This window comes from Triturus cristatus, chromosome 9 (assembly GCF_964204655.1).
Source record: "Triturus cristatus chromosome 9, aTriCri1.1, whole genome shotgun sequence".
In the NCBI taxonomy this organism is placed as follows: Eukaryota; Metazoa; Chordata; class Amphibia; order Caudata; family Salamandridae; genus Triturus; species Triturus cristatus.
The window spans coordinates 248,737,729-248,809,817 of NC_140592.1; positions in this window are offsets into that span (position 1 = coordinate 248,737,729).

A 72,089-nucleotide genomic window follows, 5' to 3' on the forward strand; every position below is an offset into this window, starting at 1 on the left:
TGGATAGATTGTCCACACCATCAAAAAAGTGAATTTAGACTGAGAACTAATAGTGAACAACCAGCCAGTTTCCAATCTACCATGGCTCATTAAGGCCATTGAGACAATTGTTGGAGACCTCCTTAATACTTTCATCTCTGACAATCATCTATTAGCCAGCTATCAATCTGATGTATACCTACCTGCAGCTCAGAAACAACATCTCTGAAGGTTCAAGAAGATGCTCATGATATGTATGACAAAGGTGATGCCTGACTAATTGTTCTTTGAGACTTCTCACCCACCTCCAATACCACTGACCATAAAAAACTTGAACATGACATGGGATTCCATGGCAAAGATGGAAACCTGGGTTACATTTTTTCTATCAAAGAGATTTTAATGGGTGAAAATTGGGAACCAATCCCACAATGCTGCATCCTGGGGCTCACTCTTTTTAATCTCTAAGTGGAGCCACTAAACCTGATCTTCCAAATTTCAAGCATTGTCCTTCACCAATATGCTGAAGACAGGCAGTTTTATCTAAAATCCTCCACATTAGCAAATGTCCATCCCTCAGAAATGGCCTATCACAACGTCAAAGTTGAATGCATCAACAATTCTGCATCTTAATCTTTATAAAACAGCATTTATCTTCCTCTCAACCTCCTCCAAAAGAGGATATGATCCCAAGCTTCTTTGATGATTGACTCGGGTAGACTTTGTACTCTCATCAAGCACAAAAACATATTGCTTGGCATCACACTCAAGTCAACTCTCAACTCTACTCCACATATCAGCAAGATGACAAAACACACATGATTCCATCTCCATATAGTAAAGAAATCATCCCCTTATCACTATTGATCTGCTAAAAATGGCTGTCTATGCACTGGTCGTTTCACGGCTTGATTGTGGCAATTGTCTTCTATCTGCCATTCTTCAATCGTTATTAGCCGCTTCTAAAGTTGTATTCCAGTTAGGTTATTAGTTCTGTGGGTACATTAATAACCTTTTCCACTATCCTCAGGAACCACGTCAGCTGCCCATTTCAGATAGAATCTATCTTGTCCAAGCTTTCCATGGTAACAGTTCACCCTACCATGTGGACTAGCCTATGATTTCCTATGGTAAAATATGTCTACAGTGTCATAATTCTTTCCTACTAGAAACACCCAGGTTTGGAACCTCAGCTGATCAAAAACAGTCTTTTTCCAGGTTGGTTCCTTAAACCTGGAATTCCCTTTCTCCAGTCCTTGAAACTTTGACACAATATACTATCGTCAATAACATCGAAAAGCCTGGCTTTTTAAATATTACTTACTATACATATTTTACAAGGAACTGATGCTTTCTCTCTCATGCTGGTCTCCAAAGTCGTTTCCATTTGTTAACTTCAATAATGTTCTCTGGGCTCCTATCTCAGTACAAGCCTGTTACTTTTAAACGTTGCATTGTAAAATGCCCTATTACCATTGATGTTAAGATTTTCTATATACATGTCCAAATGTTGAAATAAATAAATAGATTGTTGCAATCTGCAGTGTTCCACCAAACATTGTATCTGTGTCATCATCATATCTCCCTCCCCCCCATAACTAGATCTGCTAATCCAGGAATCGTTGATGCCTACTGTGATATCAATGCTGTATAAGTCCATAGCAACAATTTCTTTACCTTGATACCCTGTGCTAAGCAAAAGTGCTAGAGTGCCATGAACCGCTCACAATATAGATCTCAAGCACAGTATCCTGCTCACCACTCTTATGGCCATTGCCATACCAGCTCCCTCACGGAAGGTGCCAGCATAAGATCAGTCCGAAGGTTTAGATGTCTATATGGTGTGGTACCTGGAGGGCCTAGAGTGCTTGTTTGTGCTGCAATGAAAGAGAACTTGATTTTGACCAAAGTGAAATCACCAAAAATGATGCAATCCGGTGAAAAGCATAGTTTTTTATATACTTTTGCTCTTGAATTTTGCCTAAAAGTAGCACAAAGTAACACTTTGCATTACTTTGCATTAAAGGAACATCCCATGGGAGTTACATGGACGTTCAATGCTAACAGCCATCGTTCGCGAAACAAAATCCTAGCTACTAATATTTGTAGGAACAGCTCTGTGGCAAAAAACTGCACCAACTTGAAGCAGGAGCAAGGTAAAAGAAATGTTATTTTTTCTCTAAAAGTTTCAAATTTTGCATGTGTGACCCACTGCACCACACACCACAAAGTGGGAAAGTTTTAAAATATGTCTGAGCATAGAATTTATTCAGGAAGGGTATTACAAAATATATGCTACATATCACTAACACACTGTTAAACTCTGGTGTCAGCATGGGGCAAAGCTGACAAATGAGTGTCAGCACTTGGGAAGAAGCAGCAGTGCCATTTTGTAGCTATTGTGCTGCCTCCCTCTCTCTGTTTTATGCAAGGCAGTGTAGCAACTTTGATTGCTGCACTGCTTAAAATAATAGTAAATTTGCCATTATATCAGAAGATAACTACAGGATGGAAAAATGAAGCTGTAGAAGAAACTTGGCTGAAGGACAATGTGTTCATTCGCAATGAAAAGCGAACAGAGTTTGGGAAATCTGGTAAATGTGAAGGAATGTGAACTTATTGTTCAAGACATAGTTATATACACATCATGTGAGTGAGACAGTAGGACAGCCATGGAAACGCACACTTCAAGCTCATGGAATGCATCAACTACTTTTCTACATTCCAGTTATGCTGGATGGCTGTGAAAAGGATGGGGTTTTGAGGCTTGCACCAGCTGCAGATTGAGAGTGTATCAGACTGGACCATCTCAATGAGCATGGAAATCCAACGAACAAAAAAGGCCAACTGGGGAGACAGATGCTTCGTGATTTCCACAGCCAAACTTTGGAACACACTCCCCCTCTCCATTAAAACTGCCCCAACGCTTATTAGCTTCAGGAAGAGACTGAAAACCTGGCTTTTCCAACATTAAATCTGCCATTGCTATCGTTCTGTTTACAGAGCGCTGAGACACCCCCGGGTAGTTGTGCGCTATAAAAATTGCCAAAAACATAAACATAAACATAAACAGAAGCATTTTGGGCTATCTTGTTATGAATTTGTGGGAATATGAGGAATTTGGATAGCAGGGTCTGGTGCAGGGATTCTGCACAAGTACAGAACTATGAGCAGGAGAATGGGACCTTGGTGTATAGGGACTGAGTCTTCCTACCACCTTAGTACCCACAAACCCAGGACCGACTAGCTATAGCTATAGTGTCTCATTTGCTCTCCTACACACTCCCGGAGAAACAACTGATTAAACACCCCAGAACACAACACTCCCAGATATCTCAGGAATCATGGTATCAAAATACACCCTTTTACCCGCTCTCTTGTTCTGATTTGACAGAGACACAAAACAGTTTAAAATATTTATTTTAACTAACATGCTCTAACATGCAGTATACGTGCCACACCAAGCAGGAAAATGCACAGTACAAATATAGTCAGCATAGCAGCTAGCCCTTACATCACAAAGGGAGACATCATCATAAAAAGACAATGGAGAAAAGACTATAGTGCCTAGCCTCCCTCCCCTTGCTAAGAATACGTATTATTATATAATATAAGATCTCTGGTCTTTGTCAGCAGGCCCCATACCTTAGCCTATAGATTGTATATCCACATCATAGGTCTTCTCCCTGGAAAGGTCCCTCTCCAAATCTAACTCACCTATTTGAGTACCCTGCTAAAAAAAACAAGTACGCTGTCCAAACAACAGCTGCATCGATATGTTTTGTCTCAGGGCTAAGGTCTGGCTGGAACAAAATCACAATGGGCATTGTTGTTCGACCTTGCACATAATGCTCAGTCAAAATCCCAGAAAAATGCAGAGAGTGAACACAGCAATGCGTTCCCATGTCAAAGCAGTCATTGAAATATTGCAAAAATAAAGACGTGTAGTAATGTGCGCAAAAGCAGCAGGCAAGCTGCGAAGTGCTCATGCTAACTTGGGAAAAACGACAATATCCCTATGGGCCACGCAGCAGGTCCAAGGGCAATCAGGTAATACTAGGTACTAATTTCAACAACCGGGGTCATTCGCTTCTGCTGCCCTGGGGCTGTCATACTGCAGTCTCCCAAATTGGAAACAAAGGCCCTCATTTATGAGGTTATGCGGAAGGGCAGTGCCGCAGGCCTTCCTGCTGTGCTGCCCTATGGCAAAAGAAAAGGGCAGAATGTGCTATTGGAATGCGCCTTATCTATCAGATACGGCGCATTCCTGTCCTTTTCCTCTGTGCCGGTGCACAATGGGCTGCCGTGCACCAATGCAGGCACCTTTGCACATGGTGCAAGAGTGCCTGCAATGCGGGGATGATTCTTTTTGTGCAGGAAGGAAAATCTTCCTGTACAAAAATAATCACAAAATGCAGCACACATAGAAAAAGAAAAAACGAGGAGAAATAAAGATATTTCTTCTTTTTATGCCTCCCTGATGCCGCCACTGGGGAGGCGTACGTTTATGGCGCTTCCTCAGATTTACGATTTCTTGTAAATCTGAGGCAATGTCAAAAAGCCATGGATGTTTCTGGGAAGGTCCCGAGCAACATCCATTGCACGCCCCTTTAATGCAGAAAATTGTGTTAAAGGGAACAATATTTACTCTGCAGCATTAAGCAAAAAAAGTGGCTTAGTGCTGCCTTGTAAATATTAACAGCAGGCTCCTGCACCAAGGAACATCACAAAAAGTGACATCCTGGCAGAGCAAGGGGCCTCATAAATGAGGCCCAAGTGCCCATTTTAGCACTTGCTTTTGGAGCAGCGAGGCAGAACAGTCCGAGGCATACTCAGGGATGTCATGCAAGCCAGAGACTCGGAGCTCAGACGCAAAATAAACAGCACCTAATAACCAATAACACTTAATAAACGAATGTCCAGTTGGTGATTTTTAATTGAAAAGAAAAAACTAATTGACACACACAGAATTAAATGCTACACAAAAGATCACAAATACTTTAAGATGCCAGGTGGAAAGGTTAATATGTGTAGGATTTAAGAGGCCTTCCAGGCGCTCAATAAGGAATGATCATAAACTTCAAATAATAGCCTAATTGTCAACTAGTCCCTTCTGCCAAAGGACTTTTAAAGGTGTGTACAACAAAGCCCTATCCTCCACGACTATGTTATAATAATGGGGGGACATCCATTATAACGCATGCGTTATGTCGCATGTATTTACGTCGCAAGCGTTACAACGCAAGCGACGTCACGACACGGACCACACTACCCCGCGTACCATTACATCGCATGCGCATTTAAAACGCATACGCTTTTAAATCGTATGTGGTGTAATGGACGCGAGGCGGGCGGCACGGATGAGCACCGAGACAGAGGCGGAGGAGCACCGGGACAATGCGAGGAGAAAGAGGTAAGGGGGATTATGCTTAGAGTGTAGTGTTTAGGGTTTAGGGCAGTGTCTGGAGATTGTGCTTACAGCGCAGTGTTTAGTGTTTAGGGCAGTGTCTGGTGGTCATACAGTAGGGCAGTGTGTTAGGCGTAGTGTATTAGAGTTTAGGGCTAAGGGCTAGGATTTAGGGAAGTGTAGGCCGCTTTTTTAGGCTTTAGGGTAGCATGTGTTATGTAGGGCAGTGTGTTTAGGCGTACTGTCTTAGTTTTTAGGGCTTAGGGTTTAGGGTTTAGGGAAGTGTAGGCTACTTTTTTAGGCTTTAGGGTAGTGTGTGTTATGTAGGGCAGTGTGTTAGGCGGACTGTCTTAGGGTTTAGGGAAGTGTAGTGTACTTTTTAAGGCTTTAGGGTAGTGTGTGTTATGTAGGGGGTATTCGGGAAACAAATCGCGATTTTAAAGCATGCGGGGTGTTTGTGTGTATAAACCCTTCAATAATAATTTCCGGAATAGTAAATCATTTTAGGATGGTACCAAGATGAGCATTGTATTAACGTTCACTATTAGCTAGTATTATGCATTTTTTGTCTTGCAAAGTTTTAAAAAATTCAATTACATTTTCATGAAATTATGCTTTTGTACCAAGATGTGTTTTACCAATATTTCCATCACTTTTTTATCCGAGCGCACATGTAAAAAGTCTCATAAGATTCCAGCATAAAAATGATTTGGCCAGAAAATGTCTCTCCTGACATTTCCCGTGCAAACCAGTCAGCTGTTGGTAATTTATGCAACTGTTTTATGCAAGTTGCAAGCTCAGACAAACTAGTTTCACAAAATTCTATACTTCAAAATTGCAAGGAACCTTCATGAATTTTGCCGATATAATTGAAATTTCTCTCAGACCCATGCCATTCCTTTGGACTCTTACATACCTATAATAGTAAACAATTAAAAAACAATGAGTAATTTATTAAAAGTTCAACTTTGACCATTTACCGTGTTATTTAGTATTCACAAAAACTCAATCAATCAATGTATTCCAGGAACTCTGAACAAAAGCCTAACTCTAGAATACTTGCAGAAATTGACACATTGTCCCTAGTTCACCAACTCGTGGACACAGTAGGCATAGGGTGCCACTTTTCTCTTCACTGAGGTGGTTGTAAGGGGAAGGATCTTCACTTGACAGAGGCTCAACACATTGCTGGACACTTAGTAGTGCCTCTGCTCCTCTTGGTCCCCACCAGAATATGCAAATGAGGGCCCTAATGGACTATGGAGATGCTCCTTTAGTCTGAGGATTGCCTCTCTTATGCTTTGCTTATGCCACAGCTTGAGCTGTGCATGTTCTCTCTTTTGCATTTTTTGAATATTCAAGAGCCCATTTCATGGGGCTGAGTGCAGGGGCTCCTAGTACTTCCTGAGTCACAGCCCTTATGCCATCTTCCTGCTGGGCTGGATAGTACCTTCACTCACCGCCTGCCTGGCAAGAAAGTTGACTGTTGCAGTTCTCTTGAGCTGCATTTCCCGGCAAAGAGATGCCCTTTTCCACCTGTCCAAGCCTTTTTCATTTTGTGGGGGCAGGAGGATGACTTGTGCCTGGGAGGTTTCTGGCACAGGCCCAGAAGACTGGTGGCTCCCAGGATCACCATGGGGGTGCTCGTCAATCTCTAAGGGAGCCAGTTTAAATTTTGCACAATGGAGCCAATGATCAGGCATATACCCCAGGCAGTGTTAAGAGCCCCCCAGTGGTTTGACTTTAATTCTGCTGGGGGTTTCTTCCATGCTCTGCGTGTACCCCACCTACACGAAAGTGCCTTTCATGAGTTGCAAGTTTTTCCCCTGATAACTGCCACTTTTTTAAAGATGTTTCTAGCATTTTGCTCTTCATGGCAGGCTCCAGCCAGGAGGGGTGCTAACACAAGCCCCCCCCAGACTTTGAATGGGATATACATAGGCAGGTCTGGTGGCTCAGTTGACTAATGTGTCCACTGCAGGGTCCAGTGTTCAACCTCATGGTCACAGATCAAATCCCAGCAGGTCCACTCAGCCTTTCACCCATTTCAGGTCGAAAAAATGAGTACCATTGAGTTGGGTAACAATAAACATTAGGGGGCAGATTTACAAGAAAGTGCGGCAGCGCTTCACCGCAAGCCCTTTGACTGCACCACGTTGCGGCACTTTCAAACACAGGAATGCAACATATTTACAATAATATGTCGCATTCCTGTGCTCTCCCCTGCGCTGGCGCACAAACAGTTGCCATGTGCCGGCGCAGGCACCCTTGCTCCATGGTGCAAGGATGCCCGTGTCATGGGGAGATTGTTTTTGTGCAGGAAGGGGCACCTTCTTGCACAAAAACAATCACTGCAGGCATTTTCCTCTTTCAATGCGTGCTGTAGAATGCAGCACGCATTGAAAGAGGAAAAAACGAGGAGAATGAAACACATTTCTGCTCGTTGTGCCTCCCTATGCCACCCCTAGGGAGGCGTAGCATTCTGACGCATTTCCAGATTTACCATTCCTCGTAAATCTGGAAATGTGTCTTGTTCCATGGGTGTTGCGTGGGAACACCCAAAGCAACACCCAAGGAACACCCCTTTCACGCAAAGCGCTACATGTAAAGAGGCCATATTTACAAGGACAGGAAAAGCCACGCAGAGTGACTTTTCATGTCCTTGTAAATATGGGGCAGTGAAATGCCCTGCCAGTGCATCAGGAAAAGTGACGCACTGGTGGCGCAAGGGGCTTGTAAATCTGCTTCCTGTTATTCTGCGCCAAAATACCACCGGGTGAACGTGCGCTTTACAAATACTGTTGGTGGTATTTCTTTTTGTTTTTTGAAAAAAAAAGGACTGTGGTGATAAAGCAATTAGAATTAAAGTCTGACAAGATAAAATGTAAAAATAAAAATGGTAAACAGACAAAACGCGTAAGTGATTATTTATGCACGGTATAAAGGATAATAGGAGACATTACACATTTTGCCGCGGGTTCAGAAGAGGAAGTGGGGACTGCACGTATTTTAGTTGATCTCAAGGTAGCGGTAACTGTCGGTTGAAAGATATATTTGTACTTGAGTTGCAGAAGAACCATGAAGTTGATGGCAGAACTTGTCGCTCATACTCTGAAGTGCTAGCTCTGTCCTTAGATAATACCACTCAACATAAACAATACTCACAGAGGAAATGGTCAATAAAGCATTTTTTGACGGCAGTATTAATTAAAGCTGCAGTAAAATCAGGCTCTGTAAGCAGTGATTTCTGCTCCAACACATCCCTGCCTACCTCCATTAACCACATTTTACGATACAGATTGGTGGCCCTGATACAAGATAGTTAGGGGCAGATTTACAAGCCCCGTGCGTTGCCAGGAGCAGATTTACAAGCCCGTGCGCTGCCAGTCCCTCACTTTTTGTGACGCACTGGCAGCGTATTTCCCTGCCTCATTTTTACAAGGACAGGAAAAGCCACCCTGCGTGCCTTTTCCTGTCCTTGTAAATATAGCCCCTTTACAGGCAGCTCTTTGCGTGAAAGGGGCGTTTCATGGGCTGTGCTTTGGATGTTCCCACGAAACACCCATGGAACGAGACCCATTTCCATTTTTATGAGGAATCGTAAATCTGGAAATGTGTGTGAATGTGTGAATGTGCAACAAGGAGAAATGTATTAATTTATTCTCGTTTTTGTTTACTGCAGCACACATAGAAAGAGGAAATCACCTCTAATGATTGTTTTTGTTCAGGAAGGATTCCCTTCCTGCACATAAACAATCATCCAAACAATGCTGTTTTTCAACTTCTATGTGTGCTAATGCAGCACACATATATGTTGAAAAACGGAATTTCAGATTGTTTTTGTGCAGGAAGGGAACCCTTCCTGAACAAAAACAATCTCCCCATGATGCAGGCATCCTTGCACCATGGTGCAAGGGTGCCTGTGTTGGCGCATGGCAGCAGTTTGTGTGCCAGCGCAGGGGGAGGCACGGAGATGCGACATTTTGTTGTAAATATGTCGCATCACTGTGCTTTCCAAACTAACGCAGCACGACGCAGCAAAATTACTTGCTGCACCGTACTGCGTTAGTTTATTGTAAATCTGCCCAATAATTCTCAACGACGTTTTCCATATATGGCTGACATCTCAGTGACGTCGGGCACATAAGAATGGGACATGCCCAAGTTAAACACTGGTGGTCAGCAGGACGTTGAGCACCATGTCACTTCGTCCTCTGGGGGCCAGGGATTTTCAGACTGCTGCAAACTAGCAGTTTTGTGTCAACATTACTCTGCAAGTACATACCCATGCTCAATAAACAATGCACACGCAAGAAAAGTAGCATTAGTAATGAGAACCACATTTTCTAAATGGAGTAGCTGCAACAATATTAGCATAACATTCGAAAATGTTTTAAATAAAGATATTTAGTACAAAATAAATGTCACTGCCAGCCAAAACAATCAATCATTGAATTGTTCAACTGCGCAGAATGATTCTAACCTTCTACTGTGTGATCAGGTTATATTTATTATTTCACTACAGGAGAGCTACATATATCACTCAGTCTCTAGTTAGCTTTGTGATTTTACACACTTTGTGAATTGTTAGCAAAACAGAGACCTTTATTTTTTGCCTGTGAAAGAGCATGGAGGGAAATAGTTTCCCATAACTTAAACCGATCACATAAGGAAATGTTTATGGTTCTCTAAGTTTCATTAGTGTCTCTGAGGAATGTATGTCATGGGAAAAAGCCGGATCTTTTACATTGCGCGCTCTATTATTCAAAACTGTCATTAGAAACAAAAACATACTGCTTCAATTATGTCTCCGATAAGACCAACATTTATTTTATGTATTCCTGTATTTCATGGCATTGGAATATTGTGTTCTGAAAGTAATAGAAATGGCGTGTTCCTGAAACTAGACATTGTAGATCGCTGATTTCAAATAAAATCATTAAGGTCACAAACTAATAGTTTACAAGAAATAAACCGAAATAAAGGAAATATGATGAAGATGACTCCTAAATTGTATTTATCTATATGGCATACTACTGTTGAGTATCTTATTTTTGCAAGACACTGTTGCGTCATATGAAATATTTAGCTTTTTATCGCATTGCTCCTTGTCCCGGTTGTTTATTACATAAAATATGTTAAACGCACATCAGGGCAACCAGTACATATAGGGCGCCCAGTTCCTGTTTGCACCGCTGTGGCTATTTAATTGGATAAGTCTGGTAAATAAAGAAATAATGCGCCCTCTTCCGGTAAACGCTCTGTAACCAGCTCAGCCTGGAATTCGAGCCTGCCCTGGCAGTAGCTCATAATTTACTGGCAGACCAGCTGTTGGAAGCAGCTAGTCCACCTTTCTCTCTGCAGGCACCTCGCCTGAATTTCAAAAGGGGGAGAGATCCCCCTGCAGGCAGGTGCAGTGAATGACTGTACTCACTGCAGGTGAATGCCTGAGGTGACTTGTGGACTAGAGTGACCAGGTACTGGATTTTCCCCGGACAGTCCCGGTTTTAAAGAAGACTGTCCCTGTGTCCTGACAATATTCATAATTTTAGGAAAATGTTCCGGTTTATGGAACAAAGGTCAGGCCATTCTGTAGAGATATATGCTCCATTCACAGGCGCCTCTGAAGACCACAATGTTTTCAGAAAGTTATTTGCTTCTATCAGGCAGCACAAGAGGGGAATGACTGCCTGCTCCCAGCAAAGAGAGAGAGTGAGGAGGAGGACAGGGGGCGCTCATGGATATATAGATATATATATATATTCACTGAAAAAACCATAGGTTTCAGGGGTGTTATAGTTAGCTGGACATTTCACTCGTACAAAACCATAGAAATTCCCCTGTTATAGTTAGTTTAGCTAACTATAACTTGCGCCCCCGCAATGCACTGCTGATGATGTCACATATTACATCACTCATGACATGGTCAGTGACATCACTGATGACATCACTGATGACATCTCAAATGACATCACTGATGACATCACTGATGACATCATCCAGTGACTGTGTGTTTCTGTAAAGTTTAAATATGTTTTATATATTTATAGTGAAAGGCCTGTGGAAGAATGAGTGGGTGTACAAGTGTGTGAATGGATGATTTTCTAGGTGCGTAACTGACTCTATGAGTGAGTCATTAAATGTATCTTACTGCAGACTAGTGACTAAACTGTGTGAATGTCTGTATGTGTCTGTGTGTAGGTGTATAAGTGGCTGCATGGTTTTGTGAATACCTATATGAGTGTCTATATGGGTTATTGATTGGTTGTCTGAGTATCTGTATGGGTGCCTGAGCGTTTGTGTGGGTAGGGTGTGTGTGACTCTATGCATAGATGTGTGAGTGGGTGATTCTTTGGGTGCATGGTTTTAAGAGTGCATCTGTGATGAACTGTATGGTTGGGTGAGTGTATGTATGGGTGTGTTAGGGATTGAATGTATATCTCAGTGGTACATGTGTGACTAACTACATATGTGAAAGGCAGTATATATGTGTGTAAGAGTATATAAGTGGGTATATGTGAGAGTGTGTGATTGTGAGAGTGGCTGTATGGATGAGTGTGTGCTTCAATGATTGTATAAGAGCGTAAGAATCTGGGACTATTTTTATGAGTAAGTGAACTTGAGTGTGTTTAACTGTATAGGTGAGTAAATTGGACTGTGTTTAATTACTTGCACGACTGACTAGGTGTGTCAGTACCTCAATGGATGATTGGCGGTGTGTGAGTGTCTATATAGGTGTATAAATGCATATGATGGTCTTGTACAGAGTGACTGTAAGTATGAGTGACTGTACAGGTGAGTGAGTGGAGGTGTATGTAGGCCTAAGAGTTAATGAGTGGGTATGTAGTTATTGGTATTGGAGTATCTATGGTTTTCAAAATGGCCGTCTGAAATTTTGAGTCGGTGTATCAAAGGTTATATTAGGGTGTGAGAAGATGCACTAATTTATCACATGGATGATGTCATCAGTGATGTCATCAGTGATGTCATTTGAGATGTCATCAGTGATGTCATCAGTGATGTCACTGACCATGTCATGAGGGATGTAATATGTGACGTCATCAGCAGTGTATTGTGGGGGCACAAGTTATAGTTAGCTGAACTAACTATAACAGGGGAATTTCTATGGTTTTGTACGAGTGAAATGTCCAGCTAACTATAACACCCCTGAAACCTATGGTTTTTTCAGTGAATTTCTAAGGTTTTTTAAATGCCAATTCCTAACTGTAACGCCCCTGAAACCTTTGGTTTTTTCAGTGAATTTCAAAGGTTTTTTAAATGCCAATTCCTAACTATAACGTGCATGAAACCTATGGTTTTTTCAGTGAATTTCAAAGGTTTTTTAAATGCTAATTCCTATCTTTAACTTTTCTCTGAAGATATCATGTTTAATGATTTTGATTGGATTTCTATATTTTTCAAATTCAGTGTGTCAACTTCATTAATTTGTTTTTTTTTTAAAATACTTTTTTATCACCATTTTTTAAATTTATTTTTTGACTTAATTCTTTTAAAAATTAAAAAATATTATTTGAATTTAATGGGTTTTTCAAACATATTTTAAAATATTTTTCAAAATATTTTTTTAACTATATGTTCAAAACTTTATTTTATATATATTTTTCCATGTTTTTGAATCCGCGCACCCTATGCGCACCGCTCCCGATCCCTACGTGGTAGCATCCGCGCATGGTATGCGTCGGGTACGTGTTTAGTGCGCGATTGCAATGCGACCGGTATGTGACTCCCAGCCTATACGCGACACGTTCCATGTACGTAACGCAACATTTACGCGCTTCCGCGATGCGTCATGTGCATCTATGACGCGGTAGGTGCGCGGATCCCGCGAGATATTTAACATATAAAAAACCATATATATATACGTATTTCATGTGAATATTAATTCAAGACAAACTCTAAACTAGTGTTAAAACTAATATATCTTTACATCTAATCCTATAAAAAAAAATTTAATCAATCACGTGGATGCGCGCTGGGTGTGTGCTGCGTATGCGCAGGGTGCGCGGATCCCATGTGACCTGCAAAAAAAGAGATTTGATTGGTTCATTACACTTCCTATTCTAACTATTGAAAGACCCCACCCATTTCAATCATTTTACTTTTTTTTGCAGAAGTTGACTGTTTTGTTCCTCCTGTTGTCTTTTTTTCCTTTTGAAAAAAACAAAAAAATAACAAAATTGTTCCAAAAAGTACAAAAAAATAAAAAAACAAAAAAGAAGAAAAACAAAAATTCTTCTAAGAACTAACTTTCCTGGTTTAAAAAAAGAGCTAAATTTCTTTGTTAGTGTGTGAAAGTTTAGATGAATGTATGTGTAGTACGTAATTGACTGAATTAATGCATTAGTAGCATATGGTGAATGTATACGTGCAGAAATATGAGGAAGTGCTCCAGCATCACACAGTAACCTCTTTAGCTGCAGTGTGCTGTATTACTTCCGAAGCACAGGGATGCAACATATGTACATAAATATGTTGCAAATCTATGCTTCTGTCTGCATGGCTGCTTAAACTGCAGCCATGTGGTGACACAGGCACCCTTGCACCATAGTGCAAGGATATCTGTGTCATGTGCTGTTTGTTTTTCTACAGGAAGACACACCTTCCTGCACAAAAACAATGACAAAATGCATTTTTCTCCTTCAATGTATGCTGAGCATTTCAGCATGCATTGAAGATATAAAAATGTGGAGAAATTAAAACAATTCTCATTGTTGTGCTTTCCTACACCAATTTTAAAATGGTGCACCATTCACACACGTATCAAGATTTATGATTTCTAATAAATCTAGACATGTCTTGTTCTATGAGTAATAAGTGCAATCATGCACAACAACACTTATAGAACACCCTTTCACCGCAAAGTGGTGTTCATAATGAGGTTGTATTTACATGGAGTATAAAAAGTGCACAGAGTGCCTTTTCCTCTCTTTGTAAATATGAAAGAGTATCTTACACAATAACTATGTTACAAAAAGTGACATATTTCTGTTTTTCAAATTCCTTGCGAGGTAAGCACAGAGTTTTGTCTGCAAAGATGTTCAAAGAAGAATGATTGAAATAATTGCGGTCCTTCAATAGCTAAAATGGGAAATATTATGAACCCCTCAAATCTCTTTTTTTGCAGGTCACATGATATCTGATTATGGTCAGATTTCAAAACTACATAGGTATAAACAGAGTGTTTTTAGAAACATGTTTCAACTTTGTAGCTTCTTGCAGACCTCCTCATTCTGCATATTGAGACTTAGTTAAACTTCCCTTCACAGTAATAGGAATAAAAAATGGTACACATTTTTTTCACATTTTCATTCCAATCTAAATTCATAAAAATTGCTTATTTTAAAATTTTGAATCTGTGAAAGAAAAGGAAAAAAAATTATAACATGTAATAATAAATTTTTTACAACACAGATTAATTTCCACATAGTGTATTTTGTGTGGCTTTTTTTGTTGTTCTCAGAATATGTTAAATTTCACTAAAAATAGTGATTTCAATTGTACTCATCACTTAACAGCAGGCAAAAAAAAAACAATCTCAAAGATTGTTAAAAAAAAACCAACATGCTATTCTCAAACAAAAAAACAAGATACAAATCACAGATATATAAAATGCATACAGCTAACAAAATTTTATAGGTTTAACTTACAAAAACTGCAAATGTTGTCGCTTTAAAATATTCACCGAATCTATGGATGAATTTTTAGAGGATGCCCCACGCCCACGATGTTTTCCTTCAGTGGTGTGGAAATGTTCTAGTTTTCTTGAGGGGCAAACAAAGACCAATGCCACCTTCATCACACGCAAGATTTGCAAAAGAGTTCTGTTACGAGGGGATCCTAACAAAAAATGCGGCACAGCAAGTATGATGAAACACCTAAGGACCCTTCATCCAAACAATCTTGCACGAGAAGAGTGCAAACGGATGAGAAACACTCCTGTTCTGTATCTGTAAAAAAGAATCACAAATAACTGTATATTAATAACTTTCAAATTTATACTATTCCATTACTGTACAAACACATTTTATATAAAAACTGACTAAGAAACTATAGCCCTGAACCACAAGTGTGACGATCGTTAAAACACTACATGCATACCTCACTAAAAGACTACATGCTAACTGACTAAATGATTACAGTACTATAAGGAGATACACTGGGTGAGTGACAGGGTGTTTGCTAGAAGTGTATGAATATTAACTAGGGAATTGAAGGTGTGAAAGACAACTGTGTAGGTGATGAGAGGACTACATCAATACTGGATAGGAATTTAAAGCATTCCATGTGTTAAGGCCTGGCTCACTGCAGGAGTACTTGGGTACTGACTGATTGATTAGAGTACAGCAAGGAGAGTGCCTAGATGAATTTATAAGTGGTAGGCTTTTCGCACAGGGAATAGATTAGTACTTGGTACTGAATGGGTCACTAGAGGAGTGCAAAGGGAGTGACAGGATGTTTGCTGGATTGTATGGGTACTGACTAGGGAATTGAAAGTGTGAAAGACAAGTGTCTAGGTGGTTAGAAGACTGCATACATAGTGGATAGGGGTTTGAAGCAGTCCATGTGCTAAGGCCTGGCTCAGTGTATGAATACTTAGGCACTGACTGAATGATTAGAGTACTGCAAAGATAGTATCGTGGTGAATTTATAAGTGTTTGGGTTTTGGCACAGTGAATGGATTAGTACATGGTGCTGAATGGGTCACTAGAGGACTGCAAAGGGAGTTACAGGGTGTTTCCTGGAAGTGTATGGATACTGATAGTGAATTGAAAATATGAGAGACAAGTGTATAGTATGTGAGAAGACTGCATGTATACTGCATAGACATTTGAAGCAATCTATGTGGTAATGTATGGTTCACAACATGAGTACTTGGAAACTGACTAAATCATCAGACTACTGCTAGGTTAGTGCCTGGGTAACACTTTTAAATTTTCAGTTCTGGCACAGTGAAGAGAATAGTACATGGTACTGCACTTTAGTGTCAAACCCTGACTCATTTTATCAATGCATAAGCAAAGAATAGCTTCTAAAGCTGCTAAAACTTGACAACATGACCGATTTTAAAACAGTTATCTGTCATCAAATACACTATGTTACCAAATGCTTCTCTCACAATCCTTACCCAAATGTACACAGACTCACAGTGTGATTTTAGACAAGCAACACTATCCCTAGCAGTTTACCAAAACTCATTCACTAGTCTAGAAGAGGTAATGGTACTGCACACAATCTACATATTTCAGTACTGCACTTTAGTGTCAAAGCATGAATCATTTTATCAATGCATAAGCAAAGACTGGCTTCTAATGCTACTAAAACTTGACAACATGACAGGTTTTAAAAGAGTTATCTGCTAAAAAATAGACGATGTTACCAAATGCTTCTCTCACAGTGGTTCCCAAATACACACTAACTGACAGTGTGATTCTAGACAAGCACCACTATCCCTAGGAGTTTACCAAAACTAATTCACTACAGTGCAAGTGGTAAGGGAACTGCACACAATCTACATATTTCAGGACTGCACTTTTGTGTCAAAGTCTGACTCATTTAATCAAAGCATAAGCAAAAACTGCCTTCTAATGCTACTAAAACTTGACAACAAGACAGGTTTTAAAACAGTTATCTGTCAGCAAATACACGATATTACCACATACTTCTCTCACAGTGGTTCCCAAATGCACACAGACTCACAGTGTGATTCTAGACAAGCAACACTATCCCTAGCAGCTTAACAAAACTCATTCACTACTGTGCAAGGGGTAAAGAGACTACACACAATCTACATATTAAAGTACAGCACATTAGTGTCAAAGCATGACTTATTTTTTCAATGCATAAGCAAAGACTGGCTTCTAATGCTACTAAAACTTGACAACATGACAGGTTTTAAAACAGTTATCTGTCAGCAAATACACAATGTTACCAAATGCTTTTCTCACAGTGGTTCCCAAATGCACACATACTCACTGTGTGATTCCAGACAAACAACACTATCCCTTGCACTATACCAAAACACATTTCTTCATCTAGAAGAAGTACTACATTTTAGTATAGAAACATAACATAACTCATTTCACAAATTCATAAACAATGACTGGTTTCTAATTCTACCAAAATATAAAAACAGCACAGTTATCTGTCTGCAAACACATGAAAAACACAAATGCTTATCACAGAATGGTTTCTACATGCACACACACTGTCAATAAGATTGTAGAGAAACAAAGTACACCTTACACTTTAGCAGGAGGTATACATTAGTCTGACTAAAATCAAAATAGTCTACATACATCCCCTCACAATTAAATAACTAACCTTTCAAGTTGTTTTGTAGATTAAGAAGTATATCACTCACACGCCAGATTTTCTTTTACAGAATCTCTGCACTGTGCACCTCTCAGCAAAAGCAAAGAATGGAAAAGTTTCCCTTTCATTTTCCACACATAGACATGTAAACATCAAATCACAATCCTTCACACATAAACTCAAAAGCAAACACACATTTCTATTGGTTAAAAATTTCAACCCTTTCCAACTGAAATACATTTCAACCCTTCCCCCAATCTGCCTTCTGCCTCTTACCATAGAAACAGGTCATGAAATACTGCACTGAGCACACAGGTCACAAGTTCAGCACACAATGTTGCTAAACAAGACAGGAAGTGTGCTTGACTTTTCATCATATCAGCTTATCATATATAATGTTCCTTACAATCTGTTTTTGTTAACCAATAAGAATCATACCTTTATAAAACAGAAATATACACCCTACCTTTCAGTGTAGAAAGTAGTCATACAACCAATGATTTCTTGTCTTTTTTCAAATAAAATTTCCGTTGATCCATGCACCCAACGCGAGAGAATCCGTGCACCCAACGCGATAGGATGCGCGCACCGTGCGTGCATTTCACCATTTAAAAAAAAAAAAGGGGGCCCCAGGGGGTCCCTCTAGGACCCCCTAAGCACCTCTAGAGGGTCAGAGTATTTCCACTCTGCCCCCTTTATATGTTTTACACACTTATTCCCCTTGCTTTTTCAGCCTCGCTTCTACCGAGGCAGAAAATGGCCACCAACAGTTCCTGGTTTCGAATGTAGACAGACACTCGACAGTCAATTAGCATTCAGCGCGCGATCGGGAGGGTGCGCGCTCGGTTCGGGGAGGATGCGCACATGGTGCGGGTAGGGTCCGCCGATCCTCCCCGGCCATAGATATTTATGTACTTTTAACTCAAATTTTCTCAGGAACTACTGAACAGATTCACACCATTTATGCAAAAGGCACGAGTCTGAACTGAGGACTACCTCTTTGCCAAATTTGGTGTCATTCCGTTCAGCGGTTCGGGCTGTAGCTGCGACAACAGATCCTATGGGAAATACGCGTTTTGGGACCCCCCTTTTTTCTCGGCCCCCACTTGACGAAGCACCATGAAACTTTCAGGGTAGGAGCAGAGCGGAGCTGGCCAAAAGTTTGGAAAATTTCGCGAGGATTCGTCAACCGGTGCCAGACTTATTGGGAATAGAATGTTGCGGATTTCCTATGGAAAATAGGTCCTAACTATAACTATCTACGGTGATTCGTCAAGCGGGGGCCGAGAAAAAAGGGGGGTCCCAAAACGCATTTTCCCCATGCATTTTCCCATAGGACCTGTTGATGCAGCTACAGCCCGAACTGCAGAACGGAATTACACCAAATTTGGCAAAGAGTTAGTCCTCAGTTCAGACTCATGCCTTTTGCTTAAATGGTGTAAATCCGTTCAGTAGTCCCTGAGAAAATTAGAGTTAAAAAGATAGATATATCTAGGCGGAGCCTAACCACACGTCTCATCGTGAAATCTGATTGGCTGTCAGTACTTCATCCAAGAAGTGTTGGCAGCCATCTTGGGACCAATATACATGATAGCACCTCATTAAAAAGCATTGCAGTTAATAGAAGGTTTTAAGACTTTAGTTACATTATAAATCATTTGTTGATGGTACCATACTCATTTTAGGAATTGTGGTGTGTTCTAAGGTGATTTTACCATGTGAAAATGCCTTCTGCTGTGATATCATGAATCATGGTTGAGAGAAAACTATTTTCTCATGCGTTTCTTACAGAGGTTTGGAAGGTGATCTATAAGCTAAACTGAGAGCATATTTTCTGTAAATTCACATTATCTTTCTCAGTCATGTGAGAATGAAGTCTGACATTCTCAGTAAAACATGTACATCCAACAAGGGCAGAGACTGTCAGTTGATTCCTTTGTATTCTACTGCAGCTTCCCAGAGTGTTCTAAAGAACAACTAGAGCGCTAACAGTCCTACTTATGACAAACGTATTGCATACCTGAAGCCATCTTGATTGGAATAAAGTGGTAACTCTTAAAACATTTAATTTAAAAAGGAACAAAATGAGGGGGTTCATTTTGCCATAGACATTATGATTAGTGCTGCAGAAAGAAAAATTAGGGCACATTTTGAGTGACTTCTCAAATCCTCTTCTATTTCATTAAAACATTCTGACATGCAGACTGAAACATGCACTTTCAATACCAGCAGCAGACTTCCCTGGTGAGCAGTAGCTTTACTACAGTGATCTAATAAGCAACTAGAGTGCTAACATTCTGAATTTATGGCAAATGTGTGACACATCTGGATGCCTTCTTGATGGAATCAAAGTAAAAAACTGAAAGTATCTCCTACTGAGGAGAGTGTAGTAAATGAGGAAATTAGGACACTTCATAACAATTAAGTCTCCCAAAATGGCCACCAGAGACAAAAGAGCCAAAATGTAGCACAAATATCACCCAGATGTAGCCCACGAATAACCCAATGACAGAATGTCCCAGAGTGTTGTAACGAACAACTGGAGCGCTAACAGTCTTACTTATGACAAAAGTATGGCACACCTGAAGCCATCTTGATTGGAATAAAGTGGTAACACTTAAAACATTTAATTTACAAAGGAACAAAATGAGGGGGCTCATTTTGCCATAGAAATTATGATTAGTGCTGCAGAAAGAAAAATTAGGGCACATTTAGACTTCTCAAATCCTCTTCTATTTCATAAAGAAATTCTGACATGCAGACTGAAACATGCACTTTGAATACCAGCAGCAGACTTCCCTGGTGAGCAGTAGCTTTACTACAGTGATCTAATGAGCAACTAGAGTGCTAACATTCAGAATTTATGGCAAATGTGTGACATATCTGAATGCCTTCTTGATGGAACCAAAGTAAAAAACTGAAAGTATTTCCTACTGAGGAGACTGCAGTAAATGAGGAAATTAGGAAACTTCATAACAAATAAATATCCCAAGATGGCCACCAGAGACAAAAGAGCCCAAATGTAGCCCAAATATCACCCAGATGTAGCCCAAATATCACCCAGATGTAGCCCAAGTATAGCCCAATGACAGAATGTCCCAGAGTGTTCTAACGAACAACTGGAGCGCTAACAGTCTTACTTATGACAAAAGTATGGCACACCTGAAGCCATCTTGATTGGAATGAAGTGGTAACACTTAAAACATTTAATTTGCAAAGGAACAAAATGAGGGGGTTCATTTTGCCATAGAAATTATGATTAGTGCTGCAGAAAGAAAAATTAGGGCACATTTTGACTTCTCAAATCATCTTCTATTTCATAAAAAAATTCTGACATGCAGACTGAAACATGCACTTTGAATACCAGCAGCAGACTTCCCTGGTGAGCAGTAGCTTTACTACAGTGATATAATGAGCAACTAGAGTGCTAACAATCAGAATTTATGGCAAAATGTGTGACACATCTGAATGCCTTCTTGATGGAACCAAAGTAAAAAACTGAAAGTATTTCCTACTGAGGAGACTGCAGTAAATGAGGAAATTAGGACACTTCATAACAAATAAATCTCCAAGATGGCCACCAGAGACATAAGAGCCCAAATATAGCCCAAATATCACCCAGATGTAGCCCAAGTATAGCCCAATGACAGAATGTCCCAGAGGTTTCTTAAGAACAACTAGAGCGCTTACTGTCTTACTTATGACAAAAGTATGGCACACCTGAAGCCATCTTGATTGGAATAAAGTGGTAACACTTAAAACATTTAATTTAAAAAGGAACACAATGATGGGGTTCATTTTGCCATAGAAATTATGATTAGTGCTGAAGAAAGAAAAATTAGGGCATATTTTGCGTGACTTCTCAAATCCTCTTCTATTTCATAAAAAAATTCTGATATGCAGACTGAAACATGCACTTTTAATACCAGCAGCAGACTTCCGTGGTGAGCAGTAGCTTTACTACAGTGATCTAATGAGCAACTAGAGTGCTAAAATTCAGAATTTATGGCAAATGTGTGACATATCTGAATACCTTCTTGATGGAATCAAAGTAAAAAACTGAAAACATTTCCTACTCATGAGACTGCAGTAAAGGAGGAAATTAGGAAACTTCATAACAAATAAATCTCCCAAGATGGCCACCAGAGACAAAAGAGCCCAAATGCAGCACAAATATCACCCAGATGTAGCCCACATGTAGCCCAATGACAGAAGTGTGCAACACACTTATTTTTTGTGTATTTGCAGTTTTATATAGTGCAGACTTGTCAGGTATTGGAGTGCTTTACATGAGCATTGGTTACATCACACAAGATCAAATTCATTTTGGTTGTAGACATGGGGAGATTAAGTGATTTGACCAGAATCACAGAATGTGAGCTGAAGCAGAAACTCCAACCTGGTTCCCCAGTTGCAAAGTCTACAGCTCTGGAAGTAACACCACATCCTCTCCCCTAGGTGCAACATTTAATCAAGTGGTCAACTGGATAAAAAAAACATAAAGGTTACAAATAATTTAAAAGTTCTTTGTCGCTATTTTAAAACTCTGAAAATAGGTCCTCATTTTAGTTTTTTAGAGCACTAACCATAATTTTGATGCAAATAAGACCCTCTCATATATGTAATTTCTAAAGGAAATGCTCTAGGTATTACAGTTTTGATTACATCAAGATGACGTCAGGCGTTCCACACTTTTGTAATAAATATAGAATGTTAGCAATGTAGTTGTTCATTGGGATACTGTTGAGAGGCAGAGGCCAGGGGCACGGACTCTGAAAATTGAAGGCAGGTAGGAGAGTGCAGAGGCAACAATGTGACCACACTGGGCAGGCAGGAAGGGCAGTGGCAGCACAACAGACTATGGAGGGAAGTGGAAAGGGGGCAGGGGCAACAAACCAACAATACAGGACTGGCAAGAGAGGCTGTAGCAATATAATAAACCATTGTGGGCAGAAGGAAGTGCAGTGGTAGTACAACCATACATGCCAACAGACCCGTTTCAGCCAGGAAACGTCCAATGTTTTTAAGCTCAAATGGGCTTTATTTGATCTGTCTCCTGTCTACAATCTCCTCTTTTTCGATGTAACTCAAAGGGGAAAATCAATACCCCAGTTTTTTTTCAAATTCTCCCTCTTACCAAGTTCAAAATGTTCGCAAGTATGGTACATTGGATCATGGTAGGCAGGAGGAATTGAGGTAGGGACATGGACTCGGATAACAGAGGACAGGAGGGACATGGAGAGGTGCACCAAACTGACCCTACAGGGCAGGCATCAGGGTTTGCAGCAGCACAATACACCACACAGGGCATGCGGGACGGGAGTGCAGCACAACAATCCATAGAAAGCAATAGGGAGGGGACAGGACCATGCACATGGACAACAGAGAACAGAGGGGAAAGAGGTAATGGTAGCTAGCTGACCATAATGGACAGACAGGAGAGAAAGCTGCAGCATGACAGACCATAAAGGGCAGGAGGGACGGATCAGGGGCATTACAATGGAACAGACAAGCCAGGAGGGAGGGAATAGGGGTCTGCACATGGAAACAGAGGGCTGGGGGCAAGGGGGCAGAGCAGGAGCAGCAAGACGACCATGGAGGTCAGGCAGGATGGGCACTAGAAACAAGACACACCATGGAGCGCAACAGTGAGACTATGATGGCATACACACAGACCATGGAGGGAAGGTGGGAGGGGGTCAGGGACAGCTAGCTGACCACACAGGGAAGGTGGGAGGGGCCATGGCAGCACAGAAGACCATGCATGGCAAGCGGGAGGGTTAGTGGCAGCACAATGGCTATGATGGGCAAGAAGGAGGGTACAGGGTCATGCACAAAGGACCATGGAGGATAGAAGGGAGGGTCAGGACCTGGGCACAGACAAGAGAGTTCAGGGGAAAGGGCCTCACAACAGACCGCGCGGGGCAGGCAGGAGGAGCAGTTGCAGCACAACATACCAGGGAGGGCAGACAGGTGTGGCAGTAAAATGGACCATGGAAGACAGGAGGAAGGGGATAGGGGCATGACATGTGGACAGGCAGGGTGGTGGTGGCAGGGACAGGTTACAGTCATCTGACAATGCCAGACAGGTGGGAGGGGAGTGGCAGTTTAACAGAACACTCAGAGTAGATAGGAGTGGCAGGTCCATGGAACATGGTGGGCAAAAAGGATGGAGCAGGGGCATGCACAAAGACATCGGAGGGCAGGGGGAAGGAGAATAGGGGCAGCAAGCTAAGCACAGAGGCTAAGCAGGAGGTCAAAGATGGACCATAGAATTGGGCAATGGAGGGCAGGAGGATTGGACTGGTACCTCATGCTAAATGGAGGGCAGTGGCAGCACATCAGACCATGCATGGCAGGAGGGAGGAGGCTAGTCCATGGATTCAGACAACAGAGGATAGGGAGGAGGTGGATCGGGCTGCAAGCTAACTGTTCAGAGAAGGTGGGTATTGGGAACTTTATTGTTTGAAAATGTGTGTCTGTGCGAACTACTTAAAATATGAACAAGTATGCAGCATAATCTCTAGGCCTGGGCGGTAAATTCTGTTCCGCTCGCGGAATTTGCGGGATTTCGGTAATTTCGCTTTCCGCGGAGAGCGCGAAATTGCCCAAAATTCTGCTTTCCGCGACTACGCGAAATTTCTTCTTGTTTGCGTTCTCAAAAATGCGTGTTCGCGAGATATTTCTCCCCGAGCACGCAGACAGCAACTGTGAACAGGAAAAAAGCATCGCGAACAAGCAATTCCGCGTGTCCGCGGAATTTCTGCATGTTCGCGGAGATTTTTTACCGTTTCGCGGAGATTTGCGTAACGCGATTACGCAAATTCCGCCCACCCCTAATAATCTCACTTTTATTCAGGAAGAAGAGGACGTTTGTGACTGTGACTCTGGCCTCACTTGGCAGAAACACCCCCTGACCCTCCACCCCCCATCGCAAAATTTAATGCCTGTGAAAAGGGTAGGTGGACGCAGTGTTATATAGAACATAGTCCTGAGAGCACGATTGAAAATGAAAACTAGATATAGTATATGGTATAAACTATGCACCAAAAAGTGTGATTTAAGATGAACCGGGGCGTGAAATATAATATGCAATGCATTGTGCACAATGCCAGATTCATTGGAGAGCACGAGATAGCACAGGCACTAGCGTGTGCTATGCGATATGCGCCTCGGAGTGTAATATGCACAGGGCAGTGTTGTGTAACCTAACTAGTCTCTAAAGTTGTAATATAAAATATGTGCTGGGGAGTGTAACGTTGCATAAGCACTGTGACAAAGATATGGATCCCAGATTGTAATATGTATGGCATAGCGCTGTGCGTTATAACATAGGCATCGAGGAAGGCACGTTAGATGGGGCAATATAACCTGTGCGAAGGCAAGCGTGGCATGACATATTCACGGGGTGGTGTTACAGTGCACATGGGCTAGAGAGTGTCATAGCATACGCACTAGCTGGTGGAATACAACACAGAGATGTGTGGCACTCGGCGGGCACTGGTGGGTGTAACAAAGCATTGGGATCAGCCAGGAGCACACTGTGACTCTCAAGTGAGGTTCGTCTCCTTTCTAGAGAGTAAAATAAAAAGTATTACACATCCGACGGTGGATGTGTTTTTTATTAACTGTGAGGGGGGTTTCTTGCATAGTTTGGTCAAATTTTTGTTGAATCCCCTTTGAATGGCTTGGTGTGCGTGTGTATTAAATGTGCCCGTCAATAGCTACCAATGTTTGTATAAATAAACGACAAGGGTGTCTACTTGGAGAGTACCCGCCGGCGGGGGCGCCGGGATTAGGCACGGTAGGGCGTCAGACACGACAGAGCTTCACTAGCGGTGTAAATACATTCCACGTGGATTCATTGTATGCATAGTCGCCTTTTAATGAATATCACGCAAATCGTCATGTTGATAGGTGCATACGGTTTGTCCAGTATGTCCTAGGTGTTTCTATAAATATATTAAAAAAAAATAATAATAGAAAACAAAGGCCGACCCCATCCCCGGGGCCATAAGTGGCCTGAGGAGGGGGGCAACACAGCCCCCCTCCTAAAGAATTTGAAAAAAAAAAGGGGTTTGGGTCCCCGGGGCCGATTAAGGCCTTGCGAGGGCCTAATTAATTTTTTTCAACAAAAAAAATTAGGGTGCAGGCTCTGGGGGATGGGGTCCCCAGGGCCAATAAATTGGAAAAAGAAGGGGGGCCACACAGCCCTCCTTCTTAAAATAAATAAATAAATAAAAGACAGGCATTCCGCCGGAGGCCATGCCCCCTCCTTGCAGCACTCTGCAAACGCGCCCCCTGGCCAGTTGTAAGTTGGGGAATTAATTCCCCTTCAATACTGAGGGTCCCTGAGGGCCAACTAGCCCACAGGTATCTCCAGTATGCGCCAGGGAGCTGCATTGCAGACAGGTGTTCTGAGGCCACGCCCCTTTTTACACCTCTATGCAGCTCTGTGGCACTTACTGGAGGTACCTAGTGGGCTAGTTTGACCCTAGGGACCCTTAGGATTCAAGGGGACTTAATCTCTCAACTTAAAATGGCCACAGGGCGTGTTTATACAGTGGGAAAGGGAGGGGACAGTGTTGTAAATTGAAACAACGATGTGATTAAGCATTTACTAAAGACATTAATTCCCCTCTTATAGAGCATGTTTTCTCTGTAATGTTGACCGAAGTTTGGACTCCATTTTGTATTGTCATGCTTCCACGTGTTCCCCACGAGAAGAGTCCAACCTCTGTGTTAGTTGCTCTTGTAATCTGCCTAGTAACAGTCTATAAATAGCTCCTTTGTCCATCTGGCACATGCCCAGACTTGACCACATCTGTTATCAGTTAGCCTTGCTTGACCATGTCCTCGCGGGCTCAAGGAGTGTGTTAGCTCCGCCCACATATTGATTCAGTATCGAAAATGACCATAAATGGTAATGTTCTTCGGCTTCATGTTGTATCCACCCACTTATGAGCCCCTCTGTTGTGTATAAAAGGGGACTGTGTACGCAAGTTCTTTGTGCTACTCTATGCAATACTGAAGAGTGTTGTGTGGATTGTAGGACCACCCTTAAGGGTTAATAAATGCTGTCTTTGTACTTTGCAGTTTCCGTGCCAACTTCCTTATAGATTCCATTACAGGAGAGCGAACCCTTGTGTCCTGCGGGCCTAGCTGGGGCCTGTATTCATCAATTGGCGCCCGTCACGTGGGGCTCATCGGCGACTCGGATGCTCGAAGGACTGGTCGCGACGAAGGTGAGGAATTTGACCGGGGACGTGATCACTGCCCGCGGCGTCTTAGCCCTGGCATCCCGAGGTTTTTCTTCCTTCCCTTCCGAGCTGACCGTCTGGGTGGCGCCGGTCCTCGACTGAGACCTCTTCTGTCGGTCTTGCCGTGAAAGCCGTTTGGGCGATTGTGGAGCTTGGCAGTTGGAATCTGGACTCTTGATTGGTAAGAACCGGTGTACGGTACTTGCTCCGAGTTTTTGAAGCCTGATCTGGCTATTTGAGTTTGATTTGTGATGACTAGTCATATTTTGTATTTGTCTTTGTGAAAATATATGCGTTGCAACACATATAGGCAGGTAATGTGGAGAGATTTCTCCGGAGCTGTGTAACTTTGAACGGCGCAACGATTAAGTGCCATTTTTCTATAATATTGCATATTTTGCATTATTTCTGAGCATGCCTGCTTTCAGCGCACTCCGTAAGTGGTGTTGCTGTTTCGGAAACCGGTTGAACCTCGAGGAATCTGCTCCAGCTCCCCCAGAGGGGACTCCTAATAGGGATATGTATGTGAAGCATGGTCTTTCTTCCATAATGTACAGCACAGTATGGCGGAAATATACAAAAAAAGATCCTGAGTTACGATGGCCTTTGTATGGATCGTTTGATATACGTAAGATTGAGTATGTGGAACAGTGTATGTGTAAGCGGCGTGCTCGTCAGGATATGTTTGAGTGTGTACGGTTGTGGGTGAAGGAGGTGCGTGAGCGAGAGAAGCGTGAGAAAGCGCTGTTTGATAAGGAACAACGGAAGAATGATCATGTACGAGCCCAGGAAGCGAAGCGTCGGGAAGACAGAGAACAGACAGAGAGACAAGAGAAAGAGCGTAGGCTGCAAGTTTCGGGTCAATATGCTGTTCGGCAGCCACTCTATCCTGTCCTTAATAATCTTGATGATGATTTTTATTTACTAGATCGCTCTCCGCCCCCTTATGTTGGCGCATCTGCTCCGAGGCCACAAGATTCCGTCCCGGGTACGGGTAAGGTAGATACGCGGTCCATGTTATCGGCTGAGCATATGGCTGAGCTTCGGCAAATCTCTTTCCGTGCACTTAAGGGTAAGGTGTCCGTGGATGAATTGTTCCATACTTGGGGGTCGTGGCAGGATAGAGAGAGATTGTATTTTTTGAGTCATTTCGCTGAGGAAGTGATTGCTGCTTTTCGGAAATATTCTAGTGTCTTTGAGCCTGAAGAAGTGACATCGGATGCTAAAGCATTGCATGATGGTGTTTTTTCTCCCTTTAAGGCTCCTGATACGGCTCGGCGGTTATTCGCCTTGCGGGACGCGGTGCTGGCCCATAGAGAAAAAGCGCGCCAACGAGCAGGGGAGGAGACGCAGTCGGATTCGTGTACCGCAGAAGGCCACTCATCCACCTCTCAATAAGATAAGAGCGATCTAGTGCATGCTAAGCCAATGCGCGAGGCGGCGCCTTTGTATGTTCCTCCTAAAGGAGCGGGGACTAGCTCGGACATTACCTCCGCCGATGCTAAGGGATATTTTGTGTATAATTGGGTTTATACTCCGTGGCATAGAGCTGATGTGATGGCATTAAAGAATGCGCTGCCTGACCCCCGCAAGAATCCAGCGGCCTTCTACGAAGAAGTCGAGGGGGCCTTGAATTCTTGCGTTATGACTTTAGCAGATATCGATTTGTTCTTTGGCCTTATTCTACCACCGGATATGTGGCGATCTGTCCGAAAGGTAGATGATGTAGTTGCCTTTAAGGCTCGGTGGTCTGACCTTGAGGATGAGGATAGGGAACGGAAGCCCGCGCAGAAACCGCCCCAGAATATTTTAGATCTCCCCGCTGCTATTGTGGCTAAGCTGAAGACAATTATCCCCCCCAAAAAGATTGATTGGAATATGTTAGCTGCATGTAAACAGAAAGCTGACGAGTCAGTTGCGGACTTCTTTACGCGCTTTGAGGAGACGTTTCATGATTTTAGTGGCCAGTCGCTTACTGACGATACGGGCCGTCACCTTTTTGCGGATAAATATGTGGCTAATCTGCTGCCGGCAGTTGCGGCCCGTTTAAAAGCGAGTGAGAGTTCTTGGTCCTCCGCTACACCGACGGCCCTCCTGACTATCGCCCAGTATTATGAGCATCAGGAGCAAGAAGCAAAGGGCCAGGAGGAAAAGAAATCGAAAGATTTGAAAACAAAGGTGATGTTGGCACAAGTCTATGGCCCGCCCCGGCGGGGTAGTAATAGAGGTAGGGGAGGATCTTATGGTCCTCCCTCGGGCCGATCTGATTTAAATAGGAACCAATGTGCGTATTGTAAGCAATCGGGTCATTGGGCTAGGGACTGCCCGGTGTTGCATGCATCGCGTCAGGGGCATCCCTATGGTGGCCCGCGAGGTAGAGGGGGTTTCTCCAACTTCCGAGGGAATTCTACCGACCAGGCTCGTTTTGACTCTGCTGGACAGCACCGCGATAGATCAAACGTTTTTGATCGCCAGCATCAGTACCAAGCGTCGGGGATTGACCGGTCGGGGTACCATGACTCTCAGCATGCATAGGAATGCGTTGGATGGGGGTTAGAATCAGTTGAGGTGCCGGTTGATCAGAAGGGTCCTTATGTATCGGCTGAGGTTTTGGGCTCTACTGATCAGTTCCTAGTGGATACAGGAGCGACACGTAGTGCACTGTCTAAGCAATTGGTTCCGGGGGCTCCCCCATCCGGCTTAATGGTCACATCGGTAGGGTTTGACGGAACGCTCTCCCGAAGCCCTCTTTCACAGCCCCTCATGTTTAAGGTTGATTCTTTTTCTGCACCCTGTCCGTTTCTGCTTGCCCCGTATACACCGGACAACATTATGGGCCTTGATATGTTAAAGCATTTTAGGGCTACGATCCGCTGTTCCCCTGCTGGTGTACGGGTAATATTGAATGACAATTACCCTCGATCAGAACGGATGTGTGCGATGTCCGAGGATGCGCTGTTAGTTACCCTCCCTCGTGCTTTGTGGGCAACTTCGGATACTGATGTGGGACAAATGGTGATTCCACCGGTCCACATTAGCGTCCAGAAGGGGGCGGTGTTACCACGCCTCCCACAGTACCGTATTTCCCAGGAGGGCGAGGAGGCTCTCATACAGATAGTGCAGGATTTGATGGCGGTAGGGGTAGTGGAGGAAGTCCCCTACAACATTTGTAACAGTCCGATCCTTCCCATACTGAAAAAGGATACGGATGCCAGAGTTTATCGGTTTATAATTGATTTGAGAGAAGTGAACAAGATCGTGATACCTCAGTACCCAGTGGTTTCCGATATCACGACGTTGCTTACTTTGGTCCCGCCTACGGCGACCATGTTCTCAGTGATTGATTTGAAGAATGCCTTCTTTTCCATTCCAATTCACCCTGATAGCCGATATCTTTTTGGGTTTACATTGAATAATAGATCTTATCGTTTCTGTAGGATTCCCCAGGGCTACACAGAAAGCCCTAGCATTTACAGTCAGGCTTTGAAACGACAATTGGATTCCTTTGCTCTGCTCGAGGGTGTCGCCCTCATTCAATATGTCGATGACATCTTGCTGGCGGCTGACACCCTGGAGTTGTGTGAGAAAAGTACGTTATCCTTACTTTCCTTTTTAGCATCCCACAATCATAAGGTATCTAGGAAGAAATTGCAATTCTGTAGACCAAAGGTGACTTATTTGGGTCACCTTTTGTCTAAGGAGGGACGTGCACTCACACCGGATCGTATCCAAGTAATTCTGGATACACCGAGACCGTCCACACAGAAGGATGTGCGTGCATTTCTGGGTCTTGTTTCTTTTTGTAGACAGTGGATATTGGGGTTTTCGCACATAGCTAAGCCATTATTAGCCCTCTTGACAAAGGACACGCCTATCCCAATCCCTTGGTCAGATGAGTGTGATACTGCTTTTCAGCAACTACGGCAGGCCCTTTGTTCAGCACCAGTGTTAGGGACCCCTGATTATGCAAAACCCTTTTCGTTGTATGTGCATGAGAAAGATGGATGTGCATTGTCAGTTTTAGTACAGATGCACGGCGATAAGCAGCGCCCTTGTGCATATTTTTCGGCTGTACTTGATCCTGTCGCCCGAGCATTACCGGGGTGTTTTCGCTCGGTTGCGGCGACAGCTGTGTCAATACGCCAAAGTGAGGGAATTGTGTTATCCCATAAGTTGTTGGTATTAGTCCCCCATGCTGTCGATGCCCTACTCAATCAAACGAAGACGCAGCATTTGACCAGCGCCCGTTTAACGGGATATGAGTTGACGCTTTTGGCTCCTCATATTACGTTAAAAAGGTGCGTGACGTTAAACCCGGCAACATTGTTGCCATACCCCGAAACCCAGCCTGAGGCGCGGAAAGCGCATGATTGTATTCTCGTGACTGAGGAACAAACAAAGGGTCGTATTGATCTCCAGGATACGCCCTTTCCAGATGTAGATGGAGAACTGTGGGTGGATGGATCCTGTCTGAAGCTACCAGATGGTACGACTTCAGCAGCGTATGCGATTACCACATTGCAAACGATAGTGGAGACAGCACGCATACCACAGAAATCAGCTCAAGCAGCGGAACTGATAGCATTAATACGAGCATGTGAGCTCAGTATAGGACTATGTGTGAATGTTTATACAGATAGCCGCTATGCCTTCGGAGTAGCGCATGACTTCGGCCTACTCTGGAAGGAGAGAGGGTTTTTAACGTCACATGGAGTACAGATAATGCATGGAGAGTTAGTTCACAATCTTTTAACCGCATTGACATACCCAAAGAAAATTGCTATCGTTAAGTGTAGCGCCCATAGGAAAGTAGTTGACAAAGTTGGAGAAGGGAATGCGTTGGCAGATCGAGTAGCACGGGAAACTGCGATGCAGCCCGGTACTACTGCCGTGTATGTAGTAAAGTCACAGGTGGAAAGATGGCATGATGCGAAGGAGGAAGTGCGAGAAATGCAAAGGACCGCTTCTGACAAAGAGCGGGAACAATGGGCTACTGAGGGAGAACTGGATGACGAGGGTTGCTGGAGAAATAAGCGGATGGATAGATGGAAATTACCCACGGCTTTTGTACAGCCTATGGTTCAGATGGCACATGGGCTAGCACATGTTGGAGCTTCCGCAATTGTGAAATTGCTTACCCAAGTCTGGGAGCATCCAGAGATTGCTAGCACAGCGAAGAGGGTGGTGCAGACCTGTATGATCTGCCTGAGGTATAACCCAGGAAAGGGTACTCGAACTCCAGCAGGAGGATTTGTGACACCTACTGCGCCCTTCGAGGTTTTGCAGATGGATTACATCCAGCTTGAGCGCTGTAATAATCTGAAGTATGTTCTAGTAGTGGTCTGCGCTTTCAGCAAATGGGTTGAAGCGTACCCTACGAAAGACAATACTGCAATGACTACTGCGAAGTTGCTGCTGAAAGAGTTCTTCCCTCGATATGGCGTCTGTAGACTTCTGTGGAGTGATAACGGCCCTCACTTTGTAGCGGATGTTATAAAGTATGTCTTGAAGGGCCTAGGCATCACTCAGAAGTTCCACGCCGTGTTTCACCCTCAGTCTGCAGGCCTAGTTGAGAAGTATAATGGTACACTGAAGCTTAAGATCGCTAAGATTCAAGCTTCGACGTCTTTGACTTGGCCAGACGCTCTGCCACTGGCGTTATTGTCAATTAGATCAGTACCGCACTCTCGAACTGGCCTTACGCCATATGAGATTGTTTTTGGACGCCCAATGAATATTTGGGGTCCACCCAGACCTAAGGCTGTGTATGATGTACCTTGTGTAATGATGAGCGATTATCTGGCACAGTTAACGGATAACTTGGTTTCTATCCATCAACAGGTCCGAGAGGCGCTCCCTGATCGGTCTACCGGCAAAGGACATGGTCTCCGGCCCGGTGACCATGTCATGGTGAAAGTCTTCGACAGAACGAACAGTTTGGAGCCGAGATGGGTGGGCCCTGAGCAGGTCCTCCTCGCAACGAGGACGGCTGTGCGAGTCTCCAACCGAAAGAATTGGATCCACTCTCTGCACTGTAGGAAGGTGCCGCCCGGATTGGTGGAACCTGCCGTGCTGACCGATCAACGAGAAATCTTGGCTGCAGAGACAGGCCGTGCTGCGGAGCCAAACGCCACCGAGGAGCTCTTTCCGGACCACGCGACTCCTGGAGGAAGGCGATATCATCTTCGACCAAGGAAGTGAGTTTTCCAGTACCGGGACATACTGTCAGAACGGCCCTTGGGTTAGTGAAACGGAGAGCCGATGAGGCAAGGGGGGGGGATCAGCCCTGCATTAGTGTAGCGACACCCGTCTTGGCCCGCTGGTGAAGAAATCAACCGCTGCCCAAGGGGAAGAGTTCTGACAGACTTTTAGTTTCAGGAAGATATTGGGTTTTATTTTTGTTTTGATATGGAGAAAAAGAAAATCCTTTGTGCATTAGGGTTCATGTTGACAGTAGCCATTGTTGGGATAACCACATGGTTCGTGGAGGATGTAACTCCCGCTCGGAAGATTCTTGTGTTGACAACTCCGGTGCCTGAGGAGCACTACTTTTATACATTACCGTATCAAGAGTTGAAGCATCGACAATCTTACTTGAATAACACTTTCATCCAGATGCTGCATCATACCCACGTTGCTACGAATGCTACGAACTGTTGGATATGTGGGATGATGCCAGCTCATCAGAAGAAAGGAGGAACGCCATTTATACCACTTCCTTTCTCTCATAATGGCTCTTGTAGAGCATGGTATACTTTGCTTTTTGCCACTCGGAAACCGACAGTGGGACGATTGCTTTTCAGACTCAATAAAGAATGCCATCAAGATAAGAATGGGTATCCACAAGCGAATGGGACAATTTGGGAGTGGGAAGAGTACCGACCAGACAATGAATCCATTCCCTACATCTTCACGAACACAAGAGACACTGTGGGAAAAGACAAATTTGTGATCCAAGTAGCACAAGCTCAAGCGGACCTGTGTGTCCAGAGTGTGGGTTTTATCCCTGTTGGTGTTAGTGATTGTATTACTGTTTTGAATATTGATGGGTTGAACAATAGTACCTTCTTGGCCTCCCATAATACGTATTTTGTGTGTGGAAATAAAGGTTATTACCGTCTGCCGGCTGGGTGGTCTGGGGTATGCTATGTATCATTTCTATTACCTCCTGTATTCTTAGCACCCGCGTCTTATCATAAGGATCTGAAATTATTGAATAATGTGACTGTAAATAGGTATAAACGTACTTTATCACTTGATGATGTAGATCAGACTGATACCAGTCTGCAACAGTATATTGATTTTAACTTAGGACTGTTTTTCTTTGTTGGAGCTGCCCTGAACAGTAGGAAGATCCGAAGGTTAACAAGAGTGGTAGAAGCTGTGACAAATCAGACTGCTGCTGCTCTTGGGAATCTTACGGAGGAATTACAGATTACTAGAATTGTTGCATTGCAGAATCGTATGGTATTAGACGTTATGCTAGCTGACAGAGGAGGAGCATGTAAAATTATTGGAAGTAGCTGTTGTGTGTTTATCCCTGATCATACGCCATCAGTTTATAATGCCATCAATAAACTGCATAAAATTGCAGCTGAGATCCATACAGAAAACGGCACTTGGTCCTTTTCTGGATGGTTTTGGGCGTTAATTACCGCTTGGGGATGGAAGGTTCTAACTGGTCTCTGCATTATTGTGGCGGTTCTGTTTTCATGCTGTATCTGCGTTCAATGTGGTCCCTTGCTCTGCTCATTATGTGTATCATTTTGTATCCCCAATAAGAAAGCTATTGCCGATGTTGCTCACCAGAAACGTTTAGCTAAAGAAGTTGAAGAAATGATGACGATTGACATATATGATGATTATCTTAACAAACCGGATGTCTTCAGTAAATGCTGAAAGGGTCGTCTGTTGTAAATTGAAACAACGATGTGATTAAGCATTTACTAAAGACATTAATTCCCCTCTTATAGAGCATGTTTTCTCTGTAATGTTGACCGAAGTTTGGACTCCATTTTGTATTGTCATGCTTCCACGTGTTCCCCACGAGAAGAGTCCAACCTCTGTGTTAGTTGCTCTTGTAATCTGCCTAGTAACAGTCTATAAATAGCTCCTTTGTCCATCTGGCACATGCCCAGACTTGACCACATCTGTTATCAGTTAGCCTAGCTTGACCATGTCCTCGCGGGCTCAAGGAGTGTGTTAGCTCCGCCCACATATTGATTCAGTATCGAAAATGACCATAAATGGTAATGTTCTTCGGCTTCATGTTGTATCCACCCACTTATGAGCCCCTCTGTTGTGTATAAAAGGGGACTGTGTACGCAAGTTCTTTGTGCTACTCTATGCAATACTGAAGAGTGTTGTGTGGATTGTAGGACCACCCTTAAGGGTTAATAAATGCTGTCTTTGTACTTTGCAGTTTCCGTGCCAACTTCCTTATAGATTCCATTACAGGAGAGCGAACCCTTGTGTCCTGCGGGCCTAGCTGGGGCCTGTATTCATCAACAGGGCCTGAGGTGACATGTGCAAACACGCCCTATGGCACGTTTTAAGTTGGTGAAATATTTCCCCTTCAATCCTGAGGGCTCCTGGGGGCTAACTAGCCCACCAGGTGCTTCCAGTAAGCGCACTGAGCTGCGTTGCAGAGAGGTGGTCCATGCTGTGCCACTTTATACCTCTCTGCAACGCAGCTCTGTGGCACTTACTGGAGGTACCTAGTGGGCTAGTTGGACCCCAGGGACCCTCAGGATTCAAATGAACTTAATATCCCAACTAAAAACGGCCACAGGGCGTGTTTACACAGTGGTGAAGGGAGGGGACGGGGCCTGAGTTAACGTGTGCAAACACGCCCTGTGGCACGTTTTACGTTGGGGAAATAATTCCCCTTCAATCCTGAGGGACCTTGGGGGCCAACTAGCCCACCAGGTGCTTCCAGTAAGCGCCTCTGCGCTGCGTGGCAGAGAGGTAGTCTAGGCCGTGCCCCTTTTTACATCTCTCTGCAACGCAGCTCTGTGGCGCTTTCTGGAGGTACCTAGTGGCCTAGTTGGACCCTAGGGACCCTCAGGATTCAAGGGGACTTAATCTCCCAACTTAAAATGGCCACAGGGCGTGTTTACACAGTGGGGAAGGGAGGGGACGGGGCTTGAGGTGACGTGTGCAAACATGCCCTGTGGTGCGTTTTAAGAGGTAGTTTTATTCCCCTGCCCTATTATATACTAGGGGCTTACAGAGGAGGTCATACTAATCAAAGGGGGACCCCAACGCATAGTGTTCCCTAGTGTATGTAGGTGTTTTCACTGTGTTCTGAGTGTCTTTTAACATAGCTCTGGCTCTAGGACTGGTTAGTCAGACTCAGTTACCACCAGTATCCGTCTGAAAAAGTTGAGGGTACAGGATAATTTTGCAACAGGGCTTCTTTCTGCTCTTGTGTTTGTACTTTCTGCACATTATCCTTCTTCCTGCACTTTTCTTCGTCTTTGAGGACTTCTGTTGCTTCTTTCTGCATTTCTTTTTTTTCTTTCTGTGAGTTTTTTCTTCTTTCTTCACATGTCCTATCTCTGTAGGCATAGTTAGAAATTAGCATTTAAAAAACCTTTGAAATTCACTGAAAAAACCATAGGTTTCAGGCACGTTATAGTTAGGAATTAGCATTTAAAAAAACCTTAGAAATTCACTGAAAAAAACATAGGTTTCAGGGGCGTTATAGTTAGCTGGACTTTTCACTCGTACAAAACCATTGAAATTCCCCCGTTAGTTAGTTAGTCAGTTAGTTAGTTAGTTAGTTAGTTAGTTAGTTAGTTAGTTAGTTAGTTAGTTAGTTAGTTAGTTAGTTAGTTAGTTCAGCTAACTATAACTCGCGCGCCTGACATGCACTGCTGATGACGTCACATATTACATCAGTCATGACATGGTCAGTGACATCACTCATGACATTCCTGATGACATCTCAAATGACATCACTGATGACATCATCCTTGTGATAGAGTGGCAGACCTCCTCTCCCCCTAATTTAACCTTTGATACACACATTCAAAAATAGAAACTAAAATTTTCAAAACAATGGACATACCGATACCAGTTACAACAACCTATTCAGTAATTCTAAGATCCACATACACATCCACTCATTCACCAACAGTCCTATAAAGTCACTCATACATGTACTCACTCATCATTTGTACTCATACACCTATACATCCTGTTGCACAACGCCACTCATACATAGAGTTATCACACACATAGTCACTCATGCTAATAAAGAATCAAACATTTATTTACTTGCATATACAGTTATACACACACCACCACACTTACTTCTACAGAAACTTACACATACTTAGTATTTTAAACAATCACTTATAGAAACACATACTTATTCATACAGGAACTCTTTCAATCTCTCACTCTCACATATACTCACTTATATACACCAATAGTCACATATACTAGTTTAAAACATATGTAGTTACTCACAAAGACACTATTGAGACAGTCATTCACTCACTAACACACCCATGCACACACTCATCCACCCATACAGTCCTGCACACATGATGTCTTCAACACATACAAACAGTGAGTCACTCATTCATGCACCTATGCACTACGTAATACCCCCCACCGAACCATACAGACACTCAGACACTCATACTGGTACTCAAAAAACCAACTAATAACCTATATACACACTCATGTAGCTACTCACCAACCCATGCAGCCACTTACACACAAAATGAGAGACTGATACAGATATTTACATATTTAAACATTACTCACTAAGCCATGTATTCACTAAGATACACTTAATCAGTCAGTTATACAATCAATTTTTCAAAAACAAATCATCCATTTAGACACTTATATACCCATTTATTCTTCCATCGACCTTGAGATATACATATATAAAACATATGTAATTTTCAGAAAAACACACATTCACTGGATGATGTCATCAGTGATGTCATTTGAGATGTCATCAGTGATGTCATGAGTGATGTCACTGACCATGTCATGAGTGATGTAATATGTGACGTCATCAGCAGTGCATTGCGGGCGCGCGAGTTATAGTTAGCTGAACTAACTATAACGGGGGAATTTCAATGGTTTTGTACGAGTGAAAAGTCCAGCTAACTATAACGCCCCTGAAACCTATGTTTTTTTCAGTGAATTTCTAAGGTTTTGTAAAATGCTAATTCCTAACTATAACATGCCTGAAACCTATGGTTTTTTCAGTGAATATATATATATATATATACAGTTAGAAGCCTAGCGTATGTGTATGTGTATGTGTGTATATATAGATATGTACACATACATGTACAAACACATACATTTAAAAGCCTATGTGTGCATATGTATGCATGCGCACATAATTATAAGGCTATGCAAAAAACGGGACAGGTCAGATACAGAAGTTACATTAAAAGCTTTAGTCCTACTTTTATGTCTGGTCTGGCCCGGATTTTGCTTCTCAAAATCTGGTCATCCTATCCTGGACCCCTATCTCTTCCTTCTGCAGTACTGTTATACTGCTCCGGATATTTTCCAAATTTGATAACAAGTAGTAGAAAGGGGTGTCTTAGAGTAGTACATAAACTGTGACTTGTAGAGGTATCAGATTTGGGCATCGTAAGTACCACAGTACATTCAGCAGGTAATCATTCCTCGGGTCAGACATGTGATCTCCTTCCAAATGTTGTACATTGGAATGTGAAGAAAACCTGCGACATCTGTGCCCTATATATGCAGCACAAGCAGTATTATTCTATGGCTGAACTGTATCTGCCGTAAATTCAGTGCAGGGGTGTAACACAGGCCCCTGCAGCACCTGTGGCACAGGGGGACATCAACTCTCTAGGGGGCCCCAGCCCTTTTGGGGCCCCCAACCACACCAAGAAGAGTTGATATCTGAGAAATATGATAGCCTCTGGGGCCCATCTACACGTTCTGTAGGAGGGCATCATTTTCTATTATATCACTGATTCAGTGTACACTCAGTTGTGTGTGTTTGGTGCAGAAAGGGAGAGAGCTGCTGAATCAGGAGGGAAATGCACTTTCTATAGCACAGGGAAGAGCTCCGTCAATTTCCCCATGCCCTGGGAGAGTGCATCAGAAAAGCTAGACCAGCATCTGAAATTTCAACTCAGTGGACCTAGACTTGTATTCAAGAAGTTGCAGAGATCCCTAAACAGACAGGTGCAATGTGTGACCTAGGGTATCCATGGGACCCCTGTACTTCTCATTGTAAGTGACATATGTAAAAAACAATGGCACCCGCAATTATACGGATGACCAGGTTAGTTTTGTTTACACATGCGTGTAAGTGTCTTGATGCAAGCATGTCACTCTGTAGTGATCTGAGTATTTGTGTATGTTCTGATATCGGATGTTCAATGTTTATTTGAGAAATCAGGGAGAATTAAATCATATAAAGGTTTTATGCACTGTGCATAATCTGGAATGAATGTTCTGCCAAAGTTGAAGAATCTTAGTAAGGATTGCAATTATGTAAGCATGTTAGGTGGTTGAAAGAGAGCACATTTGTCTAGGAAATGCAGCACCAGGCTGTTACCCTAAATTGATAGCTCAAATCCTAATAGTAGGACACTGACCAAAGCAATTTATGTTCTTTTGAAATTGATTTTGAAGCTGTGTTCAGCCTATCCCAATACAATGAAATCTAATCTGGATTACCGTGTACTTAAGTCATTGGCTGTTAGATATATATCAACATAGGACAATGCTTCTATGTCAATATCATGTAGAAGTGATGCAACCTGGGCAGCAAACAGTCCAGGACTGTTCCTCTACCCCTGAGAGAGTCGGCAAATGCAGTGTTGAGTGCCGAGCACAGAGAATGCTGTCAGATCTCTGCTTTGAGCTTTCAGACGCCATATTTTGGTATATCATAGTTACATGTGCTATTTACAATGAAACTAAAATGCTCCATGAGTGCCAATAAGTTGAAAGAAAATATATAAGGTCCCAAAATATTCTAAATGAAATGTATCTTTCTATTACTTTATATTCTGTATTTTATTAACAGAATTCAATTTAGGCCTGCATTTTTCTCTTTTGATTGATTCTGTTCTCATGGAAAGCTTTGTAAACTTGCAATGTGAAGAGAAACTATGTCTCATAGTGAGAGTTTCCCATTCGTAAGCTAGGACTGTTCGCAGCAATTTTGTTACTTTGGGAACATCGGCTGTAGGACCTGGGGTCTCCAGGCCCTATGGGGCGGTAACGTGACACGAGCGGTCGGGCCACCAAAGGTCTGTGTGTAAAGCAACCAAACAACACGCACCTCACATGCGACGAGGAACACACACAATAAGTGACGCCACACGGTAGGAATTATGTAAATACTCAAGTTTATCCAAGTAGGTCACGTTAAATGCAGTTCATGAGGTAGCAGTACATTTCATATGTGAATAATAAAATAGCTAGCGATGTACATATCAGTCATGAGCTATAAAGGCTGTTTCTACCACATATGCAATATATGAAATGACAGTACTGCCTGGGGCACAACTACCACTCACGTAGCTGCCACGCGCGTTGGGCACGCCAACCGGTGACGACCTCAGAACGGGGCTGTTGGAAAAGCCTTATTTATCCACCCTCAGAAGTAATTAATAGCGAGACGACATAGTTGTGACAACGGAGTAGTTTATTCACAGTCCTTACTCCAGCCGTGCATCTTATCAATGCCCTACAACCGATTCTAACGTTTCTCTCACCAACCCTCCATTCTTGAATCAATACAACCCCGCGTGATCTCCACGAGCACAAACAACACGCTCGTGAAGGTCACGCTACATCAACAATGCAATTCATACATATACAACACATCTTCCCCCTTTTTTTTTTTTTTTTTTTAACACATAACATAGTCCTTGAATCTCCCTGGGTAATGATGTTCACGTTTCCCCCTTGATTCACCACCCCATTTTGAACAGTGGGGATGCTGTTCATTGTGATCTTCAGTTGAACTTGGACTCACTTCAACGCTTTTTTCTAAATGATCAATTCCTTTAAACAATGAAATCCTGTTCAAATTCCAAACACTTCCTCCCTCAACACGTACAGCATTACTTAACACTTCTATTACCCTTTTAGGATCCGACCAGCACTGTGAACCTTTGGAAACACATTCCTTCCTCTTCACCCGAACAAGATCACCAACACTAATCCTTACTTTGCTACAAGTGCCTCTTTTCTTATCCATTATAGATTTCATTTTCCCCTTCTGCTCACTAACTCTTTGCTTAACAACATCATAATCAACAGCATTAAATTCCTTTTCACTCCAATTTTTCTTTAACCACCATGGTACCAAACTAGTACTTGGTTTGCGTCCCCTCAACAACTCAAAAGGACTGACAAGAGTAACTGAATTTGGTGACGTCCTATAAGATAAAAGCATAGACTGTAATGCATTGCTCCAATTCAACCCCCCTTTAAGGGACAACTGTATAGCTTCCTTCACAACACGATTGAATCGCTCCACCTGACCATTTGCCTCTGGATGGAAAACAGCAATTCTTCTGTGTTTTATATTACATTTCTGTAAAAATGCCTCCATCTCTTTACTAATAAATTGTGGTCCATTATCTGTGACTATTTCCTGCGGAATCCCTTCCCTACAAAATGTCTCATCTAAAAATTCAATGACACTTTGTGAAGTGACCTCCTTAACCATCTTAACTTCTGGCCACTTAGAAAAATAATCAATGAGTACAATACCAAAGCATTTATCCTTTGGCAACACTTGAAAAGGCCCAATGATATCAATACCCAATTTCCTCCACGGACCACTGGGATAAGGAACAGGATGAGACTCTACCCGCAAAGGAACAGCAGATTTATCACTGCTAGCACAAATACTACATTTACTCACGTATTGCTCAATTGCAGAATCTATTCCAGGCCACCAAAATGCTTCCCTAACCCTTCTTCTAGTGAATGAAATTCCGAGATGTCCCTCATGAGCAATCTCCATAATTGCATTCCTGAGGCCAAAAGGAGGAACTATTTTGTCACCCCTCATAACCAAACCGTTTTCAAGCGCTAGGTCTTCTTGAATTTTAGCAAAACTCATCATATCACCCGACACCTTCCTTATCTCTGGCCAACCTTGTACAATGTATTCCTTTAACATCTTCAATTCGTTATCTTTCCCCATTTCCATCATCCAATCTTCCTCTCTTAAATGTTTCCCTGTACCATGTATTACATTTAAATCATGTGTAGTGAAAGCTACCTCACAGTCATCACATTGGTAATGTTCCTCACCAACAATGGGTAGTCTTGACATACAGTCCGCATGCATGTTTGCTTTACCTTGAACATATTCAATGCTGAATCTAAAAGATTGTAACCTTGATGATAATCTTGCTAATCGTGCAGACATTGATCTTCCACCTCCAGGAGACATTAAGTACACAAGGGGTTTATGGTCAGTTTTGATGACAAATTCATTCCCCCATAGAAAACTTCTGAAATGTTCTGCACCCCATACGCATGCAAGAAGCTCTCTCTCAATCACCGAGTAGTTTTTTTCTGCATCCCTTAATGCCCTAGATGCATACGCTACAATCCACTCATTGCAATCGTCCTTTTGTATCAACACACCCCCTAATCCTAGATTGCTGGCATCCACCATGACTATGCACTTTGCCCCTGGAACAAACGGTTTCAAACAAGGAGCATTTACTATGAATTCCTTGAGGTTCTCAAAAGCCTGAGTCATGTTCTCTGTCCACACAAATTTTGCATTCTTTTTCATTAAACATCTAAAAGGATCAACCTTGACTGAGTAATTTGGGATGAACTTAGCGTAAAATTCAGTGAGCCCCAGAAACGCAACTAACTGTTCTTTTGATGATGGTACTGGGGCCTTAACAACACTTTGAATATGTTTTTGCTTTGGTTTAATTCCTTTACCACTTATCGTATGCCCTAAGTACTCTACTTCCTTGGCTTTCAATTTGCATTTGTCCAATCGCAAAGTAAGACCCTTCTTAGCTAATGCTGCTATAACATTGTAAAGATTTCTATCATGCTCCTCATCATCCTTCCCATAAACCAAGATATCATCCTGAAACGCTATTGCCCCAGATAATCCCTCCAAGGTTTCCTTCATTAGTCTCTGAAATACAGAGGCTGCACTAGCAAGTCCAAATGGCATGCGACAGTATCTAAATAACCCATCTGGAGTTATAAAGGCTGTGAAATTCTTAGAGTCCTCTGCCAGAACTACCTGATGGTACGCGCTTGCTAAGTCAATGCATGAGAAAACCTGTGCATTGCCTAAACTAGATACCATTTCATGTAAATTAGGAAGAGGATGAGCGTCTACCCAGATTACACGATTCAGACTGCGTAAGTCAACACATAAACGAAGTTCTCCTGAAGATTTTAGCGAAATAACTATGGGAGAAACCCATGGGGAAGACTCTATTGGTTCTATAATACCCTCATTACATAAATTTTTCAACATATCACTCAATTTATTCCTGTAAGAAAGAGGAACATTCCTTACCTTATGTCTTATGGGAACTGTATTCTCATGGAGTTTGATCACATGTTCAAACCCCACGTATTTCCCCAGTTTTCCACTAAAAACCCTTGGAAATTCACTAATCAATTTTTCTACAAAGTTTGACGCATGCCTGGAACTAGAATCTATTGCAAACACAGGAGGATTCGCTCTCGGGTCAAGTTTAATGCCCAATTCATATTGATGTGGCCACCCTAGTAAAGACTCCCCTGACTTTGCTACATAAATTTTCCCTACAGTACCTTGGCCAGAAAACGCTAAATCCGCATTAAAATAACCTATTAGGTCAATTTTATGACCGGTGTAACCCCCTGGAGATACATCAGGATTAATTAGTGTTCTGTTGGGCCAATTCTCATTGAAAACCTTAGCTGAAATAATCGAATACAGAGCACATGAGTCCACAAGAAATCTCAAATCTTTCCCATCAACCTTAATTATACCTGATGGAAATGTTGATTTCCCGACCTCATTACACATATTGATCACAGTATTTATCTCTTTTTCACTTTCATCATTACTATTGTACTCATCATCTAACCACTGTATATGGTTTACCTTCTTCATGACAGTTTTACAATATTTACTAAAATGTCCCTTCTTATTACACTTTGAACATACTTTGTCAAAAGCTGGACACCCCTTAAAGTTCGCTAAGTGGTTTGAGCTACCACACCTAAAACATAGTAAAGAATAGCTCCTTTTTTCTTGACTGGTGCCTTGACTCTTACTCTTGTTCTCATATTTACTGGTATTAACTGGCCTTTGACTTATTTCTTTTTTTTCCTTGACATGTTCTTTTTGATTTTTGTTTATGCTGAAAACATCTCCCTTTTCATTGCCTCTGATCTCCTTTACAAATTCTTCTGAATGTTCAATAGATTTCGCAATGTCAATGGCAGCATTTAACGATAAGTCAGAGGTAGACCATAACTTCTCTTGTACTTTTTTACTGTTGGTTCGCATTAATATTTGGTCTCTTAAAACTTGCTCATATGAGATTCGCTCAAAAGCACATGAACTCGCTAACGATCTTAAAGCAGATACATAATCTTCAATTGACTCATCTTGGCGTTGTTTCCGTGAATAAAAGATGAATCTTTCCATTACTACATTCTTTTTCTTTCCAAAACGAATATTCAATTGCGATGAAGCATACTGGTATGCATTTATTCTGCCAGGATTTATTAAAGCTGGAAGTGTTGCAAACTCCTTCAAACCAAAACCCCCAAGACAATGTTTTAACAATGACAATTTCCTCTCAGGTTCACAATCATCTCCTTCTAGAACCTCTACATAGGCCAAAAACACAGGCTCCCACACCTCCCATGGCATAGGAGGATCGCCTGATGATGACAGAAAGGAAGGGGGCGGAACAATTCCTGACATTTTTAAATAAAGTCGCTTTTCCTCTCACACGCTGTACACTCACTTTAATTTTATTTTACCTCGTTTCTCCAAGTATGAAGATAACTCTCCGTTTGTTCTGTGTAAGCAGTGGTTTCCTTCTTTCACTCGTCGGGTTTCCGATGTTGCACTAACGAGAGCAGGAAAAAAAAACGTATGAAACCAAATCCTCCAATCACGGTGATGATTACAACACGCCTCACGGTGATATTTGCAGCGTGTTGTGATGGTAACGCGAGACTTCACGTGACCACAACACCCCTCCGTAGCTGAAGATTACCGAAATCTCGAAGGACTCGCCGATTTCATTTCCATGCGGATTGAAGAAGCGCCGATTCCAAGTTCCTGCTGAATTGAAGAATGTTATACTCCTTTACGGTACCGTTGTTACTTTAAACTGTATTTTAAATAATGTTTTCTATTCATCCTCCGCTGCAAAAGAATTTCTCTCTTCTTTTTTTTTTTTACAAACGAATCATAGCCGTTCTCGCTTACTCGATAGGTGGTTTTTGAACTTGCTTCTTCTCTTTAAAAAAAAAACGTATTATTCCGATGACCATCCGATAATGCGTTGTTCTTGCCCAATCGTCGCCAGTGTTGGAAAAGCCTTATTTATCCACCCTCAGAAGTAATTAATAGCGAGATGACATAGTTGTGACAACGGAGTAGTTTATTCACAGTCCTTACTCCAGCCGTGCATCTTATCAATGCCCTACAACCGATTCTAACGTTTCTCTCACCAACCCTCCATTCTTGAATCAATACAACCCCGCGTGATCTCCACGAGCACAAACAACACGCTCGTGAAGGTCACGCTACATCAACAATGCAATTCATACATATACAACAGGGGCACCTAGCATGGAGAGCTACTCGTGATCTCTGGCACATAGCACTGTAATAGGGAATATAAATAACAGAACGCTACTCGTAATCAATAGCGTTTAACACATCAATATGGCACAGGAATAACAGCGCGCTACTCGGACTTGATAGCACGTAACACTTCAACCTGGCACATGAATAACAGCGCGCTACTCGGACTTGATAGCACGTAACACTTTAAGGCAGGGCATGTAAACACAAAGCGCCCCTCGTAATCGATGACTCTCAGTACCTTCGAGCGGAGTGTATAACATAAAGCGCCACTCGTAACCAATGACTCTCAGTACTTTGGAACGGAGCATATAGCATAAAGCGCCACTCGTAATCAATGACACTCAGTACTTTGGAACGGAGCATATAGCATAAAGCGCCACTCGTAATCAATGACACTCAGTACTTCGGAGCGGAGCACATAATATAAAGCGCCACTCGTGACCAATGACTCTCAGTACTTTGGAACGGAGCATATAGCATAAAGCGCCACTCGTAATCAATGACACTCAGTACTTTGGAACGGAGCACATAGCATAAAGCGCCACTAGTAATCAATGACACTCAGTACTTTGGAACGGAGCTTCCAGCGGGGAGCTCCGGTGCAGTTCGTTGGGCACCACGCTTCAGTATCGCTCGAGGGGGGCACACGGAAAGGATCCCTCGGCGGGGTCTCTTCCGTCGTGAAGACAGGGGGGGAATCCCACGGAGAGGAAACCCGGCTAAGGGTGCGGTGTGGCTCCCAACCCGCAGGGGGCACACCGGGGGCGATTTCAGCCTCCGGGCTTACCTCGATCTCGGCGTCAGCAGGCGTCCGCTCCCACGATGATGGGGAACTCGGCCCCGGCCTCGCACACCTCCTCACGCAGCTGCGATGGCAGCGACGGGGCCCCGGGCTTCTCCGCGGGCCTCGTGACATGGCAGGGCACTTCTCCAGGCCTCCAGGCCATGGCGGTGAGCGCGCTGGCGTCGCCGTCACAGGGGGGGGCTCAAATTAAGGATGGGGTTCTGTGCTCAGCGGAGCACGCTGCCGGGGGTCCCAGACCAGGGCAGGAAGCGCAGGGGTCACAGCGCTAATACCTGGTCGATCCCCGGTGGTTCTCCAATCAGCTTCACATCAGGGGTCAGGGGTCAGTCTGGACACGCAGTCTCAGTGCTTGGTGAATAGGTTTTAGAGTTCAGTCTGGACACGCAGTCTCAGTGCTTGGCGAATAGGTTTTAGAGTTCAGTCTGGACACGCAGTCTCAGTGCTTGGCTTGTAAGTTTCTGTTCTTAGATGTCAGATAAGGTCTTGTTGGCGCAGATGTATCTGGCGCCCTTAAGGGGTTCTGTTACAGGGGGTTAGGAATGGAGAGGGTGACTAGATCCTTCCTAGTCAGGCTGGGCAGAGAGTCTCTGGGTCCTCCTACTGCTGGGCAAGATCAGTGGGTTTCACAGGGTCCCTCACTCACTTAGGCAGCACCTAAATCATGTCACTCTCAGAGGCATAAGTCCCTGGCTTGGCCCTACCGCCTACACTCCTGGTGGATTCTTCCAGCTCTGCTTCACCCCAATGGCCAACTCACCACAAAAGTTTCCTTCCCTCTCTTAAGTAGCTCTAGGTCAGGTGACCTCTAGCCAAGGCGGCAAAAGAAAAACCACACCTCCCTTCTAGAAGGTTCCAGCACATTCCAGGAGCTTCCCCACTCTACCTATGGGACAAAAAGGCGGGCTGGTGTCGCAACATTGGTGTGGGGTTCCAGCCAGCTCCTGGCAGCTAGGGTGCTACTATGAAAGACCACTCTGCAGTAGCAGGGGCCTGTGGCAGCCATCTTGGGAGAAGGGAGCACCTGTACCTTAACACTGATTGGCAATGAAAAGGCGCCCGGAGACCTAGTCCAACATAAAAATGAGGGTGGAAAAAATGAGGCACGATACAAAAATGGAAGGGGAGACCACCGTAGGGCTGACAGGTCTAACATCGGCCATGAGAAACTGTCGTCTTGAACTCATTCAAGTGCCTTTGCAAAGGGTCCATTGTTATATGCACTGGATGGCTCGACAGCGTACATGATGACAACCACCTTTTTGCTATACATTGTGTCTTCTTTATGCTGCATGACAATTACCCTATACGAACTGACCAATGGACTGAGTGGTCTGACCAGAAGAGGTGACCCAGGAGGTGCTACCCCGGAACTTGAGGATTATATTGTACATTGATGTGACCAAAGGACACACCTACCCACAGCTGCTACTCTTTCTCAAGACTGAGAGAGACATCATTGGCTTCTTCTTTGCGGACTATATTGACTGTCTTTGCCTGATGCGCACGCTGTGTTTTGCCACTTCCGGACTCTTTCCCACATGGAAGAGTACCTTTGAGCTGACATGGTTCATGTCCTTTCCTGAACTTTTCCAGGGCTTTCATAATTAATGACAATCAAAGAGATTCATTTGATTATCCAGCACTCTTAAATCTCAAATTCTTGCTATTGATGTATTTACTCTTCTTAAATTACTGATGTCATCCTCAATTTGTATGTTTAATTTATGAAGTGGGTCTGGAGGGCAGACGGTTTGTTCTGGGGTTTCAACTTATAAAGTCAGCAGTTACTTTTGCATCCAGAAACTCCCACATCTTGTACTGAAGGAGAGTTCTCAATATGTGTGGCATATTCAGCCGAAATTCACACAATCTTCTGTTTAATTTGGGGTTTTGTTGTGGAAGTTACTTTTCCTTTTTTATGCTGACATCAGACAAGTGTTACGAGTTATTTTCTGTTTCACATACTTTTCTTGTCTATGCTCTGATCATCCCCCTCTCTCTGATCGTTGGTGTGATGAGTCCTGAAAGGAATGAGAAGGATGTGTATCAGTATACTAATACCTATCAAGCTGTGTAATTGTATCATAATTTTCAGTAAATCACCTGGTTTACTGCTACAACCTGCACAAGGCATTCACATATCACTAGTGCTGCTGCTTCTCCTTTAATATTGCTTAATATAGTTAAGGATACTGTAGCAAAATTGACAATTTATTTTATTCCCAAATCCAGGGCAGGTGCAGGACCGTAATCATTTTGAATCTGTTTTAGCACTTCCGGCAAAACAGCTGGTGAAGGTGTACGATGGGTTATGGGGGTTATGATATATATTGCAGCAAAAACTGAATTCCATGTGGCACAGTCATCTATGGTGGAAACCATACCAAGTGGCAAGCACATTGTGAGAATTCTATGTTTATCTTGAGGTCACGTATGGAAAAACACTGCTTCAAGCTGATTTCTTTTTTGTACAATCCAGGACGGATATTACTCCCAACTGGTGAGAACCTTTCCCATAATATCATTAATAAGTAGAGGACTAATCGCAGGCACACTTAACTCTGGCTGGACAGCTTGAACAGCCCTTGCTGGGGCAACTTTTATTGTATGCATAACAACCTGAGTTAGGTGTCTATATAATCTAACTAGACCAGTATAGAGATTGCGTAGCTCACCCACATTAAGCTGTGCTAAATGTGGGTATGGTGTGTAACCAGCTAGTGCTGGCCATGGAGCTCCATCATTACTGAGAAGGCCCAGTCTGATGTTGTTTAATGTAAGTGGTAGGGCACCTTGAAGCCAATTTTGATGTTGCTGATATGTTAATTGTATTTCTAACTCAATATAAGGTCTGTATTGGCCTGATAAGACAGGTTCATCACAATAGTGAAATGTGTGTGTTGGCATTTAGTGCTGGAAAAGAGTCCCCTGGATAAATGAATTCCATCTTTTCAATAGACATAGCCTTTTAGGACCAGTTGGGAACTTAATGAATCTGAATTAGTCAGTTTTGTTTGGGAAAGCATCTCTTTCTTTGCCTGTGAAGGGGGAAGTTTAAAATAAAAGGAAACAGGATCTGAAGGATTAGGGCAGTGTTCCCATTGTATACAATTAAAAACTGTATGTGGAACACTAGCTCTGTGTTAATAATGATGTGCTTCTTGATGAAAATAACACATTTCTCCATAATTTGCAGAGTTAAGATACAAATCATCACTTTCATATACAGTATAAAACTCAACCTCTGAGAGAATTGAGGAAACTGTTTTTACATCCCAATCATCAGAAAGAAATCCAGGGGTAATCAAATCACCCATCGAGACCTTGAAACACGTAAGGAATCTGCAGTGCCTCTTTTAGACCATAAATATTTTATGGGACCTAATCCAAACCAATTCCATTGAGAATTGGAAAGGCAGAAATGTTCCTAAGGGACAGGTCTCTTCGCACTTTGTGTGAAGATGAATGAGGTTGCACCACCTCGACTACCAGTTCTGTAGTAGAGAGTTCTGGAAGATAGTGTCCATTTATTAGCAAAATCCACAAATCCAACCTATAGAAGCAGGAAAAGTAGTGAGATGGTAATCCAAATGTAGAGCCATGAGGGATTAATAAGTGCATTTCAGCCAAAGAGGAAAGTCACGTACACCATGTAGTGAGGTGTCAGAAGAGTCAGAAGAGAAGTCATCAATATTGATAAAGTAACCAGAAGCAGTCAGTTGAAAAAAGAAGCTGCAGTTAGCCGAAGAGAACTGACGGACATCTCCAAAGGTGGTTTGTCATAAACAACTGTGTTGTTAGAAGTAGCAGAATCAAGCTGTATTCTCACATCCGATGTATGGCTTGTACTTGTAGCATTCACAGAAATCAACAATCTTCATTCTTCAATTTCTCCAGCTGGAGGGAAGCAATGTTGGTGTTTCTTAAAACTTGTAGAGGAAGTTCCTGTACGGTAGTAAGAGGGGTCAGGGAACTACCCAGGAGTCCTCATGACCTACTGTGTAGTACTGGCTTCATGAAGTAATTTAACTTGATCAATGGAGACAAGTCGTTTGGCTTTGCAACCAGCAAGTCGTGCCAAAATCACAGTCCTTGTACCTTGATTGTGGAGGACAGGCACTTGTGCACAGTATGATGGGTCAAATTCTTTCTTTACTGCCATCTTCTTTTGAACTAGATCCCCAACTTTTGGAATCCAGCCAGAAGGTGCTGATGGCCCCTTCACTCCATCAGTGGTAGACCTTTTAGAAAGATCATTAGACCGCTTGTCCCAGAAGTCTTGTAATTCCTTTAAGACAGCGAAATGTTCATTTAAGTCAAAAGGTGTATCTGGTGCCACTGCGCCAGTACTGTCAAGATCTGGAATGTACAACTGGATGCCAAACAGGACCACCTATGGCATCCGGCTACCCAAAGATCATCTAGGCTTCTTATTTAATGCTTCCTGGACACTATACAATGGATGAATCCAACTACGAACTTAACCTTATACTCTATCTGTTAAGGATTTCTTCAAGTCACGTTGCTTCCTCTCCATTATTGAATTTCCCTCAGGATAATAGGGTGAGGAATAATGCACAGTCACACCCAGGGCTCTCAAAGCATCCCTGTAAGCCTTAGAAGCAAAGGCAGAGCCCTGGTCTGAGTGGAATGCAGTGACTGCATATGTTCTGATGAAGGTTTCCAAATCTTTAAAAACAGTGCGAGCATCACCTGAGGCCACATCCTTAAGAATTTTCAGCAAGAATCTACAGCAAGTAGAATAAAGTTAAACACACCATCTCAATTTAGAGGATTGCAATGATCTAGGTACATGCACTGGAGCGGATTGTTTGAAACTAAGAGGGGTGTCTGAAGTGGGCGTGCAATGGTGCAACTCTTTATTTGTTGACAGATGTCACACCAAAGGACATACTGTTTGGTCTGCTTGAACAGACCATGCCCACAATAGCATTTTTGCAGAAGAGAAGTGAAATTGTGGCTGCCACATCAGCATAGGCAGGAGCTATACCCTCATGGTCAGCTATTATTAATTCTAGCCTGTGGTTTTGGTAGGAAATCACATGATCACCCAGCACAGTAATGGTAGCAAAATGAATATTTTGGGCACTTGAGTGGTAGGAATATTTTGCTGGATATTGTTTTGTTAAATGGCTGCTGTTGCGTGAAGCATTGACAGCAGCCATGATATCTTCATCCAGCCTCATATGAAAACGAGTATTCGCAGCTACTGTAGCAGTCTTTTTTGTGTTCAAAGAGCTTTATTGAAGCAAGTAAAGAACTAGGTACAAGAGTATACAAACTTTTGCATGACAAAAGAGCAAAAGGATAACAAAACAGCATAGATATAATGAAGGAATAAAAATTACAAGATAACTAACAGTGATACATGTCCCAAAATAAGAATCAAGAACGAAAGGTCGCACCTTGCAAACACAATAGCATTTAACGTTTTTCAAAAAATGGAAAGACAGGAGAAGAAAGAAAAGGTGAGAGAAGAAAAGAAATAAGAAGAAGAAAGAAAGAAAAGGCAAGGAAACAAGAAAAGAAGGAGAGAAAGATGATAGAAAGAAAGGAAAAAATTAGAGGACCTCATCAAAAAACCATATGAAGATTACTAAAAAGCAAAGTTATATCATTGAAGTGAAATGTACCCAACCTTGATTAATGAAGATTACAAAAGCAAAGGAAAGAAAAAAAAAAGAATAAAGAAAAAGCAATGGCGGTTTGTAAACAAAAGAAGAGTCATTATTATGAAGTGCAGAAGAGGATAAATAATTGGTGAGTGGAGAACACAAGGCTTCTGTAAGAATCATTTGTTGAGATGTGCTGACAGACGCTCTATCCAGTCTCTGATGATAACAGAGAAGATTCCACCAAGCGGAATATGAAACTTTAGAAGCATCTTTCCAATTAGAGGTTATTACCTGAAAAGCAATAGCAATTAGCATATCCACAAAGATACCAGCCTTGCGAGAACCAATCCATATTGCAGAGTTACTCCCAAGAAATATAGAATATATATCGAAAGGAATATGAATTGAACAGATGGAAGATATAGATTTACACACTTGAGTCCAAAAACGGGAAATATTGGGACAATAGAAAAAGGAGCACATTAACGTGCTAGGGTTGTGTTGACATGACCAACAGTTTGGGGATAATTCTACGTTATACTTGGAAAGGGATAAAGGAGTAAAGAACAATCTTTGATACAAACAATAGAGGGTCTGAGTAGTGCTTGCATTGCAGGAGGTGTGGTGTATGCAAGCCCATATAGATTTCCACGTGTGAGTTGAGAGGGTACGCTGCAAATCAGACTCCCATAGAAGTTCAACTTTAGTCTTGGGGCGATCAAGAGAGGAGAAATGGAGATATTTATAGATGTGTGAGGCTCGAATAGAGGGAGACGTAGATATGGGTTCAACTATGGGGTCCGCAGAAGAAGAAGAAGATCCAGAAAGGAGAGAGAATCTATCAATTAAAATCATTCTCAAAGAGTCAGATCTAAGTAATGAGGAGACTGGTACAAGAAATTTAAGCTGTACCTCTTGGGGGGTGAGGAAAGGAGAATCTTAAAGTAAATGATTGACAAGGAACATCCCTTTAGCAGCCCATTGTTTCCAGAAAATGGTACGATTTGATCATTTAATGAGTTTATTATGCCATAGAGGGGAGTCTAAAAATACTTGTAGAGGTGACTGGGATTTGCACTTAACTGGGTGAAAGGTAGAAATAAATGTGAAATTGTCGGGTGATTAAAAGAACGAGGAGAATTAGCAAAACTAGCCAACAAGGAAAAAGGAAAAGGATGGATTAGCGATTCCTCCAAATTGTGCCAGACAGAACTGGAAGTCCCTTCAAAGGAAAATACATATGGTAACACTTGACGGATTAAAAAGGAAGAATTATATTGTTGAAAATTGGGCAAGTGTACACCACCCCAGTCTTTAGGAGCAGAAAGGAGGGCTAAAGAAATTCGGGCCTTTCGTCCATACCAAAGAAATTTACGTAGGGTCCCATTAAGAGTTTTAAAAAACTTTAAAGGAATCATAACTGGTAACATGGGCAAATAAAAATTAATGACGGGAAGCATCATCATTTTGATGTTGTCCAATCTACCCCACCATGATAGGAAAAGGGGAGACCATTTGTTTGTCATATTATTTACTTTTAAGAGAACCTCATCTAAATTAAGTTGGATCATTTTCGCAATAGAGGAGGAATATTTAATCCCTAAGCAGGTAATACTACTAGTATTCCATTTAAGAGCAAACCCCTCAAACATGCTCTTTAAAAAGTATTTATTTAATGGAAGAACTTCAGATTTGGAGAAATTTAATTTGTACCCTGATAAGAAGGCATAGGAAGAGAGAATATCCGAGAAAGCAGGCAGAGAAAATTATGGATCTGAAATATATAACATAATATCGTCTTCATAAGCCGTATGTTTGATTTCAATTGCCTTATGTTTAAAAGCACGGAAGGAAGGTGAATGATGCAAAAAATGTAGAAAAGGTTCCAGGGAAAGAATAAAAAGCAAAGGAGAAAGATGACATCCTTGACGAGTACCCCGTTGTAAAGGAAAATAAGACGATTGAGAGCCATTGGCAAAAACTGAGGTAGTAGGTGAGGAGTATAATAAATTGATGAGAGATAAGATAGAGGGTCCAAAACCATGCCATTTAAGAGCATGCATCATAAAAAGCCAATGTACACAGTCAAATGCTTTCTCAGCATCCAAGGTTATGGCGGCAATAGGGGAATAACTCTTAGATGCTAAATGAATAATATTTAGAAAGGTTCTGGAATTATCAGCTATTGTTCTCCCCTTGACAAACCCCGTCTGCTCAGGACTAATCAGCTCTGGGAGAACTTGGTTAATACGAAGGGCTAGTATTTCGGCAAAAATGTTACAATCTAAATTGATCAATGAGATGGGGCGATAGTTAGCACAAAGGGAAAGATCCTTATCTTTTTTAGGAATTAGACAAATCATAGCTTCCAAAAAAGAACCTCGAGCTTCCTTGCAGGAAACAAAATGTTGAAATAGTGTGAGAAGATGAGTTAAAAGAAAATGGGAGAAACAGGAATAAAATTCTGCAGTAAGGCCATCAGGGCCAGGAGCCTTAGCATTAGGTAACTTAGATAAAGCAGATTTGATCTCATAGAGGGATATGTTGTCTTCTAAAATAGAACAATCTGGAAGTGGGGAAAGGCGAGGGGGTAATGAATCGAAATATGAGTCCAAGGCGGCATTAGAGGGAGAGGATTCAGGGGAATATAAACTCTTATAGAAGTCTGTGAAACATTGTAATATTTTGTCATCTTTGAAACGATCAATACCACACTCATCAGTAATCTTGACAATTCTGGGCCTTTGAAGTTCAACCTTCAGATAGTTTGCTAGCAATTTGCCGGCTCTATTACGGCCTCCGGTAAAATTTTGAGTTAATTTTCAATAATGATCCAGAAGCGTCCTCCGTAGATTTCCAATAAAAGCTAATTTTGCCTGAACCAAATTCTTTAGGGTGTCAGCATTATTAGATGAAAAGTAGGCATATTCCAGTTTCTTAATGGACAATAAGATAGACGCCGACTCTTACCGATATTGTTTCTTTTTATTAGCTACGTAATCTATAATACATCCCCTAGCAGTGGCCTTAAAAGCATTCCATGTGATATGAAAGGGCATATCAGGTCTAACGTTGAGAAGAAAAAATTCAGAAATTAAATCCTTAAAGCGTCCAATAAACAAGGGATCCTTGAGAAGATAATTGTTAAATCGCCAACGGCGGGATTTAGAGGACTGGGAGGGAAGATCTAAATTGATAAGGACAGGAGCGTGATCAAAAATCAAAATGGAACCAATTTCAGCATGCGAAAAGTTGGGAAGAAGAAGTGGGCTTAGAAAAATATAGTCAATACGAGATGTGGAGTTATGAGTCGGGGAAAAGAAAGTAAATTCCAAAGAGTCAGGATTCTCCATGCATCTACCAACCATCTAGAGTTTAAAGTATTTAACAAAGGTTTTTTTGCATTCTATTAGGGACATATCTGGAAGAGGATTTCCTATCAATAAATGGATCGAAAATCTGATTACAGTCACCCCCCACAACGAGATTAGAATCAGAGCATGCATTAAGTGTGTGTGACATGGATTGACAGAATTGGGGGTCAATGCCTGTGGGGCCGTAAATGTTAAGGAGAGAAATACGTGAACCATTTATGAGGGTGTGAAGCAGGAGCCAATGACTGTCAGTGTCCTTCTCCTCACTCTCCACAGTAAGGGAAAGAGACTTATGAAATAATATAACCACTCCATTTCTCCTATCCTTGGATGGGGAACTGTAGACCGCACCAACCCATTGCTTTTTAAGGGAATTTATATCATTGACATTGAGGTGCGTTTCTTGTAGTATAGCAATTTTACATTGTAATTTTGAAAGATGAGTAAGAACTTGCTGTTTCTTGATTGGATTACGTAAACCCTTTACATTCCATTAAATAATTCGGACATTATCAGTCATATCATTGGAAAAAGAACAATAATCAATAGCATAAGTACTGTGAGAATTATCAATAACATGAGCACTATCAAATGCAAAAGGGTTTTAAGGACAATAAGATGTCGAATAAAAACGACAAGGTAATAGCAAAAAAAGGTACAGAAAAGATGATAAGTAAAACTTATAAGAAAAAGGAATAGAAAAAGAAACAGGGAAATATGAAAGCAAGAGGAAATACATGAACGGAGGTCATAAGAAAGAAAATAGAAGAAAGGGAAAAGCAAACAGAGAAAAAAAGAAAAGACATTAGGAATAGAAGAGGAGAAAACGAATAGACCAAGAAAGGTTGACAGGAAATCAAGAGACTTCAGTCAAGAAAGGTGAGATAAGTAACCAGACTGAAAAAATGAGCGTGGGAGGTGGGAGACCGCGAAAAAGAAAGCAGATGGCAGAGCCAGCCATCTTGTGGCGGTTCAAGCCACGCCCCCCCTACTGCAGCAGTCTGAACTGCAGATTTGGCAGCTTCATCTGCCAATACATTCCCTACAATGTGCATTCCAACACACTGATGACTCAATGTGTGTATCACATGAGCCCATGGCAAACTGTCTTTAAGTTGTGCCACCTTTCCCTAAAGCAGCTTCTGCTTGATAGTATTACACTTTGAGTCCCTGAATCCATTCAGGCACCAATAATGTAAGTTTTCATTGAAAGACTGAACACAGTAATACGAATCACACACTATGAGTTTGGGGAATTCAGGATCTGGATTCTCTAGTGCCTGAATCAAGGCTATTAGGTTGCCCAATTGTGCAGTGGAATCCCTGAGGGACTGCATAAAGGTTTTTTGAGGATGGAATTTTCCATCCAACATGACACCAAGTACCGCGGTGCATGCCACCGAGTATTGGTGTTGGTGCCTACAGCAGGCTGGGCTGAATCATCAGAATGTATTTGTGTTTATATTGATCAAGAGGCAAAATGTTACTGGACATGGGGTATTTATGTTCATATTGGAGGATTTATTCAGTTAGTAAAGTAGGGTCAAAAACATAGTCTGGGTCAGTTGGCGTCATGGAAATGGCTCATTGTATCCATCTAGGATGTGAGGTTTTTGCGTTAGGAATGCTGGCCTCTAAAGCTGCGACGAGAGTAACAGCAAGTATGCATTTCCGATGAGCCATTGGTCTTTCCTTAATGACAGCCATCTGTACTGCAGTTAGTATCTTTTCAGTGGATGCAAAATGCATTTAAGCATTAGAATCTAAATGCGATTCATATGCAATCGGCACTGTGTCACCCTCATTGTAAGTCTATAGGTAAAACCAACGGCACCCGCAATTATATGGATAACCAGGTTTGTTTTGTTGACACATGTGTGTAAGTGTCTAGATGCAAGCCCGTCACTCTGTAGTGATCTTAGTATTTGTGTATGTTCTGATGTCAATGGTTATTTGGGAAATCAGGGAGAATTAAATCATAAAGGTTTTATGCACTGTGCATAATCTGGAATTAATGTTCTGCCAAAGTAGAAGAATCATTGTAAGGATTGCAATTATGTGAGCATGTTAGGTGGTTGAAAGAGAGCAAATTTATCTAGGAAATACAGTATCAGGCTCTTACCCTCATTTGATAACTCGAATCCTAAAAGTAGGACACTGGCCAAAGCAATTTTTGTTCTTTTGACATTGATTTTGTAGCTGTGTTTAGAAAATCCCAATACAATGGAATCTAATCTGGATTACTGTGTAATTAAGTCATTGTCTGTTAGATATATATCAACATAGGACGATGCTTATATGTCAATATCATGTAGAAGTGATGCAACTTGGGCAGCAAACAGTCCAGGACTGTTCCTATACCCCTGAGAGAGTCGGCAAATGCAGGGTTGAGAGCCGGACACAGAGAATGCTGTCAGATCTCTGCTTTGAGCTTTCAGACACCATGTTTTGGCAGAAAAAAAACAAATATATCATAGTTACATGTGCTATTTACAATGAAACTAAAATGCTTCAAGAGTGCAAAAAAGTTGAAGGAAAACATGTACGGTCCCAAAACATTCTAAATGAAATGTATATTTCTATTATTTTATATTCTGTATTTTATCAACAGAATTCAATTTAGGCCTGCATTTTCTTCTTTTGATTGATTCTGTTCTCATGGAAAGCTTCGTAAACTTGCAATGTGAAGAGAAACTATGTCTCATCTTGAGAGTTTCTCATTCGTATACTAGGACTGTTCGCAGCAACTTTGTTACTTTGGGCACATTGGCCGTGAGAAACTGTCGTCTTGAACTCATTCATGTGACTTTGCAAAGGGTCCATTGTTGAAAGTTATATACACTGGATGGCTCGACAGCTTACATGATGACAACCACCTTTTTGCTATAAATTGTGTCTTCTTTACGCTGCATGACAATCACCCTATACAAACTGACCAATGGACTGAGTGGTCTGACCAGATGAGGTGACTCAGTAGGTGTTACCCCAGAAATTGTGGATTAGATTGTACGTTGATGTGACCAAAGGACACACCTACGCACAGCTGCTACTCTTTCTCAAGACTGAGAGAGACATCATTGGCTTCTTCTTTGCGGACTCTATTGGCTTCCTTTGGCTGACATTACACTGTGTGTGCCACTTCCGGACTCTTCCCCACATGGAAGAGTACCTTTGAGCTGCCATGATTCATGTTCTTTCCTGAACTTTTCCAGGGCTTTCGTAATTAATGACAATCTAAGAGATTCATTTGATTAGCCGGCACTCTTAAATCTCAAATTCTTGATATTGATGTATTTACTCTTCCGAAATTACTGATGTCACCCTCAATTTGTATGTTTAATTTATGAAGTCTGTCTAGAGGGCAGACGGCTTGTTCTGGGGTTTCAACTTAGAAAGTCATCAGTTACTTTTGCATCCAGAAACTCCAACATCTTGTACTGAAGGAGCGTTCTCAATATGTGTGGCACATTTATCCGAAATTCACGCAATCTTCTTCTTTTTAATTTGGGGTTTTGTTGTGGAAGCTACTTTTCATTTGTTATGCTGACATCAGACAAGTGTTATGAGCTCTTTTCTGTTTCACATACTTTTCTTGTCTATGCTCTGACCATCCCCCTCTCTCTGATTGTTGGTCCGATGAGTCCTACAAGGAATGAGAAGGATGTGTATCAGTGTACTAATACCTATCAGGCTGTGTAATTATATCATAATTTTCAGTAACTCACCTGGTTTACTGCTGCGACCTGCACAAGGCATTGGTGTATCACCAGTGTTTCTGCTTCCCCTTTAATATTGCTTAATATAATTAATGATACTGTAGCAAAATTGACAATTTATTTTATTCCCAAATCCAGGGGCAGCCCCGTAATCATTTTGAATCTGTTTTAGCAGTTCCAGTAAAACAGCTAGTGATGGTGTACGATGGGTTATAGGGGTAATGCTATATATTGCAGCAAAAACTGTATTCCAAGTGGCACAGTCATCTATGGTGGGAACCATACCAATTGGCAAGCACATTGTGAGAATTCTATGTTTATCCTGAGGTCACGTATGGAAAAACACTGCTTCAAGCTGATTCCTTTTTTGTGCAATCCAGAACGAATATTACTCCAATCTGGTGGGAACCTTTTCCATAATAGCATTAATAAGTACAGGACTGATCCAAGGCACACCTAGCTCTGGCTGGACAGCTTGAACAGCCCTTGCTGGGGCAATTGTTACTGTATGCATAACAAACTGCGTTAACTGTCTATATAGTCTAACTAGACCAGTATAGAGAGTGCGTATATCACCCGCATTAAGCTGTGCTAAATGTGGGTATGGTGTGTAACCAGATAGTGCTGGCCATGGAGCTCCTTCATTACTGAGGGGACCCAGTCTGATGTTGTTTAATGTATGTGTTAGGGCACCTTGAAACCAATTTTGGCTTATAAAGATTTTAAAGATGCTTACATTACACAGGTATCTGTAAAAAAATTAACTATTTAGCATATTTAGCCCCATGTTTATATCCGCCAAATAACCATGTGAACAGTTCAATTGAGCAGTCTCAAGTGCTCTATCCATGCCATGGCTGTAGTACCTTCCTTTTCCCTCCCCCATATTCTATATGCTGGCTATTTGCTTGGCGGCATTTTAGGGCAAATAAGGGGGAGGAAAGTATAAGGTGAAAGTATGCAGAAGAAAATAAAGTAAAGATGAGAGAAAAAAGAAACAAGGGAGAAAGCTCAGAAAGAAAGCAAGATAGGGATTGATAAAGAATAATTATCAGCAGTCATAGAAGAATGATATAACATTATAGAGACATTGCTTCCTGGATGATTGAGTGTAGGATAATTGACAGTTGGCTATTACTACTTAGTCCCAATTCAATCAGTAATCTCTTGAAAGACTGCTTTGGCCTGAGTCTCGGACACAGAACTATGTGCAGTCCCCTTGTACACAATTTTTAGCTGAGCAGGATTCTGCAGATACACGTCGGCTCCCAGTTGTTGAAAGGGGGCAAAGAGCTACCTCGGCCTCCATCTGCGTTCAACTGTAGCGTGGGTAAAGTCAGGTCTAGTGAAGAAAGTAATTCCATCATAAACCCTCTTATTTGTAGGTCTGGCCATGTCATACAAGGCTTGGTGCAGGAGGAAGTTCCCAAAAGATAGGAGCATAGCACGAGTATGTTGAGGTGTAGATGAGGGGCGTTTTGAGGGAGTTAGCGGGAATCTATGCACCCGCTGGATTTCATTGTCCCAGTCCCAAGTGTGTAGTTCTGGGGAGGCCCCCTTGAGGATCGTGATCATATAGCCCCTGGGATCATTCCCTTCCACACCTTCAGGAATTTCTAGAAAGCGGAGATTGTTGTGCGCTGCCTTTTTTCTTGCTCCTCCATCTTCCATATAAGTTCCTTAACTATGCGCTTGTGTTATCCTTGGGCTTTCAGCGTGGCAAGGTCTTTTTGCAGATTTTCCATCTGTACCTCTACGGAAGCCATTCAATCAGCAATCCCTACACAAGTTCTGCCGACTTTCCTGACGGCTCCTTGTAGTTTTTTGACAGCTAAGCGTGATCTGCGGCTATCAGATTTAACTTCCTCCTGGAAGCTCTTGATGGATTGTAATACAACTGCCAGCGCAGGCTCATTCTTCATCCCTTCTTCCCCTTCTTTGTTGCAGCCGTTATTACCTATGATTGTACGATTGCCTCCTGGGGTATCCGTTGTGTCTGACAGGATTGTAAGTTGTGTGGCAGAATAGTCCCATCTCAGCTCTACAGCGCTCCCTCTGTCAGGGGTATCATATCTTCTTTGCCGGTCCACCTTTTTCTTTTTTGGGAGTTTTTTCTGCCCAAGTTTATTTTTATGAGGATCTGTATTTGAGCTGCTCTACCATTTTGACCCGTCTTCCTCGCTAGAAGCAGAAATACTTATATCTGATATTTCTGATCCATCAGTTAGCGAATAAAACCTTTCACGGTTATCTGGTGTCTTAGGTGAGAAATAAGGGGGCTTGCAACTTGTGCCTAGCGTTGTTTCTATGGATGCTTTTGGGCTTTGATCGGTTTGCTGCTGTTTGCTTCCAATTTATCATCAGAACATTTCCCATCCGTCCGGTTTGGTAAATTAATGGGGGCCCCCTGTCTGGGAGCTAAACAAGTTATTAACACATGGTCAGTGTCAGGGATGGGCAGGGAGGTAGAATGTGGCACAAAGCATGCTGTAACCTCCTGCGCTGTAGGTGAGGGAGCATCTGATTGTGCTGTTTCTTTGAGCACATTTGGCTCCATGTGTTTGATCACTGTCTGTTCATTCTTTTTTGCCACCTCCTTCTCAAGAGCTCCCTCTTGACTCTTGGGCCCTGTTGGGCAAAAACTGCTTGTAATTAGTGATTGGCAGTGGCCGGGATCTTTATGAGCCTTAACTTGCTCTTTTCTTAGTGTTTCTGTTTTTTCTGCTTTTTCTGCGTGACTTTCACCCTCATTGTTCTCCCCCTTTTCTTTCTTTTTGCCCATCTTGCCTTTAGTTCCGTGTGTATCCTGTCTTTTTTGCCGATTCTCGGCCATCACGGAGCTGGACTGTGGTGTTACTTGAGTTGAAGCGCTAAGGGGCTACACATTTTTACCCTTTACTTACTTCGCCCCCTGCCAGCCATGCTTACTTGTTTTTTGCGAGGTCCCTTGTTCCAACAGATTTTCCCGATAATGTATCCAACACTCAGGCGATTCGGCGTGCTGATCAAGTTGCTGGAATGTCAAGGAGGTTCTACTTGCAGCCAACTGAGCACCAGGGATCACCGATGAGTCCCTGCGTCCCAGCAGCGCCGGGAGACGATCCCGCCACAGGGCAGGAAGAATCAAGGATGTCCGACCCACGCCAGCTCCCTCGAGGCTGGGACGAGATGCAAGGATACTTTGTGTTTCAGCAGGACAGGTAAGGTGAAGTTGCAGATGCCAAAATGAATTCATTAGCTGCGTCCAGTTTCTTCCTCCGATTTCTCACTCATGGATTAAGCGGAAAGAATCTAGGCATGTTTCTCAGGGGTCTGATCGGCAGAGCATCGCAGAGAGGTTGTCACTCAGACGCCATCTTGCCTCCCTCTTTTTTTTTTTTACTGATACCTGTATAATGTAAGCATCTTTAAAGTCTTTATAAGCCACTCAGGGGATCACAATGGTGGGGACAGATCGAGGGAAAAGCTGAGCCTTGATACCTCAGATGTCATCCTCCTGGCCTTGGAAAGGCCAGGTAACCTCAGTTTTAAGTGGTGGGAGGGGGGTGGGGAAGGGTGTAGGGGGAACGGTGGGTTGATGGGTTGTTCCAGTAAAAGGGGGAATTTTGTTTTTAAGTTTTCGCTCATAATACGGTATAAGCATCCATTCAAATATAAATGAATAAGACACGCATCGCCACAATGAATATTTGCGGCCTCAACGATGCTAAAAAAAGACTGAACACTGCAGCAGATTTAAGGTTACTGAAGGCAGACATAATCTGCATTGAAGAAACTCAGATTGAAAATACACAGAAACATCTCTTCGGAACACTTGGGCATACACTGGTGGGGGCTACAACGCAGAACTCTCGCACGTGCGGGTCGCAATATTAGAGTCTAATCACACTTTACAATCCAGTCGCACGTTAGTAGATCAGCTAGGGAGGTGGGCAACTGCTGAATGTCACAGGAGTAATGGGGACCCAATTACAAAATGTTCCATCTATGGTAGTATTTTAGATGACCCAACAGTGTTTCATTATGTAAATAATGAACTAGCTACCTGGCCATTCCCGTTAATAATCTGTAGAGACTTTAATATGAATGTGCCTGCCGATACAATTTTTAGACAGGAGTCAGGTTGGATATATAAGGGTCGTAAACCAAGGGTGTTTCAAGCTTTAAAGGCACTATGTCAGGAACACGCGCTCACGGATCTTTGGAATTGGCAGAATCCCACAAATCCTGGATTTACCTTCTTTTCACAACCACTTAGCAAACATGTAAGAATAGATTATATTCTAGTTTCTCACTCCTTACTGCAGGGCTGCAGAATCGAAAAAAACCTTGTATATTGGCGGATCATAACCCGTTAATAGCAGAGATTAAGATGGGAGGATATAAAGGGGGTGCTGCTGTTACATGGAGTTTTGAGCGGGTGACTCTTTTTAATGAAGAATATTGTGATCACATGAAGGGGTGGATTCCTCAATCCCTTAAGGAGAACGTAGGAAGCGCCAGAATGAACGTAGTTTGGGATACACTTAAAGCAGGAATACGGGGGGAAACACTTAGATTCTCTCTTTCGCTGAATAAAAAAAAAGCAAGCTGCAATGAACGATCGACTAGTTAAATTAGCTGCGGCAGAAGAAGAACTGACCACAGTAGTGCAAAATGAAGGTGATCATAGTGAAGCACAAGCAAGGGTTATGGCTGCTAAATCGGCAATTATGGAAAGTTTAAAGGAAGGTGCGGCTGACAGACTCGCCTCTTGGTGAGAGAAAGCTAATGAGTGCAGCGAGCAAGTGGATCATCATCTTGCCATAACTGCCAGACAAAAGGCAACCCGGAATTTAATTGCAGAGATTAAAGACCCCGAGAAGGGACTAATTTCCGACCTAGCTGGTATTCGAAAGGTATTCTATTGCTATTATCAAACACTTTATTATGAGGATTCACCACGAAATTCGGCGGATGTGGTGACATATCTTAACCAGATCCCCACAGAGAAACTCCCTCAGGAGGAACAGCTACAGCTGGAAGAACTGCCCCAATGGTTAGAGATACTATTGCGTATCAATAACCTGCCCAGTGGTAAGGCTACTGGCCTTAATAGCATACCCCTTGAATTTTATAAAAAATTGTCAACACAATTAAAAGACTGTATTCCAGCTGTTTACACATGTTTTCAAGGGGGGCAGACCAGCAGAATCTTGGTCACAGGCCAAAATCATAATTTTTCTTTAAAAAAATAAAATTCCGGCAGATTCCGGGTCATACGTCCCATAACACTAACTAACACGGACAGTAAGATCTACTCCAAACTGCTAGCTACACGCTTGGCTTCGGTTATCAATATGGTTATCTCCAAACAACAGCATGGATTTATACCTGGAAGAGGGATGACTGATCACATTAGGACTATCACTCTTCTCAATGCAAAAAACATCACTAAGGATTCAATAGCACAAATTTTGCTGGATGCAGAGAAGGCTTTCGACCGAGTCTCCTGGTCTTTCCTATGGGAGACTTTAAAATGCTTTATATCCATCCCACTGCAAAACTCTTGGTGAATGGAGAACTAACAGACACATTTAAAATAACAAGGGGTACCCGGCAAGGCTTCCCAAGCTCACCTCTGCTATTTGCAATATACATTGATTCCTTTCGACACCAGCTAGAATGTAATAATATTATCAGGCCCATTGTAACCAATGGCTGGGAAACCAAAGTTCTGGCATATGTCGATGATATCGCTTTGGTGACCCCTGATCTTGATGTAGCTATAGGCGAAATAGAAATAGAGGCGGCAAGATTTGGGTCACTCTCTGGGTACTCCCTTAATTGCGATAAAACTCAAATTATTTGCAATGAGAATGTTATGACTAATGATGATCGAGTGGTTAAAAAAGCAACATATCTGGCGGTATATATCATTGCAAATATGGACTGTATTGTGAAGAATAATATCGAGCCACTAATTGCAAAATTAAACCAGAATTGGCTAGATTGCACAATCTACACCTATCCATTATTGGAAGATGCAATATCATCAAAATACTGTTTTTTCCAAGGTTTTTGTATTTACTGCGGACAATTCCTTTAGAATTTGATACTTAGGGGCCCATTAGGATGGCGGTCGGAAAATCTCCATGACCGCCATAGTAAGGGGAAAAGACCAGCCACAAAGACCGCTGCATAACCGCCGGTCCAATTAGGATGCCCTGCAGTCAAAATCCGACCGTGGCGGTCAGATTCTGGTGATTAACATTGTGGCAGTCGCTGATGCCAGCAGCACCGCCGCGATGTCAAAAAGAGCATGTCCTGCATATCCCTGCACTGTGTGGCAGGCACTACACAGTGCCTGCCACATGGTACAGGGAAATGAGTACACCCACACCCCCCCGACACATTGGGGGCCCGCAATGGGCCCCCGGAGACATTGTCTGCATGCCTTTCCATGGCGGTTCCACCGCCACGGAAAGGCTGGCTACCGCTGGCATCATAATCGTGCCGGCGGTGCTTGGCCCTGCTCCGCAACAATTGTAGCGGTCCTGCTCCCCCACCAGGCAAGCGGGTGGACTGCAACCGGCGGAAAAGTGTTGGGCGAAAACTCGGACTGTGGCGGTCACGACTGCGATGCTAATCGGACCGGCGGTTTTCCGGGTTTCAATGGCAGGCGGGCGGATGGCTGCCGACGGTCCGGCGGTTGCACTGCCGGACCGGTGGCTATCCGCCCGCCATCCTAATAGACGCCTAAATGTCTCAAAGGAATTGAGGACCTATTCTCCAGATTTATCTGGGGAAATGCGAAGCCTAGAAGAGCATTAACATTTCTCTCTTTACCCAAGGAAAGGGGAGGGCTTGCTTTACCAAACATCAGCCTTTAATATTGGGCCACTACCATACTAAATAATCTAGTTCTTAGTCAGGAAAAACAGAGAGAAAGTAGGATAGAGGAGATACCTTCCCCACTTGAGCTTGTTATGGGGACAGAAGCTTGGGGGTGGTACTGGCGGCACCTGAATGATAATCACTTCAAGAAAGTCGGTTTTAAGACGCTACAAGGCAGACGCAAGGTTATGAAATCTATTCCGAAACTTATGGGGCTGGGCCACCTGAATTTTTATACACCACTCTGTAGTTATCCCATATTGACTGAGATTTTTAAAGGCTCTATTATAGATAGATGGAGCGCAGCAGGTTTGACTAAACTTGGAGCTTTTTTCTCTTTAACAGGGCTGCTTTCGTTTGAAAATCTTAGAGAATGGTATTGGTTAGATAGTAGAGACTTTTACAAGTTTTTACAAATTCGAGACTTTTTGACTAAGAAAGGTGGGGGCCCGATAGGGTTCACTAATATTGAAACTATGGTTAAACTTGGAAAGAATAGGGATTTATCCATTGGTGTCACCTATGATTGTTTTAATTCATTAATGCCAGATGCTATGGAAAATCGAGCATTAAAATGGAAGGCAGAGATTGGTGTCTCAGAAAACCTATTTTTTCATTCAGCAAACTTAGCACAGAATATTTTAGTGCCAGCCTGACTTCAGGCTCAATATTATAAATCGTGCTTCTCGCTCTATTATACTCCCAATAAATTGCTGAATGGGGAGCGGGGAGAGGGACCGTCTGTCCTGGCTGCGCTTTTTACCAAGCAGATCCCAGCCACATCTTTGCCACCTGTGATGCTTCGGACAATTTAAAACGAGAAATTACCAGCATTTTTAATGAAGCACTGGGGATTGCCTGCTCCGTTTCCCCAACGTTAATTGGTTTTAGGGTAGATCAGGATCTACAGGGGAATCCCGGAGAAAAATGAGTGTTCATTGGCATGGCAATCCTCCGTCTATGTTTAGCATCTGCCTGGGTGGCCACTAATCCACCAGGGTTCCAGCAATGGCTCTCCCGGTTACTTGCGAACTATAATCTTGAAAAAGCCATCTACGCAAGGAGGGGACCGTGCTCCCGAATTAAAGGTCAAGAAATCTAGGCGCCATTGACTATATGGTTAGAGAATAATGAGTGAATGACTAAACAATATCCCAAAAACGTATACCCGAATCTGGAAAGCTACCAGAGGTTGACCAACCCCCAGGTGGGTGGGGAGGCGAGGGGGGGGGGCTAAATCAGGGGGGGAAACTACTAATGCATTATTTTCTTGATTTTTATTTTTTCTCTATTTGATTTACTTGTCACACATAATGTACAGTACTGTTGAATTTATTGGTTCTATCTTTGCATTAATAAAAACCTCTTTATTAAAAATAACAAATAAATAAAAATAAACCAGTTTTGATGTTCCTGATATGTTAATTGTATTTCTAAGTCAATATAAAGTCTGTATAGGCCTGATAAGACAGCTTCATCACAATAGTGAAATGTCTGTGTTAGCATTTATTGCTGGAAAAGTGTCCCCTGAAAAGAATACTTCAGATCTATAAGTGTTGTGAGCCTCAACAGAGAAGGTAATGTCTCCACCTCTATATTGTAGCCCATGCAATTTTAAATGTGCTGTAACAGCAGGTCTGTAATTAGCAGGATTCCTAATTTGGTTTGCGATTGTTGTGAATGCAATTTAGGGATGGAATAACTATAGTGGGGTGTCCTATTAAAGGTTCATGCTTGAACAACCAGCAGCCAAAAATAGGTGCTTCCAATAGTGCTGAGGAGGATTTGTCCCTAACACCAAGGATGTCTCAGAATAAATGTGAATAGTGTACCGTAGGTGCACACAAGAACTACTCAGGAGACCCATTAAATTACTACCTAATCTAAGAACATGGTGGGGCCATGTAATATGGTTCCTACTAGAAAAGATAGGACTGTCTATTAGGACAACAGGATTTCAGTGTGCAGGGACAGAGTCCACCTACACCATCAGAAAATGTTGGCCCAATTATTAGCTAGCTCACAGTGCCTCACCTGAACCCAGGGGTGGCAGGTGCTTTTGGCAACCTCGAACATGACCCTCTGATCCTCAAGGGAATCGTAGAAAAAGATTATACCACTTTTGTTGTTTAGTCATGCATGCCCATGGTAAACGTAAGAAAGATACAATGGAAGTTTTCAATACATTTATTGAAACAATCGTGCATTGTGTATATAATAAAACTGCTGTATTTGAGGTAGAGCTCTGATGCAATGACGTGACTAGATCTTAGAACGAATCTGAGTGGGCAAAACAAACCATAGGATATCTTGTTCTGTTCTTAGCCTTGAACAAAATGTACAGACAATGTAGCAGAAAATACTTTTTAAAAACAAGCAGCATGTACAAAGTCTTTCTAGAATAAAAATATGTATGTAAAATATGTCTCAAACGAAGTCAGGTAAAATGTGCAAAATGTATAACTAAAAGGATAACCAAAGTGGGTCCAAGAGGGCCTCACTAAAGTTGTGCTTGGTCATTTTAGGCTCTAACTCCCTATCAATGTTTGGCATTAACTGGCTGAGCATAATAAGAAGATGGATAAATCCCAGGCATATTCTGACAGTACCCTGGTTAAAATATTATTGGTAACTAAATTGGGCATGTATCTCTTTCAGCATTGTGGCGGCTTATTAATCTTGCTCTTATATCAGGATTCTATACTTTAGTGATGTACCTCCTGTGAAATCATTAGGGTCAAACATCATGTGATATCACATCTTGTAGATAGATAGAATCATTCAATGCTACTTCCTATGAATGTGTTTGGGGAGTCAATAGGCATGTGAAGCCACTGTAGATACCGCTTATATTTTGTGAATTGATTTTCATGTTACTGCGGCAGAGTCAGAAATAATTAACCAGTTCAGCAGCACCTTTTATGAACCACTTGCTTTAGGCAACATATGTTATCTCTTTTGTTTAAAATACAGAGGTCTTCCTATATTGTTCTAAACTTTTGTGAAGGACAACCCTCATTCTCCCTTAAATATCGTCAGCCTCCGGGGTTTCTCTAGAAGTAAATTATAATGTTCTTAAATTGTTTAAATGTAACTTGTATGTGTGTAGATATCAAGATCTTTATATGTATGTACACATATACATGCAAGGTCGGATTTAAACAACACTGCATTGCAGTGAAAGGAAACATTAATGTGTATGGCAAGGTGCATTGTCAGTTCTTTTCTGTGTCGACTCCAGGGACATTCAACAGCTGTGGTGGTTGGGCAGGACAAATAAAGCTGGGGAACGGGCCCCATCTTGCCCCCCTCTAGAGGGCCCAGTGATCAGCCTAGCTTACTTGCTCGTTGCTGCGTTAGGTTAGTACGAACATATTATTGGTTCTCAGTCCCTCACCAAAACATTTCCATGATTATTTCAATTTATACATGATTACTAAACTAAAATAAAAATTGGCAAAAACATTCTCTGTTCGTCTCTTTGTTTTTGGTGCTTTCATTATTATACAGAGTAGTGAAAAACTGTTAAAGTCTACTTACATTTTAAGGATTTGACCGTAAATGCAAAAAACCCACAAAAACTACATGAGCACAAAAAACATTGCTCATGTCCACTACTTCCATGTCACCAAGGACCACATATTTCAGTGCTGGTCATTTTTTTTTTTATAACAATCTAATGGGTTTAGGGCCTGTCGTCTTTTTTCATTTCAATTTAACTACCTGGATTTGCATACCCAGAAACAATGATTTGTAAATGTAAAGTCCAAAAAGTAGTACACGGTACCTGGAACGAGTGAGCAAGTGGTAGTCGTAAATGGTAGACGTAAGAATCACCCCTTGAAACAATAAGAGTTCGTTGACATAACATCTGTATAAGTGAATGAATGAGTGACTTAAGAGGGCGACTTGCGAATGCATTGAAAAGGCACACATTTCAGCCAGCTTTGTGTGCAGACGCATATTTGAAAAGCTGATAAATGTAAGTTGTGGTGCCTCATTTATTGCAACACACAAACCACACGTTAATTATTCAGGTGTATAACATGCCTTCGAGGTGTAGGTGCGCTCCGATTTGAGAAAGGAGTACAAAGAAACATTAAAAGGTGACCTGAGAATTAACTAACTACCATTATTATTGTTATTTAAGCACTGCCTTAAACTTGTTTTTTTTACAATGTACCATGTGTCAGTTTGATGGACTCTTAGCTATATTCAGTGAAGACTGTCAAACTATCATCAGATGTTGTGAAAACAGTAATTAAGACATCACAAAAAGCCTAGGAACAAACAAAAAAAAATAATTCAATTTTCCATGAATTCATGATAAAAGCATAACAAATAAAGGCATACTAGGATCAGCTCACCCCAAAGCCCTGGAGGCAGTTTAAAAAGAATGCCATTCCCTGGAGATAATCCCGGCAACACAGTTGAAAGAATACGTGTTTAAATGCCAAATGCTGGCTGAACAGATAAGGATTCCATGTGGAAAAAGCGGTCAAATTAAAATGCAATCTATGCGCTTAGTCGCAAAGAGAATTAATTTAACTTGAACAATATTACAATCATGCAATGCAACGAGAGACCCTGAAAAACCTTGCTGATCCTTCTATAGAAAGATAAATGCTTATTATTTTTAAAAAGGTCATGCTTGGTGAAGATCTTGGCCCGGAAGATAAAGGCCTGGAAAAAGTTCTGCTTAACCTCTGACATACTGGAAAAAAGCTGCCAATTAACCCTTGGCATTATTTTTACATCAGCAATCTCTCGTATATCCAGATTTTGGAGGATTTGACTGTTGGTATATTTTATTTATTTTTTATTGTTTTTCTCTGTTTATGCTTTTCGTGCAATTTTCACCTGCCTGATGCTGGTTTGAGCTGTAAATATCTTGAAGGAAGTGTAAACCTGAATTTGGACGGAGGTCACATGCACTGTGCTTGCAATGTTAGCTGCTTGAATGTAGAAACCGTGTGGAAAATACATTTATTTAAAATGTACAGTGACTTTTGTATAGGAGGACATACCTTGTGTAATGTTTGAATGTAGTTGACCACCCAAGTATATTTCAAGTAATGCACATATTTTTCTAAAACTTACTCATATTATACAAGGAAAAAAATACTCAGTTGTGTCCATCCAAAATGCCAATCTGCATGTGAGTTACATTCAAAGATGTTATGAATGAACACCCACTAGTTCAGAGAGTTCCTCGTTGTCCACCCTCATATCACAGGATACAGTAATTACTATTGCCAGGGACAGACTTGAGACAGATTTGAGATAGTCCATGTATCCCCAAATGCATCTGAAACCCCTACTGACCCCACGCGCAGTGTGGGTCGAGCGGACATGGGAAATTGGGAGCTGCGCATGTCCACCGACATGGTCCTGCGTCCAAAATCCACTTCAAACGTCATTAAACTGGGCTGCGAGGGTTACGAGTAGTACATTTTACAAAAATCTACAAAATTCACTAAAATTACAGTTAAATAGTGAGTTGTAGTCCTCGTTCAAAGATATCAAACTACTGAAATTCGACAGTTATAGTTAGCACAACACTCGACGTGGTCTATAACCAATTTGGCAATGGTACATAAACAAACAAAACAGCAATCGATATAGGAACATAACGCGTGGTGCACATTATGGTGTGCATTTCGTGTGCAGCTAACCATAACTGGTGTATTTCATTGGTTTAAACAAGTCTGAGCCAGAACCACAAATCCCTTTTAACTGCATGTTTTTCAACACATTTCGGGTCAGATTTACAAGCCCCTTGCGCCACTTTTGCGTCACTTTTCCCATGTTAAAATGGCACAATAGTGGCGCAAGGGACTTGTAAATAAGCCC